This window comes from Mustela erminea, chromosome 15 (genome assembly GCF_009829155.1).
Source record: "Mustela erminea isolate mMusErm1 chromosome 15, mMusErm1.Pri, whole genome shotgun sequence".
NCBI classification, from domain to species: Eukaryota; Metazoa; Chordata; class Mammalia; order Carnivora; family Mustelidae; genus Mustela; species Mustela erminea.
In genome coordinates, this window is record NC_045628.1 from 68,724,128 (window position 1) to 68,796,216 (window position 72,089).

At 38.5% G+C, this 72,089-nt stretch overlaps 1 protein-coding gene across 9 annotated transcripts; it reads right to left on the reverse strand.

The window, feature by feature from the left end:
* Positions 1–21,520: 21,520 nt before the first annotated feature.
* On the reverse strand, positions 21,521–45,328 carry SERTM1 (serine rich and transmembrane domain containing 1). 9 transcript variants are annotated; one of them, XM_032314819.1, is made up of 5 exons: positions 44,869–45,236; positions 43,050–43,107; positions 42,822–42,847; positions 36,611–36,712; positions 21,521–24,089 (listed from the first exon to the last, which is right to left on the reverse strand). In XM_032314819.1, the coding sequence occupies exon 5, from the start codon at positions 23,895–23,897 to the stop codon at positions 23,574–23,576; it is 324 nt and encodes a 107-aa protein (XP_032170710.1). In that variant the 5' UTR covers positions 23,898–24,089; positions 36,611–36,712; positions 42,822–42,847; positions 43,050–43,107; positions 44,869–45,236; the 3' UTR covers positions 21,521–23,573. The 9 variants fall into 9 exon arrangements, 7 of the variants coding, with proteins under 7 accessions (XP_032170710.1, XP_032170705.1, XP_032170709.1 ...); XM_032314814.1 differs by having other exon boundaries at positions 43,050–43,111; XR_004279147.1 differs by lacking the exon at positions 42,822–42,847 and having other exon boundaries at positions 21,521–23,394; positions 43,050–43,111; positions 44,869–45,328.
* Between the last annotated feature and the right edge of the window lie 26,761 nt (positions 45,329–72,089).

The window sequence follows — 72,089 nt, forward strand, 5'->3', positions numbered from 1 at the left end:
AAAAGTTTCCACAGCCATAAGCTTCCACATCATTTTTTTCTCTTTAGCTTATCACACTTAAAATAGGGCATAAATTCCAAAACAACTGCACCTTTCTGAGAAAGTGGTGAAAACTAGCCAGAGGCAAACGTTTCATTTGGTTAACATTGAATGAAGTCCTAAAAGCTTCTCTGAAAGCAGAACCAGTTATAGATTTGCATTTGCTGAAGATGTAATGTCAGAACTGGGTTTGTAATAAGAATGTTAGTAACTAGTTCTCTAGCTGCTGACATTTAGGCAGAGATACACCATTGTGGCCTCAGAGCTAAATTAGGACAGGTACATACTCTACAGTCAAGGCCTCGGTAAGAATTTAGGTCTCCTACTTGCTTTGCCCTTTCCTAGATTATGTAGGGAATACAGAAAGAAATTTAAGATGTATTAATCTGAGGGGTTTGAACTGGCAGGGGGTGGGAGGTTGGGGGAACCAGGTGGTGGGTGTTATAGAGGGCACGGATTGCATGGAGCACTGGGTGTGGTGCAAAAACAAGGAATACTGTTATGCTGGAAAAAAAAAAAAGATGTATTTCCAAAGAAGTCCCAACAAAGAACAATTAAATATACCATCTCCTTCCCAAATACTACCTAGTTTTTACTTTGCCACTCACAGAAAGGGTACCCAACTGGGACTGAAAGAGTTGGAGAACTCTCTGGAAGGTGTGGAGCTTACCCTGGCCTTGGAGGGGTGGAGGAGGAGTTGGGAGCAGGTTGGAGGGGGAAGGAAGGCATTCTAACATGCAGAGAAATGGGGACAAAGATGAGAAAGGCCCTGAACAGAAAGAAAGGAGATAACGCTGTTCAAGAGGAGGGTGCCTTGGAGTGCAGGAGTATAAGTAGTGTTAATATAAGTAGGAATGGAGCCAAATTCTGAAGGTCTTAAAACCTGCACAAAGAAATTAAGACTTAATGTAGTAAGCAATGGGAGCCATTGTAGGTTCTTCAACAGGGCCTCAACATGGTAAATTATGCATGTGTTTGGAAGCTTGATCTGGCAGCATAGTAGAAAATAAGTGAGACTTAGAAGAAAGCAGTATGCAGATTGTAGCAGTTTTTGAAATTATTGCAGTTATTCAATTCTGGCTGACCATGTGGTAACAATAAGAATGAGGAGGAAAGGAAATTAGTTTATTACCTCTCAGAAAAGGAAATTAGTTTATTACTTCCCATATCCAAATATCACTCCTTGAAAACACTAGTGGTGATGGGGGGTACTGGAGAAAATTGGTGTTTCATTAGGAATCTCAGAGTAATTAAACAAGTTTATTCACTGAACAGTTGGGAAGATAACACAATTTTCAGTGTTCCATAACATGCATTTTTAAAAATGTCTGGCTTTGCATTCCTATCAGTGGAAGCTTAGACAGGGAGCATAGAAGCTCGTGCCTGTGGAATGCACACTTTCCAAATCAGAGAAGAAAACTCAAATCCAGAGAGAATGAGGTAGCTGGCATTTCTGTGACAGAGGGCTACGTTTTACAGAACCTGCTCTTACCTGGGGCCTGGGGTCCCAGTGCTGTCTCAGATGGCTTTTGAAGGACATGAATAGAACAGATGAACCCTGCTAAGTAATATCTAAATTCTCTACAGGTTTACATTTCTTTTGACATAGCCACAGGACTTTAAGCCCATTGTATGGTTATATTTTTTAAAGAGGTTCTTAACATCTTTTCTTCCTATGACCTCTGTCCTTACTTATTGGATAAACACCAAGTTAGAAGAGCAAATATCCACATTTCATTCCTATTTTTATGCACCACTTCTTTAAAATCCATGAACATATCCTATATTATAGCTGCATGAGAATCTTCATCATATTTAAAAATAACTTAATTTCTACAATGCTCAATAATCTATTTCTTTTTTTAAGCGTAGTATTAAACTATCAACAGTGAAAGGCTTGTGTCATTCATGGTGAAAAATCAAAAGAACACTATTTTAGCATGCCTACTACAAAATTGTCATTGATTAGCAAAATTCAATTTTGATTGTTAGTCTATTTATTTACCTATTTATCTATTTATTTATTTATGGGAGATAGAGAGAGCAAGAACAAGCCACCAGAGGCAGAGGGAGAAGCAGGCTCCCCACTAAGCAAGGAGCCTGATGTGGGACTTGATCCCAGGACTCTGGGATCATGACCTGAGCCAAAGGCAGACACTTAACTGACTGAGCCACCCAGTCATCCCTGATAGACTTTTTTAAAATAAAATTTTCTAACTGAAATTAAGGAACACTGATAACCTATATTTTGATAAACCCTTAATATAATTTCTTTTTTTTTCCACAAACATTTGAGTATCTCCTCTATTCAAGCAACATACTTATTGTTGGTGATGCCAGCTTTAGAGGAAGAGGTGACATCCCTCATGTATTGGGCTGACCTCAGTTATCTGCACTGGATCTTATTTCCTCCCATTTTTCTGGGGTCCTTCAAGGATTAATTAACTAAATCCTTCATTTGGTCATTAAAAAAACATTTCTGAGCCCTCTGCTAGGTCTGGAGTATGTTACTCAGTGGGAGAAAACTGTGGGGGAGGAAGTCATTGTGAGGAGGATGTGAACTTTGGTTGCCTGAGAGTTGGACCCAGGTAATCAGAGGACGGTAACCTCTTCACCTGTCCTTGGAATGTGCATTCCACCTCACTTCTTTGCACTAGATTCTGTTTTAGGAATATAGGCCTTAAGATAGTAAAGTGTTTCTGAGACCGTCGGGACGATATACACGACTGAATCCAGCTAAGGCCTCTGTATAAACTTCTGGCAGGCAGGTGTGGAGATCTACATAACTTGCAGCCTCCACAGCAAGAATCCTATGTTCCCCTACTAACTTTTTTCTGCTTATGAAAACTGCTACCTACCAGTCTGGAATGGTCTGCCCCTTTCTTTGGTCTTTCCTTGACCACCTTGTATGGGGGCCGGTTTGCAAACCAACAAATTACCTGCTTTCTAGTCTATCTTCTGCCCTTCCATCTCAGTAGACTCCTCCTCAGCCCATAGGTCAGTCGCCACCCCAGCCCCTGCCATGCACCCCATATGAGACATAAACATCTATGTAGCCATCCTTGGACATCCACTTCTCCTTTTCTGTTCTTATTCCATGACACTGTGATCTCCTGTTCCTGTTTTTTGCATTTCAGACAATTCCATCTTAGCCTTTTTGGTGAATTCTTCTTCTTTCTTAAGCAGTGTTTTTATTGTTCTTGTTTTGTTTTGTTTTTAAACCCAAACTTCAGTCCTCAGCCTTTTCTCTGCTGGATTAGTACCTAATCCCTAAGGATCTCATTCATGCTTTTGGCTCTGAATTTCCCTGAACTCCAGACCCATATTTCTAGCTGTGTTCTCAGAACAGAGACATAAAATGGGGATCTCCAAATTCTTAAGTGTCTAACCCTGCAAATCACCTTCCCCATGCTCTGATTTCTTATAATCCACTCAGTTCCATAGTTCTGCCTCTTCCTCTAGCTTGTACAGTTCTTATCACATTGCCCTGCAACAAGTTTCCATCAAGATAAACTTGGAAAGCAAATCTCACTGTCTTTCTGTGAAAGACAGAGCTAATAATCCCAACCACATGGAGTTATGATGAAGATTAAATGAAACTATATATAACATTTTATATAGTACCTGACTCATAGCAGACCTTCAGTGTATTTTTTTTTTCTTTTTCTCTCTTCCTCCTCTTCTCTTTTTTTTTCCATCAAACTGTGAGCAACCTGAGGATATGTTCTGCACCTGTGTAATTATTTAGTGAATCATAGAGCCTATAAACAAGAACCTAAAAAACAGACCCTATAAATCTGTGTTTAAAAAGCCTTGAGGCTGGGGCACCTCAGTGGTTGAGTTGGTTAAGCATCTGCCTTTAGCTCAGCTCATGATCCCAGGGTCCTGGGACCAAGTTCCACATCAGGCTCCCTGCTCAGTGGGGAATCTACTTCTCCTTCTGCCCTGCCCCCTGCCACTCATGCTTGTTTGTGCTCTCTCTCACACAAAACTAAATGAAATCTTTAAAAAAAAAAAAAAAAAACCCTTTCAGGCTGCCAATCTTTAAACCTTTTGTATTTCTACTGTCAGAAGTACAAAGAAGTACAAATTTAGGACAAATTCTGTACAGTCATTGCAGTAAATATTCATTAAGGGTTTTATGTAGCGTGTGTTTTCACATGTATTGGGAACAGGCCACCTGTATAGCCTCTATTAGTGCATTCAGAACACAATGCATAGCCCACATTTTTTACATTCACCAGAGTTCTCAATCTGCCTATTGTACGAGCCAAAGGATTTCTTATCCTTAATTTTAGTGGATTCTTATATTTTCATCAGTTTGCATTACTTTAAATGCCAAGGTATAAATTATTTTTAGTAAAATATCATTGTCCTGTTGGGGAAAAAATCAGAGCACTGAGCACTAAGAGCATACTTCCTTCATGAGCAATTATTTGTTGTATTTTAGCATTAACTATGACAGTGTGGACAAGTGTGGCTGAATTGTGACCTCATGCTGAGACAAAATAATGATTCTAAATCCCTGCAGCTTTTAAGCAGGTATTTTCTGTTTCTGTCGAGATCTGTCTATTCAGTGTTTTCCCAATTTAATTGTTGTGTGGTGTGTAGTGGTTAATTATGTTCATCTGCTTTGAGCAAATAAGTCTACTCGTTTAAGAAGGCAGGTTCTTAAGCTGGTGAATCATAGAGCTTCCTTTGACAAAGAGAAAGTACGTCCAAAAGAGAATTAGTGACAATTGGGGGCACACACAGTCAATAGCAAGGGCATGGAGTGAAGTGTATAATAGTTCTCTAGCCTCAAAAGAAGCTAAAAGGAATAGATCCAAAGCTTTGGGTAGCTTACAGGTCAGAAGTGTAAACACTGAAAAAGGCTACCCTGAGCTTTATTTAGTTAAATGATTTGGACAAGTCATTTAAACTAAGATTTTTTTTTTCTTGTTTTTACTTGTTTTGTGAGGATTGTGTAGCTTATAAAAAACATGTAAATGTAAATTGTATTTGATTTGTTACTCTAAATTCAGTATGGAAATATTAATGTGCATGAGGAAAATTTAATTCTGTTTTTCTTAGATTATCACTTGTTTATTTGTGGACCCTTGATTGAAGATATCTTATATACTGGGCCCAGCCAGGGCTGTGAAGATAACCTGCAGCTTTTCCTGCAAGGAGCACTGCGTATCATGTGTGAGGGGAGACACGTGGACCAACGCAATGATGAATGCTGTGTATTCCAACAAGGGGGCGAATATAAAACCTGGAAGACAAGCCTGACCCCTCCGGGAGGGTTACAGAAGACCCCTGGAGGAACTGACATCTAAGTGAAAAGGTAAAGGATAGATATATGGTCACACATCAGGGATAGGGAGAGGAATTGGTGTTTCCAGAGAAAAGGAGCAGCATCTGCAACAATCTGGGGAAGAGAGAGAAGAGAAAGACAGAGAGATTGATTGACTGAGATTGACTGAGTTGCAGGTCCTTCCTTCCTTCCATATTGAGGGCCCTGGAACATGTCGCCAAGACTGAGTGGGAGGACCCAGAGAGAAGGCCAGGATAGTAAGAGATAAGGAACAGAAGGGCCATGCTTGAAGGCCTTATAACCAGTAGAACAAATGTATCTTTATTCTGAGTTTAATGGAAAGTCACTTAAGAATGGTAAATGATGGAGGGAAGACAAGATGGCGGAGAACTAGGAGGAGGTGCTGTTTCAACCTGTACTCTAAAGCGAGCTGATTACCTATCAAGGAACTCTGATCACCCATGAAATCAGCCTGAGATTAGAATTATACATGTCTGGATCTCTATGGGGGCAGAAGACGGCAGTGGGCAAGTAAAGCAGAGTGGGAATGTCGGACTGATATCAGAAGATAAACAAAAGGGGGGAGGGAGCCACCAGAAGTGACCCATTGGAAAGTAATACCCCAATACCAGAGTGCCCTGCGACTGGGGACCAGCATTAACTTGGAGTCTGGTTGAAAGCACTCAAAAAGAGCAAAGGATCATGGGGGGAAATTGTGGGAATCGGGGCAGTTAGGGACAGGGACTTAAGTCCCCGGACCCAGGACAGCCACCCCTGGCACCGAGCCAGAGAGAGTGAGGCAAAGAAACCAGGTCTTGGTCCCTGAGCAGCCAGCATGCCTGAGAGTGCGCGGGGTCTGTCTCCCATGAGGGGCTGGGAGCGTTACCAGCCAGCAGAACCACAGCCTTTTTACAATCCCCACGTGCGTGGCACCGCGCTACCAGAGTCTGAATTGCGCCAGCACCCTCTCCTGAGAAAGGTGCCTGCAGGTGCCAGCCTGGCGCTCTGGGACCCGGAAAGTCTGAGCACTCCCAGCCCGGGCCACCGGGAAAATCTCAGTGTGCCATCGCTGCTTGGAACCTCTCTGGTGGTTTGGAGCTGCCCAGACAGCTGCCGCTGTCCTGGTTTTGGGTACAAGCAGGAGTTCCTGCATCCCCAGGGACTGCAACCGTGCTCTGCCAGCGGCCAAGGGGTAATTTATGTGCTCTGCAACACCCAGAGGGGAACAGACTGAGGCTTCTCTCTGAGAGGGAGGTCTGGGTGCAGTTTGCTTTCCTCTAAACCTCTAAAAACCTTCAAAAGCTGTCAAGGCAAGAGAAAACAAACAAACAAACAAACGAACAAACAAAAAACCTCCAGAGAACAAAAGCCTGAAAAACTGGTCTCCTCAGAGCCCACCCCCCTGAGGGGTGTGGGAGGACTTAACTCAGGAAACACTGCCTGAAAACCCATGCAGCAGGCTCCTCCCCCAGAAAGCCAAACGGAAGAAAAAAAAAAAAAAAAGACAAGAAAACCACCACCACTACTTCATAGATACAACTTTTATTTTTAATTCGTTCCCACTGTTCTGGTTCATTTTTTTTAATAGATAATTTTTTAACCTATTTACCATCACAGTGAGATGTCCAGTACATCAAATTCCATAATAACCTTTTAACCTGAACTTTTTGATACATATACCCATGTTTTTCTTTTGCTTTTCTATTTTTTAAATTTTATTTTAGTTTAGTTTTTTTATTTTTATTTTTTAATATTCATATAGAGTTAAACCTCAAGGTAGTCCTCTTTCCCCAATCAATGCTACCCCTATAGGTAAACCAATTTTTAATCCCCCTTTATCTTAGGAGAGTTGAGTCCCTTAACAAAGATATCAAGATACATCCAGGAAGAATCAAAATAACCTTCCTCCCCCACACTGGGAATTTATAACCACTCTCCCATCTTTTTCTTCTGCCAGTGTTTCTGTGTATTTGTCCTGGTAGTATATAAATCTTATACTTGGGGCTCTTTTTGATGAGGTTCTTTTCTTATTTTGCTTTTGTGTATATATATATATATATATATTTTTTTCTCTTGTCATCTAATTTTGTCAGTCTTTTTGTTTGTCTGTTATTGTTTGTATACCTCATAAATCTTACCTTGGGGCCCATTTGGCTGGGCCTTCTCTTTTATTTTATCTTTCTTTTTTTTCCTATCTCTCTCTCCCTCTCTCTTTTTTTTTTCTTTTTTCTTTCTTTTTTCTTTTGTTTGCGTGGGGACTCTCAATTGCTCAGAAGCGTTCCAGGGTGCACCTCAACTGCACCACGGTCAATACATCCAGCTACATTCATTCAGCCACCTCTCACCAAAATGACTAGGAGGAGGAATCCCCAACAGAAGAAAAATTCAGAGGCTGGGCCTTCTGCAACAGAGCTAATGCCTATCAACATAGACAATATGTCAGAAAGGGAATTCAGGCTAACAATTATCCAGGCAATAGCTAGGTTGGAGAAAGCCATGGATGATAAAATGGAATTGATTAGGACAGAACCGAAAGCCACCCGTGATGATGTTCACAATGTTCTTAATGAGTTCCAATCTAATCTAAATTCTCTAAAAGCTAGGGTAACTGAGACAGAAGATAGAATTAGTGATCTGGAGGACAAACAGATAGAGAGAAAGGATCAGGAGGAAACCTGGAACAAACAGCTTAGAAACCACGAAAACAAAATTAGGGAAATAAAGGACGCCATGAAACGTTCCAATGTCAGAATTATTGGAATCCTTGAAAGGGAGGAGAAAGAAAGAAGTCTAGAAGACATAGTGGAACAAATTCTCCATGAAAATTTTCCCAGTCTCGTGAATGGAACCAGTGTTCATGTACTAGAGGCAGAACAGTCTCCCCCCAAGATTATAGAATCTAAAAAAATATCAAGGCACCTGATAGTAAAATTGAGAAAGCATAATTGTAGACACAATCTCTTGAAAACAGCTAGGAAAAAGAGGCTCCTTATGTACAGAGGGAAGCCCATCAGAATAACGTCAGACCTGTTCACAGAAACCTGGCAAGCCAGAAAGGGCTGGCAAGATATATTCAGGGCACTAAATGAGAAGAACATGAAGCCAAGAATACTTTAACCAGCAAGACTGATATTCACAATGGATGGAGAGATAAAGAGTTTCCAAGACCGGCAAGGCTTAAAAGAGTATGTGACCACCAAGCCAACACTGCAGGAAATATTAAGGGGGATTCTATAAAAGAGGAAAAATCCTAAGAATATAATTGAACAGAAATATGGAGACAATCTACAGAAAGAAAGACTTCAAAGGTAACATGATGTCAATAAAAACTTATCTCTCCATAATCACTCTCAATGTGAATGGCCTAAATGTGCCCATAAAATGACACAGGGTTGTAGATTGGATAGAACGACGGGACCTGTCCATATGTTGTCTACAAGAGACCCATTTCGAACCTAAGGATACACCCAGACTGAAAGTGAAGGGATGGAGAAGCATCTTTCATGCCAATGGGCCTCAAAAGAAGGCCAGGGTAGCGATTCTCGTATCAGATAAATCAGATTTTAAACTAAAGACTGTAGTCAGAGATACAGAAGGACACTACATCATTCTTAAAGGGACTATCCACCAAGATGATCTAACAATTGTAAATATCTATGCCCCCAATATGGGAGCAGCCAATTACATAAGAAAACTGTTAATCAAGGTAAAGAGTCATATTGATATGAATACATTAATAGTAGGAGATCTTAACATGCCTCTCTCAGTAATAGATCATACAAGTAGAAAATAAATAAAGAAACAAGAGCATTGAATGACACATTGGACCAGATGGACCTCATAGATATATACAGAACATTCCACCCTAAAACAACAGAATACTCATTCTTCTCAAGTGCACATGGAACCTTCTCAAGAATAGATCACATACTGGGTCACAAATCAGGGCTCAACCGATACCAAAAGACTGAGATTATTCCTTGCATATTCTCAGATCACACTGCTTTGAAATTGGAGCTCAATCACAAGGAAAAGTTTGGAAGGAACTCAAACATCTGGAAGCTATAGACCACCTTGCTTAAGAATGCTTGGATCAACCAGGAGATCAAAGAAGAACTTAAACAATTCATGGAGACCAATGAGAATGAAGACACTTTGGTCCAAAATCTATGGGATACAGCAAAGGCAGTCCTAAGGGGGAAATACGTAGCCATCCAAGCCTCCCTCAAAAAAATTGAAAAATCCAGAATACACCAGCTGTCTCTGCACCTTAAAGAACTGGAGAATCAACAACAAATTAAAACAGCTCCACACACAAGAAGGGAAATAATCAAGATTAGAGCAGAGATCAATGAGATAGAAACTAGAGGTACAGTAGAACGTATCAATGAAACTGGAAGCTGGTTTTTTAAAAAACTCAATAAGATCAATAAACCATGGCCACACTAATCCAAAAAGAAAGAGAGAAAGCTCAAATTAATAAAATTATGGAAAAAAAGGGAGAGATCACAACTAACACCAAGGAAGTAGAAACAATCATCAGAAGTTACTATCAACAGTTATATGCCAATAAGTTAAGCAGCCTAGATGAAATGGATGCAGTCCTGGAAAACTATAAACTCCCAAAATTGAACCAGGAAGAAATTGACAACCTGAATAGACCTATATCTAGTAACGAGATTGAAGCAGCGATCAAAAACCTCCCAAAAAACAAGAGCCCAGGACCTGACAGATTCCCTGGGGAATTCTACCAGACTTTCAAAGAAGAAATAACACCTATTCTCCTGAAGCTGTTTCAAAAAATTGAAGCAGAAGGAAAACTTCCAGACTCTTTATGAAGCCAGCATTACTCTGATCCCCAGACCAGGCAAAGACCCTAACAAAAGAGAATTTCAGACCAATATCACTGATGAATATGGATGCTAAGATTCTCAACAAGATCCTAGCAAATAGGATCCAACATCACATTAAAAAGATTAGCCACCATGACCAGGTGGGATTCATCCCTGGGTTACAAGGATGGTTTAACATTCACAATCAATGTGATAGAACAAATCAATAAGAGAAGAGGGAAGAACCACATGTTCCTCTCAATTGATGCAGAAAAAGCTTTTGACAAAATCCAGCAACCGTTACTGATTAAAATGCTTTAAAGTATAGGGATAGAGGGAACATTTTTGAACTTCATAAAATCTATCTATGAAAAACACACAGCAAATATCATCCTTAATGGGAAAAAGCTCACAGCCTTCCCATTGAGATCAGGAACATGACAAGGATGCCCACTCTCACCACTCTTGTTCAATATAGTATTAGAAGTCCTAGCAACCAGCAATCAGACAACAAAGAGAAATAAAAGGTATCCAAATTGACAATGAAGAAGTCAAACTTTCTTTCTTCGCAGATGACATGATACTTTACATGGAAAGCCCAAAAGACTCCACCCCCAAACTACTAGAACTCATACAGCAATTCAGTAATGTGGCAGGATACAAAGTCAACGTACAGAAATCAGTTCCTTTTTTATACGCTAACAGTGAAAATACAGAAAGGGAAATTAGAGAATCGATTACATTTACTGTAGCACCAAGAACCTTAAGATACCTGGGAATAAACCTATCCAAAGAGGTAAAGGATCTGTACTCGAGGAACTACAGAACACTCATGAAAGAAATTGAAGAAGACACAAAAAGATAGAAGACCATTACATGCTCTTGGATCAGAAGAATAAACATTGTTAAAATGTCTATACTGCCTAGAGCAATCTATACTTTTAACGCCATTCCGATCAAAATTCCACCAGTATTTTTCAAAGAGCTGGAGCAAATAATCCTAAAATTTGTATGGAATCAGAAGAAACCCCGAGTCGCTAAGGAAATGTTGAAAAAGAAAAACAAAACTGGGGGCATCATTTTACCTGATTTCAAGCTTTAACTACAAAGCTGTGATCATCAAGAGCATGTTACTGCCATAAAAACAGACACATAGACCGGTGGAACAGAGTAGAGAGCCCAGATATGGACCCTCAACTCTATGGTCAAATAATCTTTGACAAAGCAGGAAAAAATATACAGTGGAAAAAAGACAGTCTCTTCAATAAATGGTGCTGGGAAAACGGACTGCTATATGTAGAAGAATGAAACTCGACCATTCTCTTACACCGTACATAAAGATAAACTCGAAATGGATAAAAGACCTCAACGTGAGACAGGAATCTATCAGAATCCTAGAGGAGAGCATAGGCGGTAACCTCTTCGATATCAACCACAGTAACTTCTTTCAAGATATGACTCCAAAGGCAAAGGAAACAAAAGCGAAAATGAACTTTTGGGACTTCATCAAAATCAAAAGCTTCTGCACAGCAAAGGAAACAGTCAAGAAAACAAAGAGGCAACCCACAGAATGGGAGAAGATATTCACAAATGACAGTACGACAAAAGGTTGATATCCAGGATCTATAAAGAACTTCTCAAACTCAACACACACAAAACAGATAATCATGTCAAAAAATGGGCAGAAGACATGAACAGACACTTCTCCAATGAAGACATACAAATGGCTATCAGACACATGAAAAAATGTTTATCATCACTAGCCATCAGGGAGATTCAAATTAAAACCACATTGAGATACCACCTTCCACCAGTTAGAATGGCCAAAATTAGCAAGATAGGAAACAACGTGTGCTAGAGAGGATGTGGAGAAAGGGGAACCCTCTTACACTGTTGGTGGGAATGCAAGTTGGTGCAGCCACTTTGGAGAACAGTGTGGAGATTCCTTAAGAAATTAAAAATAGAGCTTCCCTGTGACCCTGTAATTGCACTACTGGGTATTTACCCCAAAGATAGAGATGTAGTGAAAAGAAGGGCCATCTGTATCCCAGTGTTTATAGCAGCAATGGCCATGTTGCCAAACTGTGGAAAGAACCAAGATGCCCTTCAGTGGATGGATGGATAAGGAAGATATGGTCCATATACACTATGGGGTATTATGCCTCCATCAGAAAGGATGAATACCCAACTTTTGTATCAACATGGATGGGACTGGAAGAGATTATGCTGAATGAAATAAGTCAACAGAGAGAGTCAATTATCATATGGTTTCACTTATTTGTGGAGCATAACAAATCACATGGAGGACGTGGGGAGATGGAGAGAAGGGAGTTGAGGGAAATTGGAAGGGGAGATGAACCATGATAGACTATGGACTCTGAAAAACAATCTCAGGGTTTTGAAGGGGTTGGGGGAGCCAGGTGCTGGGTATTAAGGAGGGCACATATTGCATGGAGCATTGGGTGTGGTGCATAAACAATGAATTCTGTTACACTGAAATGAAATAAATTTAAAAAATGTATCTCAATGAAAAAAAAAAAGAAGGGTAAATGATGGATTAGATTTGCATTTTCTTAGGAATACTTGGCAGCAGATTGTAAAATGGATTGCAAAGGAATGAGAGTGGAAGTTGGAAGACCCAGTGGAGAAAAGCAGCCTGAAAGAAAGAGTGGGATTAAGGGAAAGTGGCTAAATTCTAGATCTTCTAGTTCTGATGGTCAGGATTTTGTGACTGAGTGACAGTGAGGCAGTAAGAAGAGTCACCATGGTAGAGACAAGAAATGGGACAGTTTGGGGGGGCATTGGCAGGAAGATGAGGAATTTAGTTTTAGATTGCTAGGTTCAGGTCAGAGGTAGTTGGATTATAGGTTGACTGAGAGTCATCAGCAAGAAAATGGAAACGAATTCCACGTGAGTGGTTATAATTATGTAACAAAAAGAAAAAAGACCAACAGCAAATATCTGGGGGACACTGATATTTAAAAGAAGAGTCAAGGAAAAAGATGCCTAGAAAGGTATTGGAAAATGGGGGTCAGAGGAATACCTGGGGAAAATGGGGTTATAAAGCAAGAGGAAGAGAGAGTGTTGAGGTGGGGATGTTTAACTGTGTCACATGCTGCAGGGAGTTCAGACAGTGGAGCAACTGAGACATGTTTGCTGGATTTAACAACAAAAATGTTGGTGACTGTCAAAGAGCACAGTTTCACTCAAAGGTGTATGTGTATGCAAAAGCCAGACTGTGGTAGATTGAAGAGTGAATGAAGCCAAGAAAGTGGAGGCAACTCTTTATCATAAAGGCTTGATGGCAAGAGGAAGAGAGAGCCTGAGAGCTGAGATCCCCACTGCTGCCTTGGACAATTTGCATTAACTCACTCAAGTGCCTTCCTAAGTACTAGCCTTTATGGACTGGATAATTTCCCCCCACAACTGCTCTGCCTGTTCATGGAAACTTTGGTCTCCCCCTACTGCCTGAATTATGCTTCCAAGGTCTTGTCATTTTTCCTAATTGCTCTCTCCCTCCCAAGTTAAATTAGGATGAGGGAGCCCCATCTAGAGAATAACAGTATCTTATAAGGAAACAAGCACTTTTGAAAATGCTACTCTTCATATATGATGACATTCTTTGGCTAAGCTATTGTGTCAAATCTGAGATCCTGAATGTGGCATTAATGTAAGAAGAAAGAGTGTTATTAAGATCATATTTTAGTTATATTTTAGAACAGAAGTAATACTAAGAGTAAGAAAAAGCCATTCCACCATCAAAGCAAATCTGATCATTCTAAATGTTGTTTTATCTTGAGATAGTGAGCTCTGTCACAAATGATTGGAACATGCATTTGACTTCATAAATCAGTTTCTTCCATCAGTGTTTTCTCATGTCAGTGTAATTGTAAGTCAGACCCTAGGGAGAAGGCTTTTGTAGATTGGGCATAAATGTCCCCTTGGACTTAGGTTCTGCTGGGATTATAAATCAGGACAGTTGTAAGTAGCCCAGGGACCAGGACAACAAGCTAGGAGATGTTGCTGATTCTGAGCACAAGGTAGACAAATCCCTAAGTGAGAGGGATATTTGTCCCTGGGAAAGGTTGAAGAAGCCTGTGGAATCTGTGGAGAAGAGGGAACTTTGCAGTTAATGAAAGATAGCATCAGAAGGAAGGAGGGGAGAGGATGTGGTGGAACACATTATTCTCACAAGTTGGAGGGAACCCAAACCAGGAGGCAGCAAAATCTCTAAAGGGGAAAAGGAATTCAGGCAGAACTGTGGATTTCACTCAGCCTTGTAAACAGTGTAGGATAAATTGCCTGCATGGTCCCTGAAGCAAAGAGTACAAATAAGCTTGAAATACTTTGATGCTTATATGGAACCACTGATTGAGACTCACAGTAATACAGACAGAAAGAAAAGTTTCAAGTCCCCCAAATGCCGGGTTTATCAAACCAGGTAGGATCTTTTTTCCTGTTCCACAATTTATTGGGTTCTCTGACTTATTCCTACGTTCCTCGTGTCCTCGTGAACATTTTCATGGCATATGGTATGCCTTGCTTTATCAAACTACTTCTCAATTCAAAAACTCAGTGATCCAAGCTGTGGTTACATATCTTTCAGTCTGACTTCTTTCTGCTTACTTTTCTAAGCAAGAGAATATTTGTTATATAGTTTCCATGATGAAACAGAACTTTGGAAAATCCTCAGAAGCCCTCCAATTCAGGTAGTTTCCATCTAGTTTTAGATGGTGCCTGTAAAATCACTGTGGATCAGTTTTCCTCACAGGTTTAAGGGCTCTAAAGCTGTTCTTCTTCTGGGAGTAGAGGGAATTTGTTTCTGCGTGGTTGGTCTGTCTTTCACTCCCTCATTCATTCTACAAATGTTACTAAACCATCCTATGTGCCAAGAACTGGGGGGAAAAAATAAAACTTTAAGGTTTGCAAAGCACTTTCAAATGTATTATTATTCCAACTTTAAAATAAATGTGTGAAGCATATGATCATGTCATTCCCCTGCTTATGAGCGCTCAGCAGCAATCCCGCTATACAATAACGCATGAACCTAATGTGGCATTAGGTTTAAGCCCTGGCTGTCTGGAACCATCTCCCACCAGTCCCTGGAAGAGCTATAACTAGTAATCTTGTTGTCTTAGGGTCATCAGCAGGAGGCTTATAGTCAGATCCTCAGAGATGGCGGTATATGGGGTAAGATGGAAAGGAGGAGAGGCCTCACACAAACTCTTTGTCCTCTCCACCCTGTAAAAGTGCTCCAGATGGTGTCTAGCTACAGGCTCTGATGTGCTGTTCAGATACCAGGTGTCACACCAGGAATGGAAGGCTGAGACATTGCAAAAGGTGGTCCTTTGGTCCTCTTCCTGCCTGTGTGTTATGTGCTAATGACATGGAACACTCTACAGTTTCCTCAAACTTGCTAAGCCCTCTCAGACCTCCATAATTTTGGACTTGGTGCTGCGGCTGGAATGATTTCTTCATCACCCATACCTATAGCAAACAGCCGGCTCAAGTATCTTCCACTTAGGAACAGACTTCCTTCTGACTTCCATTAGAGCTAGTTTTACAGCTAGTAAGTTCTAAGAGCAGTTTTTCCCCACTTCTAGCCATTCAGCTGAGGCTGGGCATGACAGCTGAGTCATGACACCAAAGTGTGCATATATTTCTATTAAGTGAAAATAATCACCAAAACATTTAGAATCAGATAGCAAAAGCAAATGGTTAATATTATTTTTAGCTTGCCTACCAGTTGTTTTCATACATATATCTTTTATGTGAGTAAGCAGAGTATGTAGACCACATCAGAAGATGGAAGACAGAGCAAGAATTCAATTCAGTGTGTAAGGAATCTTTTTTTTTTTTTTTTTCTGTTCTGCCCCCCACCCCCAAAAAAATCTGTGAAAACTTTTTTGGTTTATAGATTTATGCTGGCTGACTCTGAGTGATTGAGATAATAGAGGTTCAATAACCATTTTTACTCTGCAATCTTGAGATGATCATCCTTTGGGTTATAATTTAATTTGGGGAAAGAAGGGCACAAAAAAGATGTTCCTTGCAACTCAAATAGCATCTTCTTAGAACAAATCTCCCTTTCTACACCATCTAAATTTTCAGTCACATTTAATTCTTTCTATCCCCTTTTCCTACTTTATTTTTTCTCCTATTCACTTAAATTATCAAACCTACTATCAATTTTACTTATTTATTTGGTATTATCTGTCTTCCTCTAATATGTAAACTTCTTGAAAGATTTTTGTGCTTTGTTTACTCTTGGATCCCAAGAACAAAAAACAATACCTGGCATATATAATAGGTGCTCAATAAATACTTGCTTAATGAATGAACACCTTGTTTTTTCATCAGAAATGAATCTGCTGCAAGAAGGGGTTCCCTGTGAATCTTGCATATGTGTCCCTATGCTCCCAGGCTGTCCATGGGGCTAAAATATCTTTGTGTCCACACTCCAGAAGCAGACCCTTGCTCAGTATATACAGGTTCAGCCTCAGGCATGTCAGTGACAAAGGGGGCTCTGTAGAACCTGGGTCCATAGTTAGGTAAGAGAGCAATACCTTGTGCTCTTTTCTCCATTTTCAGTAAATACATGTTTATACTTGTCTGGGGTATACTATAAAGTTTAAACCCTTGGTTATTTATTTATTCCTCAACCTGCATTTTTGAGTAAACATTTTCCTAAATATTTCTATAAGAATGACTATTTTTGAATGAAAGGAAGAGAGGAGTAAAGCATAATAATGAGTTTGTAGAACTTAAAGCCTGATTTCTTTTTAGTTGAAGCCCTGATTCTGCCACTCATTAACTTTGTGACCTTTCTCAGTTTCTTTATCTGTAAAATGGGAATAATAATGTTACCTACCTCGTGGAGTGCTATGAGGGAATACAAAAAGCAATTAAAAGGTTGTCTTGCACACAGTGACTCTGTAAGTATTGGCATTTAATACTATTTATTATTATTCCTGCTTGAATAATGATCTTGAGCTAAACCAGTTTACTTTTATTACTAGTGGTAAACATGTAGATACACTCAATGTTATTGCAACTGATATTATCGTAAATGAATTTGGCATTTTATTAGCCAGTATTCCCTCTGGACTGGCATTTATGCATGTGGACCACAAAAATGATGTTTATAATGATATGTCTGGGTCACTGGGAGATCTTGAATTATCTTCTGAATTATCAGGGTTACTATAGCTCTGGGGTTGAGTAGATTTTATTATAAAAAGAAACTAGAAGCTACTTTTGTGAAATGTAGTAATCCAGAAGTAGTGGTGTACAAAAATGCTTCAATAAGTTTATATTATTGAATGCAAGGGATAAGTAGTACAAAGACTATTCCAAATATAAGGAAATGAAGACAGTTGGACAGGAAACCAACAATATGCTGTGCAGCTGAGCAGCTCATACTGGGAGTCTAGAGGTGCTGGCTAACTGGGCCAACACTGGATGATTTGAGCAAATATACAGAGGCCTCAGTGTTGCTTGACACGTCCCAGTCTGACTTTCCTAAATCATTCATTTGATTTGGAACTCCAAATCCCTCCAGCATATTCAGGTTGCTTTATAAATCAGATGGTGCTTACCAGCGGTCTTGGTTCTTGATCTTTATTTCCACCGTTATTGCTTTCGTTAAGACACATTACTGGGTCCCTAACATGCACAGTCTTTGCGAAGGGGATAGGCTGAGATAAGTAAATACTGCCTTTGAGGGAAACAGCTGTGTGAGTTCTTCCCTTCATGGGTCTTCACTGAGGTCATAGGGGAGACTTAGATAGGGGGTAGGTGAAAGCAGAATAGTAGAGGTTGAATAAAGAATGGAAAAGGGATTAAATTCACAAAGGCAAGGAGAGTAGATGGTAAGCAGGAAAAAAATGGGAAATTTTGAAACTTCAGGGGCCAAAAGTTGTAAATGATGTTTGCTTCATGTTTTCATATACAATATTAGTTACCACATAGTAAGCAATGTAGTGTTACTAAGATCTGGAGGCTTGGACAGGCTGTCTTTGGTCACAGAGGTAATATTTAGGGGGTAGGGATTTGAACAAAGCTCTGTCTGAATCCACACCCTGTGTTCTACGGCACATAGACTTAGTTAAATGGGGCAGGCAGATAACTGAGGAGAAAGTATTAAAAAATGTCAACCATTCACAAGAGTCTAGAATCATAAGGAATAAGCCATATAGTGCATAACGAATGATAGCTTTTTTTGGAATGGAATTTTTAAAGGAGCAAAATTTTAAATGCTTTAATGCTTTAACTTTACTCCAATATTAGAGTTGTATTGGAACATTAGTCAGACATCATGTTGAAAATACTGGAATAGAGTTGCCATGGACTGAAAATGATTGAAAGAGTATAGCAAGGGCCAAATGGGGACAAGTATGGAGAGGAGAGGAGGGGAATAGGAGGGGTGTGTGTGTGTGTGTGTGTGTGTGTGTGTGTGTGTGTGTAAAAGAGAGACGGAGGGAGGAGGGAGGAAGGGAAGTGAGTGTGTGGTGGAGGAGGAGAGGAAGAGAGTTGCATGCTAACACTAATTCTAAGCTAAGACCGTTTCCATGGCTAGAAGATGAACAGATATGATATTTGTAGCAGGGAGAACAACTCTCCACCCACTCCCATACCCCACCCAGGTTGGATCTGAATAGTGCTTTTTGTCCATCTCTAGCTTATTTTCCACAAAAGAGCTAGAGTAATATTTCTTAAACATAAATTCAATTATTTAATGGCTCTGCTTAAAGTCCTTCTGTGAATTCCCACTGCACTCAGAATAATACCCAAACTCCTACTAAAACCTGCCAAGCCCTGCATAATCTGTCCCTGCGCACCTCTAACTCCATTCTCTGCACCACAACACTCTGACTTCCCTACTCTTATAAGCTGAGACTTTTCCTGCTATAGGGCCATTGTACATGCTACTTCTTTTGAGAGAATATTCTTCCCAACACATTTCAATATTTAAATATGATCTCATCAAAAAGGCCTTCCCCAACCACCCTATCTTAAGTGACTTTCCCTTGTTGTCTATCATTTCACCATTTTATTCTCTTCTTAGTGCTAATTGTAATTGTAATTATGCATCTTGTTTGCTCATTTGTTTTGTGTCTTTTTCACTAGATTGTAAGCTTCAAGAGCATAGGAACCATATCTGCTTGCTATGTCTAGTGACAAGGGACTCAGGCCTCCTTACAGTGTTCCAGGTGACAAAGACACTACTTAAGAATGGATCTTATCTGAGATGAAGGAAAGCATTCAGTGCTTGCAATGCTTTGATGAGGTCTTCATATAGTCAGATGTGACTAGGGGGGTCAGTGAGCTCTGTTGCAATAAAAAGGAGTATTACTTGCAATTATCTCTTTAAAAAGGTGGATGTGTAGGCACAGTTTTGAAGTAGAAGGATGAGCATGCAGAAACTACTGTACTGTGCTTACCATTGAAGGCAGGGTTAAATTGAGGTAAATGGACTTTGAAAATTGAGGTATGGTCTCTAAACATTGAGCACTGTTGTTTATTCATGGGAGGGCTGTATGTTTGTGGAAGAAAGTGTATGTGTGTGTGTCTAAGTCTGTATATACGCACACAGACACATGTGGGATTTAAGAGCTGCCCACTGGATAACCAGAAGAGAGAGAAGCACAATTGTTCTCTCACAGATGGAGAGATTCTGAAGAGAACTGGTCCTAGGAGACGCTGAGCTTCCCCCACAGCCTTCCCTCCAATACACACCCACATTCACCCCCTCCACACACACGCTTTGAGCATTCTATCTTGAGTAACTCAGGTTCTGGGAAATGTGGTACTAAAGGCTTGAGTCTGTATGTTGTAGCAACTGGGATGGAACCTAGGGGACTTTCAAAAGCAGGGTGAGACCTGGCATTGACTTGAAATGGCAGCCTTTCCAACGGGAAAAGGCAGACTTCAAGCAGAGCCAATTCTAGAAACTGGCATTTCTCCCTGAAAATGTATGTTTCTTTCTTTCTTTCTTTCTTTCTTTCTTTCTTTCTTTCTTTCTTTCTTCCTTCCTTCCTTCCTTCCTTCCTTCCTTCCTTCCTTCCTTCCTTTCTTTCTTTCTTTCTTTCTTTCTTTCTTTTTAAAGATTTTATTTATTTATTTATCTGAGAGAGAGAGAGACAGAGTGTGTGTGTGTGTGTGTGAGCAGGGGGAGAGCAGAAGCGGGGGGAGAGGCAGGAGAGGAAAGAATCTCAAGCAGACTCAATGCTGAGCATGGAGCCCAACACTGAACTCAATCTCATGACCTGAGCTAAAGCCAAGCGTCTGAGGCTTAACCAACTGAGCCACCTAGGCACCTCAAGAGTGATCCATTTTTTTAGTCACGCTACTGTTTCCTTTGGATTGTGAAAATAGTCTGGTCTACTGACACAGTGTAAAATATTTTCTCTCATGTTATAAATCCCTCAGTTAACGCCCCAGTCCTCTACTAATGTCATCTGGTGTATGCACATGGTCTTATGAAAGTGGTGTTGTGAGGAAGAAAGGATGTGATCTTCCTCAATTCTCTATTATACCGAGCCCAGCATGATGGTAAGTTTTCCACTGAGGAGGGGGCCTGAACTTCAGATTCTTGCAGAAAAGTGAGTAGGTTTGTGGTGGGGGGGTTGCTGTGAGCTGCACATGGAAGGGGAACTTAGCTTGGAGAAACAGCATTTGCTTAGGCAGTGGACAAGAGATAAGACCTCATCTCCACAGATACACTTGAACAATATATGTGACCCTTCCTTTGCCACCCTGTGTCCCACTGATCATAAGCATCTCCCAGGGTTCTTGTTACAAATGCCAATTTTCTGGTTCCATTCCTGAGGTGTGGAATATTTTCCAAGCATCCAAGTGAATCTGATTAGGGAAGTGTGGAATTCATTGCCTCAAGGCTAGGGGACTTTTGTAGGGGTGGAGGAAGGCTGACATTGGGGACACTCATTATTGACCCTGCTTCAGAGAGGATGTGTAGAAAAAGTGATGAAAAATCCTCCCTAGGAAAGAATACTGTGTACCAACTTACTGAAGACAGTAAGAGAAGAACCAGGCTTTCAGTGGGCTCTACTTCTTTATTTATAAACCAGTCTTCTAACCTTTCTGAACTTCTTAGACAACACAAATTCATCTCAAATTGTGCAATCTGTTACCTTGGCAAAACTGACAAGTCCTCATTTTCATTTGTAAATGTTGCTTCTAATTATTTTACTTAACCTGGAGAGCAAGAACCATTGTGGCAGTGGGTGTGGGCAGGGATAGGCCTGCAGATTTTTTTTTAAAGCAGTTTTACTTTCAGAAGGAAAGAGTATGAAGTTACCCCTTAGAACAGATCATACTCAGATTGTTCTATTGTATGGCAAACTTGTTCCTTTATTATTATTTTTAAATCACTTTCTTCCTCAATAACCATAGTAGCACAAAATTAATAAAAAAGCAAAATTGATAATACTGATACCTCTACAATCCTGTAGCTTCCACACAACTTTTAATTAGGAGTATGTGAGAAAATATATATACATTAGTACACACACATACACACACATATTGAGAGACTGCTGATAATGATCTAAAATAGTGGAGTTCTTCTAGTCCAAAATTTACACTATGTAATAATACCGCAACACACTGCCATGCTTTAAATGGCAGCAGAGGCAAATTTTTCACTAATTGCTCATTTTAGGACAGCAACTCTGTGTAGGTCTTATAGTGTCTGGGGACGTTTTTGATATAAATAGGTCAATGTGGTCTGACTTAAGTGAAGCTTATGGATTAAAAAAGAAAAGAAAAGAAACCTTCAGATCCTCATTACCAGTCCTTATCTCTCTTAGAATTTTAGAATGACGAAGGTAGACCTTGTAAAAATGGTGGATCTTTATCCCAATCGGGTTACTAGAGTGTATCACCTGCGCAGTCAACCAAAGCGTCTATTGAAGCTCCACTATTTAAGATTAGAAAATATTTGAACAAGAAATGATCCATTTGCCATGGGAAGACAGGGCATGTTGATGCAGTGGGCTCTGTAGGCTGAAGAAGTTGTGTTTATGCTGTGGGCCATTTGTTTTTAAAATTAAAGGACAATTCTTACTCTGAAGAAGTTGTAGTTTGCTCTGTTTTGTTTTTAGGGGAAGCTTGATTTTTTCCATTTTCCAAGTCTATGCTCACATGTGTGCCTCATTTCATGGATAAAGACCCCAGGTTCAGTGCTTGGGTGACCACAGTATCATGACTCCCAGGACCACTAATCTCCCAGCAGTGACATAACTTGAAGGTCCACAGTTTTTAATAAAAACCCACATCCTGGAATTCTAATGCAAAGTATTATGTTAACATAGAACAACTAATTCTCAGAGAACTGTAACATTCATGGAGTCTATAATAACATGTATATTAGCAATTTAGTCTCTTTAAGTTTTGCAACCTAATGTGGGTGAGCAAACATCTGACATCTGGGAGACTTAACAAAATTCTGTGCTAAAATTATAAGACTATGAAACTGAATAAAGGAACATGCTTACATGACTGCTAGGAGTTATTACTGTTGAAAACAGAACTAAGTGAATATTTTCCATATGCTAATTTCCACTAACAGAAAGTATAGATATAAAATAAAAACCTCTTGCTGTCTCTTAGGATGTTTCTTAGTAGCAGCAATTATCACAAAGAATTCTACAACAGTAGGGGTATTATGACTATAACATAAATAGAAAAAAAAAATCCAAGAGGCAAAAATACATTACAGACTGCATCATAACACATATTTGTCTTGCTATTAAAAGTTAAATTCTTCCAGTACTTTTCCATGATGACTTAATTCATCAATAAATGTGATTCCCATTTGTTAAAGTGAAAACAAAACATTTAGCATATTTTGCCTCCGGTTTTAGGAATGTTCTACATTATATCTAAATTGACTTTTTTTTTTAATTTGGTGTTTCCACTTTATCTTTTAAATATGGAGAATATCTTCTAAATAGTTCAGACTTAATTTTGCCAGTTTCTTCTAGCTCAGTTGGTTTCACGGTTTTGTAAGAGAAATGAAGTGCAAGAGTCCATATCCAGCACCCACTGTGAGGCCACCTCAGATGAGTTCTGCCTCAGGTGTCCAGCAGAGTGAAATGAACTGATCCACCTTGAAGAAGTCTGCTCCGATTTGTCAGGTGGTTTGTGTGAAATTCTGCCCCTCAAGGTTTGCACACATATTCTCTGAGTCAGCGTCAACTCCTACATTCACAAATGAAAAGCATCATGAATGGAACAAGAAATGAGGGGTGAAGGAGGAGAAACAGGTCTAATTGGTTGGAAAAGAAAGGGGTTATTTCTTTCATGAAGCAACTCGTTCATGTGACACTTCCTGCAAGGGAAAACCTAGGCTGCTGTACCATTCAGGCATTCTTCCATCTTCATGAGGAAAGGTTTGAGAAAGTGGACCTTTGAGAGGAAATACTACAGACTTCCAAATTGGTGAAAGAACTTCCAGCATCGCTTGGATACTCTGGGTAGGAGGAGCTGGAGGAGATGATATTTTTGAGCCTCTGGAGGGCAATGATTAAAAGCAGAAGCAGAAATGCTAGAAGGCTGAGGAATATGGACACATAGATGTAGACATTTGAGAGGTGACCTGAGGAAGGGTCCACTGACGTGGACAGGGATGTGGGAAATAGCTCAAGGAAAGTTCCATTTTCCACGTTACCCGAAAATACAGATGAAGAGTCAGGTTCCGACATCTTTATGGAGGGTCAAAGAATGCACAAGTATGTTAAAAGTCTGTTACAAAGGGGTTAAAAAGGACAGAATCAGCATTTTTTTTTTTTTTTTTTTTTATGATAGCATCAGCAAAGATTGTAGGAAGTTAAATCAGCACAACAAACTTCTTGGTTTTCAGACAAAGGCAGCAGGGGATCAGGTGTCCTCTGGCACTGCAAAAACAAACAAACAAACAACAAAAAAAAACAGCTGAGTGCATTATTCACAAAATATCATATTTAAACCTGATTTCTAGTTTTCACTTGAAGAAGGGAAGGGACCAAACAAAATTACTTCTCCAGAAATAGATAATGTTTATGTCATTATATTACAAACGATGATATAAAAATGAACTTTTATTTTACCTCCACAGTACCTAAGATGCCAGGATTCTCCAAGGAACTAAAATAAATAAAAAGGAAAATACATTTCTGATGTGCTCCATCTGCTGTGATTTCAACAGATGCTCCAAGTGGATGCTCTGAGAATAGGACCCAAAAAGTCAGCACCAAACCTCCCTTCTCTAGAAATTTAACTCTGCGCACCTCCAGTCCACTAGCAGTGTTTATTTCTACCACTTTGAAGAATCACGCCACACATGTAAGTTTGCTTTTTCTTGAACCTTTATAATGTGATTTGTTTCTAAAAATTCATTTCCTTGAAATAAGGGGCCATTTCTTCATGTTTCTTCTTGATCTACCTGTGTACCTTGTTCTGTGTACTTCAGTGCTGAATAAAAAACTTCAGATTAATTTTGAAGAAAAAAAGTTGGATTCCCTTTAAAAGTACAAGGTTTGCTGTCAAGAGATGTAGGTTTGAGGGAGGCTTGAATTCCCCCTTTAGCTTTCAGGTGTTGGGCAAATGGCCTACATTATTCTGAGTTTCACTTTTCTCATCTATAAAATGTATAGCTTGCCCCATTCCCTCTCTATGTTATTCAGGGATCAAGAAAATAGACATGGAAGCACTTTGTGAAGTGTAAAGGTTTGGACCAAAATAAAGTTTATGGTGTATGTGTGTTAATGGGAGTGGAGAAGGAATAATTTTCTCTCAGCCTGGAGGCAAAGAATGATCTTTACCATATTCTCTTTCCTAATGTGGTCCCTTGAGAATCACTAGAAGCAAAGCAGACTGACAGGTAGGTAACAAGCGGGACACCACATGGCTCCCCAGGCTCCAAGTGTGGGTGCAGTGTGTCTCAGACACCCTCTCCTTCATCACTGGAAAAGTCACAGCCAGTTTCTGCCTGGCTTCCAGCCCACTAAGTCCACGTGGTGGTGAGGAATTCAGCCTGAGGGAGGAAGGTCCCTTGGGGCAGACTCTTCAGGTCCAGAAAAGATGCTCTTCCTAGCTCTTTATGGCATTCAATCCATTTGCTGTAAATTTTTAAATCTCCTTGTGTCAGCTGTAGTGAAATGCTAATGTGAAAAGATTCCCTCTGCCCCTGGCTCTCCCTTTTCCCAAACTCTGCCCTGCATTTTATCTTGAAAACTTGCCTTTCTCTTCTGTTCTCCAGATCTAATTAAGGGCTGACTCTTTGAGGGGCTGACATTGGTCACTGTGGTCAGAGCTAAGCAGCCTTAATGATCCCTGAGAAGGGGGGACACTTCTGCAATGGCTGTCCCTGCTGGGTGTCATGCAGGCTAATGATCCTAGTGAGTTCCTCTGAGTAGGCCACATACAGTGCCTTAGTAGTTCCTAAAATAATTTGACTCCTACTCCTCATTATGCTTTGCTTGGTGATTTTAATTCCATTAGGCTGCTATAGGCTCCTAACAAACCTTAAAAAAAGAGAGAGAGAATCACATTGGGACTCAAATGTGTCACACTGATTTGGCAATCCCTTGCCTTTTTATAGCATTTAAATGTCTTAGCCATTCATCTTTAGGGAAAATAGAGTTTCAGAGGCAGCATGATGTATAGGAAAGAAAACTAGGATAGAAACATTATGGGCTGAATAGAAAGAAAATATTCTTTGTTTTGGTAAGAACTCCTAAGTCTTGCTGAGGAAATGGAGAGACAAAAAATCTAATTGATTTGACAAAAGAAATATCTCATTAGAAGATAAGCCAGGATTTTGGGCTTCTGCTCATCTTAACTCCTTATACCATCTGGTCTCAATTTTCCCATTATTTGAGTAGTAAGAATTTTACATCCTCTTTTCCTAGCATGGGTAAAGAAGGGACAATGCATTTTGTGTGTTCCTTACAGCTCCTTGGTAGAGCAGGAATTATTATTCTCACTTGAGGAAACTAAGCCACAAAGACATGATTTGCTCAGGCTCACAGCTAGACAGTGACAGAGGATGGACTAGACTCCATGCCTCAACTGTGTTCTTAGTTTTCTCAACTGTGATGGGAAGAGGAAAATTATGAAGACTTGCATCATTAGTTCCTATCTGCTACCTACTATGGGCTAGCTCACAATTTAATCTTGATTTTTCAGTCTTCCTATTTGTGCAGTAACATTAACCTTCCCTACTTTGCTAAGAGGTCCTGAGCTAGTCTGTAAGAACATTTCCGTAAGCACTCTTAGAAAATTATAAAAGGCCAGCCCAAGTAAAGTACCAGTAGACGAGTTCCTTCTGAATGTCTAGAAAGGACAGAGGAACTTTCCAGGTCTCTGCTAGTCCTACAGTCTGACATGTACAGGTGACAGATTCAGCTGGAATTGGATTCATTACCCAAATCTGTCATTTTCTGGGGGTAGAGGTGGAGACACAGACAATGTTACTAGAGTATCAGCAATTTAGCACCTACCAGAAGACTTGTTAAAACAAAAGTATTTCTTTATATATAAATATTCCAAGAACACTTTTCACATTCTGAAGATCTCCTTCTTTCAGACCAAAAGCCCACTGCTGAGCCTCAATGGTCTACAGAAAAGTTTACAGGAAATGAGATTTAAGAAGATTTGGGGAAAAAGATCTGATCTTCTAAGTCATCTTGGAAGAATGGTGGAAATGAACAAATGAAAGCTCATGTCATTATTTGACATTTCTCAATTAAATAATATAAATATTCTCCCAATATTTCAGATTTAAAATCATTTCCAGAATATGTTGTAATTTTAAATGACAGATAGGCAAATCTAATTTCACTGTTCTACTTTGAAACAACAGAATATATGCACTGTTAGAAATCATTTTAATTTGATGGCATTAATTCTCACTTATTGTATTTTTAAAAATTGATAAATCCTCTTTCTCTCTGGTGAACATTTTGATAGTCTGTGTATAATGCTCAGGATGAGGCCAGTTGTATGTGTTCAGGACTTGTGACCATGTGAATGAGGCCAAAAATGGCGCTGTGAAAATGAAATCAAACGGCTATGTTTCAAGATGAGGCTTCTTGGGCCATTTCTCCAAACAGATTAGGTTTAAAGAAAAGAAGAGAGAGACTTCATCTTAAATGCATAGCCTTGACCTGTCTCAGGGCAGCATCAGTGTACTGTCATTTTGGTGGCACCTAAAGTCACATGGGCATGATGATTCTTTTTTCTGAACCATCCTCAGAAAGTGATTTTTGAGAAAGGAAAATGAGACAGCTGGATCACAACATTATAAATGAAGATCTGTATAAATGTTTTGGTTCAGGGTCAGCCACCTTCCCTTTGTGTCTCAGCATAAAAACCTGTGCTGAGAAGAAATCTACAAAAGACAGTCACCATTGAAGTGAGGAAGAGGGGACCTATAAGGTGTCCATGAGCCCAGTGAGGTGGGGAGATGAATAGACAGTATAGAGGCAAACCTGGGGGTCTCTGGTTCCATGGCACTCAGCAGCATGCCTCTATGACTCTTTTGGAAGAATGGAAGCTTTCATTCTCATGGGGTGATTATAAGAATTGTAAGTTTTAGAAGAATAAAAGCATACTCTCTGACGTGTACCTTCATGCCTGGTAAAAAGAAAAAGAGCTGATAGACCCCCATCTCTGAGTCTGCTCACACAAGCCTTACAAGACCTCTGGTGGCCAGTGTGTGGGCAGAGCCTTTGACTTCTATAAAATAATGGTGTATAAAACTCAGCCTAGAGTCAGCCTCAAATCTGGCACAGCAATTTCTGAGTTTCCGACCTTTATTCAAAAACGTGTCTATGTGAATAACAACTATTTGAAAGGTTTTTTGTTGTGGGAAACTGGGTAAGTTGCTTTGTTGCCTTATAGACATAAAGAGTGCCCTGGCTGTTAGGATGTTGTGTCAACATTTTATCATTATAAAGTCCTGCTATGTCATTCTCCAGAATGGCTGTTGTCCCAGACCAACAGTAATGATTTGAGAAAGATAAAGTATTAACACGACATGGTAAAATGTTTGTTTTTGTCTACAAATATAAAATTTGATATTAAAATGTAATGATATATTCTTTCTCTGTAGAACACATAGAAATTAACATTTCCAATCAAAATCTAGTAGGGACCTTATCACATTTAAAGCAAAGCTGTTTTTAGTTCTGCTTAGAAAATAGTATGCTTTGTATGAGATCTCGAGCCACTCCTTTACCATTTGCACAATTATCTTCGCTCTTAATGCTTTTTCTTTGGTTGATGAGAGAAGGTTGGTGCTGACATACATACTTCCCACAATTTCTAAATGTAGATTGTCACTTGGAGTAAATGGCAAATACTTGCCCATTGGGCTTACAATATTGAAAATAAAGTTTACTATCTTATGTGCTATCCTTATTCAAAGATGATTCAACCATCCATATATTTGAAAACTGCTCTTAATTAACGCATTAAGAGGGTAGAACTATATGTGAATTCTGTTTCTTAGTCCCTGTAAGAGTCCAGTAAAAAAAATCAAGTAAGGAAATAAATTGAGTCTATCCGTTATTAAATATTGAATAGAGTACCATCTGAGAGAAGAAATATAGAAGATGAAGAGTCTGAATAATACACTAGAATTCATGGATCTAAACTGGATAATGTAAGACAAAAAATTAAAATTAACAGTTCTCTTTACCCACTGTTCAAATGAATGATCAGAAAATATAGTCAGAGTTTTTTCATTATATTTTGGTGAAAATTTAAAAAATGACACAGTAATAGCTTAGTATCAGCTGAAATTTTATCTTAAAATATTTTATTTTATTTTTTAAAGATTTTATTTATTTATTTGTCAGAGAGAGAGGGAGAGCGAGCGAGCACAGGCAGACAGAATGGCAGGCAGAGGCAGAGGGAGAAGCAGGCTCCCTGCCGAGCAAGGAGCCCGATGTGGGACTCAATCCTAGGACGCTGGGATCATGACCTGAGCCGAAGGCAGCCGCTTAACCAACTGAGCCACCTAGGCGTCCCAATCTTAAAATATTTTAAAAATCAATTTCTAGTATAGGTCATTACGTTGCTTTGGATTCAGACTAGTCTCCTATATCTCTCTACCCTGGTGATGACCTTTGTCTATCTGGATTACCCTCAGGCCCAGTAAAATACTTCCTTAACAAAATAACTAAATTATACTCAGAATGCTTTTATGCTAGGTCAGTTATTTTGTCTTAATTCTTTAAAAATTAATTACACACATAAACTATAGTTCACAAAACATTCAGAATATACCTTTCTTAATATACAAAATGGTGTACTGAGTGAAGTTAAAAAAAAAGCCTCATACACAAGAAAGTATTTCAAAAGGGGATTTGAAAAGGACTGACCATCTTCTACAACCTCAAATGTCACAGTAGATATGACCTCCCTTGCATTTATATATCACTGTTTTTCTGGAAAAATCAAAGTATTCTTAATAAATTTGTGTTATATTTATATTCCATATGAAGATTTTATGTCCAAAACACTGCCTTAGGAAGAATAATTATTTAAGAATGATACTATTTTAGAATAAGTTAATTTAAATGGATAATTTTCTGGTTAAAAAACAGATCAAATACAAAGCCAGATATAGACAGCATTTTCATGACTCTTTTATGATGTTTAGAAAAGGCCAGGAAGGGCTCTGTCCTACCTTTTGGGGATATTGGATCCCTCTTGGCTAACACTATGAGTCTAAATCAAAATGAGAAAAGTATCAACTTGAAGGTTGAAGGAAGCAGGAGCTGTTTAAGCAGCAGCAGAACAATGAAAGTCTCTTTTAGGGAGCTGGAGAAAAGGTCACTGGCTTAAACATTTCATTTAAAGAAAAAGCAAAGAGCCAGAGAAATAATGACTTGAAGATCATAGGCAAGGTCGAAATGAATCAGTGGGAGGAAAGAAGGTAAGAAGCAAGAAGGGCCTTTCAGGATGTTACAGTATTTTTAGTAAGGGCTTTCAGGTCATTTCTCTCCCTCCACTCAGATCTAATCATTTCCAGTATTTTAGAAGTGTAATAGGAAAAAACATTTGTTATTCTTGGAGCAGCTAGAATTGGTTAAATCATAGCATTAGTATGTAAAAAAAAAAACCATGCTCTCGTAGAAGAATGAAATGGTGTTTTTTCCTTTTCCATTGTCTCTCATTCTCCCTCTGCAGTCAAAATAATTTATATCCAATATTTTTTTGGTTTAATCAAATTGCTCATAACAGTCCCCTTATAGAGTATGACACTGGGAAAGATTATGTTTTTATAAAATTAATTTTGTGATTAGCTACAATTTTCTTTAAACCTTTACATGTAGACCACTAGGTATCTCTAGTCTACTCTCTCAGGCTCCAGGGAGCTTTGGGTTCCTCTAAAACTGCTGTAAGAGAACAGGGTAGAGCCCAGAAATTTGGTTTCTCAACAGCCATTTGATGATGTCCACTGTAAATATGAGCAGATTCCTCAGAAGTGGGCAGCCATGGGCCATAATGCCATTCACTACAATCAGAGGAGAACATGGTATTGTATTACTCCCTAACAATACTTCTGTTTGTTTCTACTGCTACCTTCCCATACATATATTCCTTATTTCATAGCTTATTGTCATCATTGATTCCTTTTAATCTTAATTCCTTATTCCATTTTCTTCCCTCTTCTACAGGCATCCAAGCTAATGTGTTTAATGAGGAACTTTCTGTTTGTATGTTTCTATAAATGCTTGTTATTTTTCTGTATAAATTTTCTTGTAAATTTTCCTCATCTCATAAACTTTGAATTTATAAGAATGGATATATAGTAAATATTTCATTCACTCCATAAATTAAACTCTAAGCTTCATCTCTACTTAAAATATCTTACTAATTGAGAGGAGAGGAATATAATTATATAATGTATCTCATTCTCTATTTTTGCACACAGGAATATGTCAGAGACTATCCATAAAATCACATTTACAGGTACAAATTGAAAAAAAATAGTGATGAGACATAGGTTGTCTTTTTTTTTTTAATTTAATTAATTTATTTTGACAGAGAGAGATCACAAGTAGGCAGAGAGGCAGGCAGAGAAAGAAGGGGAAGTAGGCTCCCCCCTGAGCAGAGGGTCCAATGTGGGGCCCGATCCCAGGACCCTGAGACCATGACCCGAGTCAAAGGCAGAGACTTTAACCCACTGAGCTACCCAGGCGCCCCTGAGACATAGGTTGTTTTAAAAGAACTTCAGTATTAGCAAATTATTTAAGCAAGCCACCATCCAGATCTGTCTTTATTGGCAACTACAGTCATGTATTTGTTTCAACTAAGGTGTTTTATAGTCTGCTCCTCAAGAAGAGATGGGAATATCACAAATGTATATAAATGTTTTAGGTCTTGCATTTTAAGTCTTCAGTCTCCAGCTCACAAAGTCTTCTATGTGATGACATTTTTAATCAAGGCACAGCATTTACTTGAATTAATGAACCATTTTTCCTCATAATATAAGTACAAATAGAACCTTAGTTGATTACATAGTGTGTGAATTGCCAATCCCTTCTGGATATTAGCCCAGTGTTTAGCATAATATATACATATGAATTTTACTAAATAAGTTCTCTCATTTTCTAGTCCTCAATAGCTGACAGTCAAAGTATGTGATGCTTTCCACAGTAAAATGAATATTTAAAAAGAATGCTTAGTAATTGGCAGCTTACGCAGGCTGTTTTGGATACATTCAGTTTTGGCCATGTTACATGATTTAGGAGTCATATGAATACTAAGAAAAAGAAATAGAAGGCAGATTTCAAAATCTATCCCCTAATGCAATGCAATAACCTTGGGCCAATTAAAAGGAAAATCAGCTTTGTTATAAAGGACATTATTAAGACAACTGGAGAAATTTAATTATAGAGTACACATTAAATAACTATATTATGTAAATACTAAACTCCCTAAGTTTGATATAGGAGAATGTTATTTTTAGGAAATGCATGGTGAACTTTGTAGCCATAAAGTGTCATGTCAGCAACTAACACTCAAATGTTTCAGCCAAAAATAAATAAATAAGTAAAAATAGTACACACATTTACATACACATACAGAAAGATGATAAAGCAAATGTCAAAATGTTAACAATTGGTTACTCTAGTTAAAGAATATATAGGTGTCTGTTGTTGTTATTCTTGTAAATTTTCAGTAGATTTGGAATTTCTCAGCATGTAAGTTGGGGAAAAAAATGACTTGTCCCAAAGGATGTTAAGAAAATATGCTTGGGATGCCTGGGTGGTATAGTCAGTTAAACATCTGACTCTTGGTTTTAGCTCAGGTCATTTTCCCAGGGTCACGAGATTGATCTCTACATTGGGCTCTGCGCTCAGTGCAGAGTCTGCTTTAGACTCTCTCTTCTTCTCTCTCTCTGCCCCCCACCACACTCTCTCTCAAATACATAAATAAATCCAAAAGCAAAGAAAATATGCTTGGCATAATATGCAGTAAATCAGCTAAAATGTTGGAAGCTTCTAAAGAAACACAATGACAGAAGCCTGATTCCTTAAAGGAATCTATCCAACAACACTGAAAAAACTCAACTATTTGCTTCTGCCATCAGCTCATTATGCCCACTAAGCCATGGGTACTAGGGATGGAGCATGAGAGGGTAAGTTAGAGGAAGTTTAATATGACCAAGAAACTGGATCCATCGTGGTGGGAAATGCTACCTAAAGACCAAGAGTGGTGACTCACTAGCCAGCCTTAATCATGACTTCACTGTTTGCTATCACCCACTGGTCTGAATCTCAGTATGGACCTCCAGAATCATGGACTCCAATTATGCTCATCTTATATCATCAGTCATCTTCAGAAGTGGCCATGGGCATCTCACCTATGGTGTAAATATCCAAAGATAAGGAGGCATCTTAGGTCAAGAGAAAATAGATTTCTTTTCTTTTTAATTGAGATATAATTGACATATAACATTATTTTAGTTTTAGATTAAGTAGGTTCTGATACTAGTTCCAATTGTGAGGCAGAAATAGTAGCCATTCTCCACACCAACAAGCAATTCTAGGAACACTAGCTAAGTGTCCTGTAATTCAACTCAAATCTAACACTGTCTACTGGGAGATAGCCTCAGATGCCACAGGTTGAGGGTTCAATCCTGCAAGACCCTTCCCCTCAACATACACATTTCAGACACCAATCCTAAACCCCAGGATGTTACCTGTGTTTCTGACTGGCAATAAATCAAAGGTTCCCAAGCCCCTCTCCTCCAGTTCAATTAATTTGCTAGAGCAGCTCACAGAACTCAGAGAAACATCTTACTTATTAGGTTACCATTATGTTATAAAAAGATATCACTCAGGAATAACCAGACAGAGGAGATACAGAAGGCAAGCTATGAGGAAAGGGCACGGAACTTCCATGCTGAGTGTGCCGCTCTCCCAGCATGTCCGTGGGTTGGTCTACCCAGAAGCTCTCGGAACCCTGTCTTTTCGGGTTTTTATGAACACTTCATTACATAGACATAATTGATTAAATCATCCATCACTGGAGATTGATTCAACCTCCTGCCCTTTTCTTCTCTCTTCCCTGTTGAACTCAAACTTCCAACCTTCTAATCACAAGGTGGGTTCCTCTAGCAACCAGCCCTCTCCATTAGGTGTGGTTCAAAAGTCACCTCAATTAACATAACAAAAGACACATTTGTGCCATTCATCAGGTGGGATATTCCTAGCATGCCATAAACAGGGAGGAGATGGAATATATATTCATTATCAATATCACACAGGTGTACAACATAATGACCTGATATTTGTGTATATTGCAAAATGATCAAATAAGTCTAATTAATATCTATCACCTCACATAGTTAAAATTTTTTTCTTGTGATGAGAACTTTTAAGATCTACTCTCTTAGCAACTTTCAAATAATACACAATTATTGACTATAGTCACTATGCTGTACACTACATCCCCATGACTTATTTAATATCTAACTGGAAGTTTCTATCTTTCAATCACTTCACTGATTTCATGCAGCCCCCCACCACCCCCCTCCAGCAACCTCTAGTCTGTTCCCTATAGCTGACTTCAGGTTTGCTTTCTTTTGATTTTTAGATTCCACATATAAGTGAGATCCTACACTATATGAGTACTATATGAGTAACTACTATATGAGTAGTTACTATATGAGTTAACTATATGAGTAACTACTATGAGTAGTTCTCAGACTTATTTTATTTAGAATAATGCCCTCAGGCACAAGAGTGGTTTTCTAATAAGGACAAATGAGGTGGACTCCTGGTGAGAGCCCACAGCTGTCAGTGAGGCCCAGATTCTACACAGGGACCTCAGGAAACAAAAGCGCAAATAAATTAAGTACAAATTGGAGACTATTTAAGGCAGCAGGTGTCAGATAGGCTTCAAATAGTATGTTCTGCAGATCAAAATCCTTTAAAACTCTTAAACTAGCAGCCACCTCCCTAATCATCCTGGTTTGGGTGAGTCCTCTAGTGTGGCAAGATGCTAAGCCTGACCACAAAAACTCTCTTATAGTCCATGGTCCATATTTTATGAAACAGGGGCCAATGAACAATTTAGAAATTGAATCATCATGCAAAATGCAGCTACAAATGAAAAAATAGGGGACACTGATATTAATAGAGCTTTTGCTAGTCATCACCAATTATATGACTGCAAATATAGGTAGGTACCCTAAAATGATGAGTACCTGAGGAGTCAGATTTTAGGCAGGGATTACATTAAACACCAATCCCATAAGGAGACAATGTGCTCTCTTATGACTCTGAAATTACTCATCTACCAGGATTTCCAGGTACACCAGGGAGGGCAGGGGACAGAACAGGACATTATGTCCTTCATCAGGAAAGCATGTTCCCATGTTGGATTTCCCGTGGTCCTGCTAATTCTTGCTTTGAATCAAATAGCAGAGATTGCCTTAATGCTCGCTCTCTCTCTTTTTCTGTTTGTTTGTCTCTCTCTCAGGCGGTACAGTAAACTCAAAAGTCTGGCTAACAAAGAGAATGTCTGCATGTTCCTTGTAACATGGAACAAAATGATATGGCAGGCTATCAAGTGTGGGAGGAAATCAAGTCCTCAGCAGCTTGTTGTCATTTTAGATAACAACTCAAGATGAGAATCTGTCAAAGACAATAGGGAAGCAATAAACAAGTGTGGGCTCAAATTCTCCCAGAATGTGTTAAACTTAAAAATGTAAGGAGGTGGGGGCACCTGGGTGGCTCAGTCAGTTAAGCATCTGACTCTTGGTTTCAGCACAGGTCATGATCTCACCCCATGTCTGTCTCTCTGGTTCTGTGCTCAGCAGCGAGTCTGCTTGAGATTCTTGCTTTCCCTCTTCCTCTGCCCCTGTCCCCCACCACACACACCCACCCTCTCTCTCTCTCAAATAAAATAGTCTTTTAAAAAATATAAGGAGATGTAATTGAGAAATAATTAAGAATTATAAAAAACAGATCACTGAAATAGTTATATGGTCTTCTAAAAATATAAATAAATACGGTTTTTTCAAGGAAACAATGTGTGTCTCTTATATGAGATTTTTATTTTTATTTATTTATTTATTTATTTATTTATTTATTTATTTAAAAGATTTTATTTATTTACTTGAGAGAGAGACAGTGAGAGAGAGCATGAACGAGGAGAAGGTCAGAGAGAGAAGCAGACTCCCCGTGGAGCTGGGAGCCCGATGCGGGACTCCATCCCGGGACTCCAGGATCATGACCTGAGCCGAAGGCAGTTGTCCAACCAACTGAGCCACCCAGGCGTCCCTTATATGAGATTTAAAAAATATATATATATTTTTATTTCTTTTCAGTGTAACAGTATTCATTGTTTTTGCACCACACCCAGTTTGTCCATTATCAGAGTAGAGCTCTCTACCTTACCCTTAAGGTTGTAGGTTCTGTGGTTTTTATTCACTTGTCGGAATAGCTTTGGTCGGAAACATATGTTCACACAGCGCCCACTACTCTTATATCTAGTCTTTAGTTCTCTTTTATTTTAATGGTATGGGCTGGGATGTAGGGGGCATATCATGCCAGAAAATTTGTGGGAAGCAGAGGGGAAAAAAAGAAGGTGACAGGAGCATTCCCACACCATTGTGGAATGGGAATGTCTTCAGAACATGATAGGCAGAGAGGTATACCCAGGATGTTACGTAGGAGAAAGAATGTCTAGCACAACAGTTTGGGGAAACAGTAGTAACAACATGAACAACAGTAGCCAGTATTTATTAAATTAAATAAAAGCATGTACTAGTTGTGTATGTGTGTTCATGTGTACATATGGTGCATGTATATTTTCTCTAATCTTCACCGCTCTTTAAAGTAGTTATTATTATCCCTCATCTTTCTTTAACAGATGAGGAAATTAAGGATCAGAGAATTTAAAAGCTTACCCCAAGATCATCCAGCCACTTAGAGGCTGGACTGGAATTCAGATCTATATCCCTATGTCTCCAAATGCTCTGTGTTCATTTCGTTCCTTCTCTCCAGGGATCCTGAGAGTAAAAGAGGGATAATTTTAAGACTTGTGGTCATTCATGCTGTTCATATGTCTCTGCTGTTCCTTCCTCTTTCCAGACGTGTTACAGGCTTACATGTTCCCATCACCTTTGAATTTAAGGTAGCCAGATGACTTGTTTTGGCCAGTGAAATTTGTGAAAAGTGACACATCCCTTCTGGGTAGAAAATGTAAGACCCTGTGTGATATTTGCCATGTCCCTTCCCTCTGCTGCAGTAATTGGGTAAATATGGGAAAGCTTCCGTCCCAGGTGAACTGAGTGAACACCTTCACCCCTTGCTGGCTTTATTAATACTTAGTGGAAACAATTAATGCACTTGTTGTTTTAATCCTAATCTACCTTCTCCTGACTAATACAAAATCTTACTATATTATAACAGTAAAGGTTATGCTGGATATTCGAGAAATTGACTATAAAGGATTCAAATTCTGAATATAACTGAGAGTTGCAAGAATTGTCTATGTAATATATTGAAACCCCCTTATGGCACTGTTGAGAAAGAAGGTTGTAGAGGATGGGCTAGCTTTAATTTCATGCAAGAGTAAGGTTTATAAGGATGAGAATTAGCTCCTGGGACAGCCAAACATATATTCCCTCGCAAGCTGGGGAGTGTTGAGGTACTACTTGTGAGGACAGTCCTGACCAGCTGTCACTTAAACATACACAAATGGCTTCACATGAGAATAGGTGAGAGATAGTGAAGATATATTAAGAATAACTTATTACTCCTAATGGAAAAAAACAAGTAGTACTGTCAAATTACACAGGTAATGAGACAGTGGTGTTGCCTTTGGTTTTGAAAAACTGTATCTTTTTGTGCATTCATTTATTCATTCAACAAATACTTGTTTGTTAACTATGTATAAGAAAGTTATAAAATATCACCATTACACACAAGAGTCTATTGCACATAAAATTTTTACAGTGACCATCTTGAGTAATAAATCTAAAAGATCTTTCCTTATATTATCTGTGCTATGTTAGTATGTTTCTTTTAATCTGGCACATGTTACTTTTCCAGTCTCATTTTTTTTCCATTGTTCCTAAGATTGATTGTCCAATTGTAGCAACTATTCTTGATTTCCCAGTTTTTTTAAAAAAAATTTCTGTATGCTTAGTCCTTGTATTTGTACGTGTCTTCTCCCTAATTCCACCCAAAGCCCAATTTGTCCACTCTTCAAGACTCTACTCAAACTTTCCCCTGCTCTGTCTCATCTGGTTATTCACTCATAATACAAATCCCCACCGACTTTCTCTATACAAATTCCTGGCTCCTACTGCATTCTCATGACAATTTCTGGACCTTATTACACTAATATTTCTCACATTTGATTATACTTACTCTATTTGTTTACCTGTTGGTCTAAAGCTTTGATGGACTATGAACTCCTAAAACCGAGGACTACCATTTCACTTATCTTTATAACCATGAAGCAGCACGATGTCTTATATAAAGACATCCAGTAAGCATTTGTTGGATGTTTGCATGAATAAAATAGTAAAGGAATGAAGAAATCTGAAGCTTCTTGGAGAGGTATTCCGTATTTGTTCTATTTGGGGATACAGTAATATTTATTACTTTGTATTAATACTTTGTAATCAATACAAAGTAATATACTGTATTACTTTGTATGATTTTGTATTAGTCAGGAGAAGGTAGATTAGGCTTAAAGCAACAAGTGCATTAATTGTTTCCACTAAATATTAATAAAGCCAACAAGGGGTGAAGATGCTCACTCAGTTCACTTGGGACAGAAGCTTTCCCATATTTAAACAATTACTGCAGTAGAGGGAAGGGACATGGCAAATCTCACATGGGGTCTTACATTTTCTACCCAGAAGTGATGTGTCACTTTTCCCAAATTTCCAAAAATTCAAAGAAAAGAGAATTTATTATATTAATAAATATAGTAATAATTATTGAATGAATGAATAAATGATTTCATATAAAATCATATCAATTACTCAAAGCATAAGTACTCAATATTAAAGAATAATGATATAATGATGAACACACCCTTAATCTTATAAGTTATGGCAATAAAATTTATAAATTTAAATAAAATTCAACATACATTTAAATATAAATTTAAATTTATAGTTTCAGGTTCCAGAGCAAACTCTGAGCATACTTTTTATCAAACAGCCGTGTCTTTCAACAAAAGTTTTATTTAGTCAAGTATTCACTGAGATAACCAAAAAAAGGATGGAGGAATCCACTATAAATATTGAATCTCATCACTGTGAACATAGCTGAGGAGTTATAGTAAATGTATTTTGAAGCAGTATTGGGCTAGGAAAATAATCCAGACCTTAGCTTCTTAGAAAAATAATAAAAGGAATGAAAACACATGAGCACAAATATTTGGTTTTCCTTTTCATTCATTCTGGAATGGACTTAAAACATTTATCATGTATCTAAGTTATTTCTTCTTTCCCTATGGTCTCTCTGAACATTACCTTTCCTCTATTAAAAAAAAATCAAATAATACCAAAACAAAGATTAAATAAGCAACCACCAAAGGAAAGCATTTTTCATAGAATTGGGTAGCTAGAAGTCCTTATAAACCAGGAAACTGAAGTCTTTAAAAGTTAAGTAAATTAATTTTGAAGGTTATTGTTCATACACCTTTTGGAAAGGATGGCAGAAAGAGATAGCTGGTGACTGAAACCACAAATTAGGAGCCCAGGATCCTTTTCTGGTTCCAAATCCAGTCTATACTCATAGCTGAGCTGGGTAGCCAGCAAGAAGTAATTAGATGAAAAACGCGTTATTCAGTATCTTTTGTTATCCAGAGGTTAATTCATCATATGAATCAAAATATGTGCCAAACCGGGTCCAAAACTGATAGGGATAATAAAGAAAAACAGGACAGAAGGAAAGAGCTGGTCTAGTGCCAGACCAACTTTGTTGGCAAGTAGTCCTTTTGAAGGTCTGAGATCCCATCAATAGTCCTCTGTCACTTTAAAAGTCACAGTGCCCTTAATCATGTACTTGAGTGATGGAAATTGAGGTCAACAAGCTCACCAAGGACTTTCTCATGAGGAATAGTTAGAATGCCAGGTTGCCAAGGTATATGAAAGCCATCAAGGAGAGTATTAGTAAAAACATGTTTTTTGACCTGGGTTCCATTTACAAGGGTGTTTTCAAATTGAACACATGAATCATAAATTATATACTTATGACTTTGTGCACCTCTCTATATGACTGTTAAACATATAACAAATGGGTTTTTTTTTAAAGGGCAGAAAATATCATGTGCCAGGCATATAAAAGATATTCTGGGCCATAGCAAAGAATATCTCCTACTTGTTGGATGAATTATTTGAGTGCTTCCCTTTTCAGACAAAAATATATGGTATTATAGGCTAACAATATTACTTATATTCTGATAATTTACCCCATGGGAAAAATCAGACAAGTGTAAAGATACATGCACAAAGACGAATTATTCTGTAGCTAAACATTGGAGCTACCAAGCGGTCCATGAGTCAAGAATTGGTTAAATAAATGGTAGAAGAGTCATGCAATGGAGGATTGTGATATAATGAAAAAGACTACATTTGCTAGTACGGAAAGATGCCAGACATGTATGGGCTAAGTCAAAAACTAAGCTTCAGAATAATGCATAGTATGATTCCATTTATATAAAACAACAACTACTAGCACTACTACTACTAGGTGCACATACACAGTTTTAGAGGCATGCAAAAGAAAACTAAACTGAACAAGGTTGTGCACGAAGTTGTTAACAGTTTTTGTTAGCAGGTGATCTGGGTATGTTTGTTTACATCCTAATTTTGTGCATGTCTCTGAATTTTGATACAAAGAAAATATTTGTTTTATAATCAGAGAAAAAAGCAATAAAAATATTTTCATGAGAAAAAATAGAAATAAAATTTAATGAGAGCTTATGCAGTGAAAATGCAACTGGTCTTTAAGCCTGGAACTCTTTCTCCTCCCTTTCTTCTTTCCCTCCCTCCCATCACCACTCTTCCTCCTCCTCCTTTTTTTTGTACTGCATATATACTTAACAAAACCTTTGAAATGGTTCATATGTACCTTTTCTTTCAAAGTTTAAGACTCTCTGGCTGAAACAAGAAAGTCAATCTGTCCAATAGGGCTTAATTGCTTTTTGTATTATATTTGCATTTTATGGGATATGTGAATGTTCTCTTTAAGAAAAGAGAAGAGTAAATCCAGCTGCTATAATCCCAGTCACAGGGAAATTGAAAGTGAGCAAGAACCAAACCAGTTTAATTGGCAATAGTTAATAGATCACCAGGCAGTTCTAATCAGTACCAGACTAATGGCAAATTAATCAGGAGAGCTGCCATTCTGGCTTTCCCTGAAGAGTGAATCTATGTGTTGAATTAATTGTTTATTGCTTTAACTGTGGTGTAAGTCATCTTCCTTTCATTCTGAATTTGAAACAGGCTCTTACAGCCACCTTAATCTTTTGTTTCTCATCAAAAATTGTATTCAGGTCTGTTACCATAAGATACCTTGTTTAACAAGTATCAGAGGCTACAACTTCCATATCCTCTCACTATTATCTATAACAATATCAAAAAATCAACAATATCAACAACATCAATGGCATCAACAATCAAGCCCATAATGCAAATTATAAATCTGGACTGACTGATTTCCCATGTATCTTAATAGATGAGAATTTAAAACCTAGGAACTTAGGAAATATTGATGATAGTCTATCCTATTCCTGATATAAATTCAGAGCTTTGAAATACTGACACTGTTTTAGCTGGGTTGTGCCATTTCATGCTTAGAGATTCTGTAATTTATATAGGACTACTTGACTATTCAGAATCACCATTTTTTGTCATTATTGTTGCCAAAAAAACTTAGACTAAACAGTGATTATTTCCTGCCTCCAAATGTGTGCAGGAGCATGGATCCTATACATAAGGAACTCCTTTTTTTTTTTTTTTTTAAGAATTTATTTATTTATTTGACAGAGAGAGATCACAAGTAGGCAGAGAGGCAGGCAGAGAGAGAGAGGAGGAAGTAGGCTCCCCGCCGAGCAGAGAGCCCGATGCGGGACTCGATCCCAGGACTCTGGGATCATGACCCGAGCCGAAGGTAGTGGCTCAACCCAATGAGCCACCCAGGTGCCCCCATAAGGAACTCCTGAAGGAGGCATTCTGTATCTCAAGACTGAGCAACTCAAAACACTATATCCCATGGACACATCTGCCACAAATCAGAATCAGAACAAAAGGGATTCCAGCACTTGGCTTACTTGTCTGCTACCATGTATCTGAAGTGATCAGTGAATGCACAGATAGACTTCCTGAGTTTTAAGTCAAAGGCTGATCCACATGTGCATGTATCATGGACTTCTGCACCTAAGCCTGTGGCTTGATTTCTCTATTTAGATCTGTAAGCTAAAAGGAATCCTGCCAATTCATGCACTTGGTTTGAGCTTTTTCTTTATTAGGTTCCCTATTCCTTTAACTAACTTAAAGGCTTTTTATTTTTTAGCTGTCATTAAGAATCATAACATATAATAATAAAAGTTAAGCCTGGGATGCTTTATATTAACATAGTAATACATAGTAATATAATAATGCAATATGCTCCACACATGTCTATTTGAAGAAAATGGCATTCTTCTACAATACTACTTTTGGCTTCTAGTTTCACTTAACAGATGTTTACTGAATGGCTCATGGGTGCCAAGAGCCAGGCAAGTGGGACCTACACAGTGCCTGACGTCAGGACCTTTTAGAAATGTATTTTTCCAGGTTCTTAAATTACTATTTAAAAAACCCAAATGAACAAAACACAAAAATTCAGTCATAATTTTACATTTTGCTTCTCTCTAATAACAAATTAAATATAAAATTATTTAAATAAAGTCTACAACTTTTTTTAAAAAAGCATATTAAAATACAGAGATGAAATAATACAAAAGGGAGAACAGCAAGCTTCAAGAATAGAAACTAGATCTGAATAGAGGTCAAATCAGAGAGTTTTGCTTCTGATGGGTTAATCTTTCATTCTCACAATAAATGAATGACTCCACATTACTTAATGATCAGTGTGATTAATCATTCTTACCAATCAGCTGTCATCCTTCATTTGCCCTGATTTTTTTTTAAAAAAAAAAAAAGGAAAGAAAAAAAAAACTCTTAAGAAACCTGCATATAAATTCTCTAATGGGTTTGATGCTACATGTCATCACACCATTATTTATCTCTTAATTCCTGACAGGCTTGTACACAACATAGACATCCAATAAAATCTGTTGAATTGAAATTACAGCAAGGAAAATGGAATGGATCTTACCTTACATGAAGCTTCTTTAATGAGAACCATGAGCCTGTGTCAAGCTCTTCAGAACACTCTGCCTTATGTAAAGAAATCAAAAATAATAAATACATAAGCCAAATAAATAATAAGCCTTAAAATAAAAATACATAAATGTAATACCCCACCCATTTTCTGGAACTCAGTATTCCCAGAATATTTCAGAGGTTGGCAGATGGTTCTCCATCCCCACAATGCCCAGCATTTGAAGGACATGTCCTGTGGGAGTCGTGTCAGTGCAACTTGGCTACAAGGCAGACTTACTAATATACACTTCAAAAAGCAATTGCATTAAGGGATCAACTAGGTGCTGATTATAAAGTGTGTACAAGTGAGACGGTGTGGGTAGGAGCAAGATGCCTCTATACTTAGTGAAATGAAGCATTTTAGTCACAAAATAGATTTAAGAATCTGTAGGAGCTAGATTACAAATAAGTTAAAACACTCAGATTAGTTACATACCATAAGCTGATTAAATATGCCCTCCTTTCTAAAGGAGGGTGCATTGGGCAGCTAGACTGCATTGAGACAAATCTTTTAAGAGAAAAGTATCACTTATCTTGCCTTTTTTCCTGTTGATCAGTTGCTGTGTGACAATGAGTCTAGAAAAATCTAAAGCAAAAAGCTCCCGAGGAGAAAGATCTTGAGCAGTGGTCTCTCGGGTTGGCCCTGGGACATAATCACTGCCCATTTCGTGCCCTTTGCACCTGTAGTGTGGACCCGACCAAATGCAATGGCTTTGAGAATGTCCAGAGCCATCCAATCCAACTATCAACCACAAAGAACCACTTAAGTACTTCAACACTTTAGAAAAAAAAAAAAATTTTTTTTCCAAAGGAAATTTAACAGGCAGAGGAAACGAAGGTTAAGAAACAGACCCTGCCTCTAGAGTCTGACACCAAACCGAGCCTGGTCGGCCCCAGACATCCAACGGCAGAAAGCGCGCAGATCCCGCCAACCTGGCCCCAAGCTGTTTCTGTGAATGAAGGGATCCTTCTGCTACCCGGAGCGGGCCACATCACACACCTCTTTCCTAAACACGAACTCAGTTTGCCCATAATCCACGCATCTCGACAGGGAAACACGGGATTCCAGTAGCTGGTGCAGTTTCTTCTAGGTTTTTCGGGAACTCGGAAACTGACGCTGGGGAACGCAAGTGTTCAGCGCCAGGTAAAACTTCCCTGGATCTGAAGCCACTAAAATGGGTGGAGAGACTCGGGTGAGCCACCGTTAAGGTGGAAAGCATGCAGTGTGCGCGTGGCGAGTGCCCAGATAGGCGCAAAACAAACAAATGACCGCGCATACCACAAAGGCAAAAGCAAACAGAATGCACCTAGAAGCACGTTCTGCAAAGTGTAGAACTGTCTACGCTTGCACCCAGGAATCAATCTCTGCAACAGCGGACGCGAGGGCTGATCCTCCGGGCTCTGTGTCGGGGACTGAAGCGGGTCATCTTGGGGCTACGGGCACTGCGTAGCCCAGGGAAGTCATCTCGAGAATCGGGAAAGCCGACCTGCGGAGGTTGCTGGGGGCCATAAAGGACACGGCCGGCCACAAAGGAGATAGATTCAGGGGAGTCCAGAGAAGGAGCCTCCCTTTGGGAGCCAGGGAGAGTCGGGGGCTGGGGGGGCGGCTCCGGAGGGAGTGGAAGCTCCGGAACTCGAGGCCGCCCCAGGAGAGGAGTCGGGACGCTCCTTACAAAGGGCGAGCCCTCCTTCAGCGCTCGGCACCTCGGGCGTCTCCGAATCCCCACTCTAGTGCCTCCGCTCGAGGGAGGCTTCGGGAGCCTCTCACTGACCTGCGGATCCGGACGTGCCGACCTCCCCGGCCGCACTTCAGCACCCCGAGTGAGGTTGGGGCCGCGCTGAATTCCTCGTAGGCGCCCCTGTCTCAGCTATCCGCGCCCGCGAAGCCGTCCGCGGGAATGTCGGCTCAGCAGGCGGCGCAGGACCAAAGCGCCCTGGCGGGCAGTGGGCGCAGCTGGAGTGAGCCCCGGGGCCGCGGAGTCCGCGGGACCGCGGGTCTTTCCCCCGCCCCTCTGGTCCGCACAACCAATGGCGGCGAGCCGGCCCCCTCCTCGCCGCCCCCCAGCCGCTGCTCTGGCTGGCGCTTGGCTCTAGGACCGCAGCCCTGCTCGGGCGAGGGAGGAGCTTGCGCCGGTGTTGGAAAATCCTGGAGGACGAAGAGGCGTTCGCACAGGGAGCCCCATCTGGGGAAGGCAGGTGTGGTGCCGTTAACTTTTGTGTGTGTGGGGGTACGGGGGTGCAGTTTCTCTGGAGACTCAGAGACCTCTCAGCAGGCGAAAGCATGTACTTTATGCCAAGTTTCTACCCCCTCTTAAACGTCTATTATGAGTTCCAAGCAACCTCCACTACAGACGAGTCCATGACATCAAGTTCAGCTCTGAGCTGCATGAGGGCATCGCCTCATCCCGTGGTGATGCTTCCTTACACGCTTTTCTCTTCTTTCCCCTCTGAGTCCTCTGCCAAATCATCAGATGAAATGAATAGGATTGGAGTTCCATCACTGCCAGGGCAACCGACAACCCTAAAAGTCCTTATTGGGTAACTGGCTTAGAGAGAGTCATAGACCTTAAAAGAGCTCTGGGAAATGAGCCTTTAACTGACAAGACTAACCGGTTACCAAGTTACCAGACCCACGATCTTCACTTAAAGACTCTGGATTCGTGTTTTTCAACTGAAAAACTTATTCCAACAGATCATTTGATGTCTGTGGTCTCTTCTACTCAGACATTCAACAATCCAATTGTCTCTCTTGCCTATTTGCCCGGTGAAGGGCGGAGCACTTGTGAAATATTGGTATGGCTCCTTTTCCTCTACCTCCAGGTACCCCCTCCTGCCCTGCCGCATTCACCCTGAGCTCCATCCATCTGTGGCTAGGACAATGAGTCATGCAAATCAATATAGAAGGATGATGTCCAAGTCTTAGTGACCATTTAAACTTGTACAAATTCTCCTACTTACCAGTGCCCATCTCCTGGGATTATGTTAGTTGTGCTTATGTTCAGCAACTCTGAGGCCCCCTTGGTAAGCCAGCAAAGGCTCCCTCTCTCTCTCTTCCTCTGCCTCCTCCAGAGGAATTGTAGGGTTGTGTTCATCTTTTCTATGTGAATCTCCCTATCATCTAAAACTCAGGGCAGTGGAGTGGTGCCTGGGTGGCTCAGTGGGTTAAAGCCTCTGCCTTTGGCTCAGGTCATGATCCCAAGATCCTGGGATTGAGCCCCCATCGTGAGCTCTCTGCTCTGCAGGGAGCCTGCTTCCCCCTCTCTCCCTGCTTGCCTCTCTGCCTACTTGTGATCTCTATCTATCAAACAAATAAATAAAATCTTTAAAAAAAAAAAAGGCAAGTACAACATTAAAAAAAAATGCAGTGTGGTGGAATGAGCTGCATAGAAAAGAGGGCAGATTTAGAGACCTGCTTCTGTCCCAACGCATTTCCATTTGTATTCTAAATTTGATTCATTCACATGTTACTTTCATGAGTTTTGTTATATCTATCTATCCCTCTACTCAATGTCTTAACTTAGATTTTTACTTGCCTCATTGTAAGTAGTAATATCCATGAAATCATTGGTTATATACCAATTGTACTTCAATACAAAATAAAATAGTAATAAATAAGTAATCTGTAGGTCTTTTCTTGACATTTCCTGAGCTTAATTGCCTAGTACTGGTATAACAACTGACCACAAACTGTTAAAAAAAAACTAACAGGAGAGGTAAAGCTTCTCTTGTCTTTATTTTTTAAATTTCATGTATAAGTGATCTAGAAAGTTAATTGTCAAATTTGTCAAATTTGCCTACTCTATGTAAGACTTCAGAAGTAGTCAGGCACCACTCAAGTTCCTGGAAGTTTACAGGCAGTTTGGAGACATAGTCCTAGCTTCTAGTGAGCAAGATCATCCCCTTAACCTCCAGTCCTTTTCTGTCTTACTCAGAGATGGATGAATTGTTTTTTCCTGTTGTTATTTTTTTAAGTGTGGAATTTGGAGTCAGGTGGAGGATCATTAAATTCTGATGTCACTTTTCATCTGTGTGCTTAAGCTAATCACTCAATCTCTCTGAGTCTCATTTTCCTTATCTTATAAAATGGCAATAATAATTTATAAAATGGCAATAATAGTACCAACCTTAATAGGTTGATGTGAAGTCTAAATACACACATACACACACACACACACACACACACACACACACACACACAGTTCCTAGCTACTATCTTGCATGTAGTAAGTGTATAAAAATATTAGCTCTGTCTTTCCTCCTTTGCTGTCATCAAAGCAACATTCAGAATTACTTTGTCCATTCTCTAATTCCCTTCTAGGTTATCAGGAAGCTTGTTCTGTTTCTAATGCTCCCTAGACTAATTCTCTGCTCCCTTTCCTTGATTCCTTCATCTCTGCCCCCCTTTTGATGTTCTCTCCCCAAATTCTATCTTCTCTCTCATGCCTTAATCTCTCTTCTTTCAAGCAGTGCTCACATTCCATCTGCCACAATCTCAGAGCTCTGTACCCTCTAGAGGAACTCAGATAACTAGGAGAAGAGGGTAGGTCATAAAAATTCTTACTTCTTTTGCATTTACATGATGTGTCAGTAAGTCCTTTTTGTTTGTTTACTTAAGTCACAGTCTTCCCAAAAACATGGAGAAATTTAGATTTTCTAATGCTATGGAAAAATTCCTGGACCACAAGTACTATTAAATTCAACAGACATTTTTGGAGCATCTGCTATATGCCAAGCAGTGCCCAAGGCACTAGGGAGATAAAAATAAAGACAAAGTCTCTACCCTAAAATGCTTACGCTCCATTAGGCAGACATATAAATACCTAAGTTGAATATAAGTGTGCCTTGTGGGTCTTCAAGCCAATAGTGCACATGATATAATTTTCTTTATTTTTTCAGTTATTATGAGGTTGTATTGTACTAGCCAATCAAAATGCTCATCCTGACCACAGTCCCCTGCTGACTGAGGAACAATGTTCTGTCTCCTAAACAGAGTTCACCAACTCAGGATGGGCTTAAATTGATGAATCCAAAAAGGCTATATACACATGCTAATTTCTCCCATGTCCACCCCAAACCCCATTGCCGCTGTGGCGAGAGCATGATCATGTGACTACAAGTTGGCCGGTCAAATGTACTTTTCTTGGACGTAGAACTGTGGATCATTCAAGGGTGCTGAGATGAGAAGCCCTTTCTGTGGCAGTGATTGCCGCAGTTTCTAGGCCCACCAGAAGGACAAGCAGTGAAATTGGGTTTCCAGTGCCCAGGTATCCGTTGCAGGTTATGGCTCCTACTGCTCACTGATGGCAATAGTGTTCTCAATTGTCTAATTTGGAGGTGTGATTGGCTGTGATTCTGCATGCTCCCTGTTTCTGTACCTTCTCTGAGCGTGTCTCTGATCCAGTATCTTTTTTTTTTTTTTTAAAGATTTTATTTATTCATCAGAGAGGGAGAGAGAGTGAGCACAGGCAGACAGAATGGCAGGCAGAGGCAGAGGGAGAAGCAGGCTCCCTGCCGAGCAAGGAGCCCAATGTGGGACTCGATCCCAGGACGCTGGGATCATGACCCGAGCCGAAGGCAGCTGCTTAACCAACTGAGCCACCCAGGCGTCCCAGATCCAGTATCTTTTCATTAAATTTGTTTTTTGCCAAATTGATTCTTAGCTACTCAAATACTCAAAGTATTCTTAGAATACTTTGGCTGAGGCTTGGTATAAAGGCTCTTCGTCGACAAGAAGAATGCTAATTAACTAATGCTCTGCTAGGACACTCAACTGGAAATATTAGAGTTGGTCAATTGGAATCCAGATCAGAAGTTAAAAACACAACCCATGGACTATGAGACAGCAAGGACTTTGTGTGGGCTGAAATTATGAGTAAGCAGAAGTTATGAATAAACAAAAGTTATGAGTTAGCAGGAATCTACATACATGCAGAGGAGAGGAAGAGGTGGTTAGCTAAGAGCAGCATGGAAACAGAGCAAGAGGAACTGACACCCCATGATGGTGAGGGAACAGGTGAACTCCTGCTCTCACAGGGACTCCAAGGTTAATGGGTTAGCCCTGGATTTGCCTTGAATCCTGAACTGTTTTCCAATTTTCAAACTACATTTCCCTTTCTGTGAACCTGATTAACCCTGGCTATTTCTGGGTTCCTGTGAAACTCCAGTTGCTCTTATTGTGTTGTATATCCTTATTCCTTGCAGTAATTCCTTTATTTTTTGAGGTAACCAGGATAACAGTGTATTTTATATGACCAGAGGGTTCCAAAGATTACAGGGATGATATGGCTAGAACCCAGGAAACAACAGTCAAATAGTGTCTCTCCGAAGTCACTGATCTTCCTCTCCAAAATACTTTCTTTTTTTCCTATTTTACTTGAAATCTCCAGCAGAAGAACCTTCCTCTGGGCTGAAAAATTAATGGTGTATCAGAAGCCCCTGTTAAAATGTACTCTAGTTTCTTGTGGGAGTGAAAAGCTGGAGGTATTTCTACATTAGCATCTAAGCAGATCATATGAGTTCGTTCTTAAATTTGAACTCTTAGGGGTTCAGGTAGGTATAGAGCAGAAACATTGGGCACCGGGAGGGAAGAATGGAGCGTAGACAATAGAAAATGGTAGTGAGAGCCCCTGCAACATTCTAAAGGACTGACCTATGGAATATTCCCATAAGGAAAGGTCCTGGTGGCACTCAGTGTAAAGAGTGCCAGGGGACAGTAGGGCCAAAAGGGCAGCCTTGCAACAAGATGGACACTAACACCAAACATTCTCAGTTCACAGTCTTCCTTCTGCCAGTTCTGGAGTGTGACCATGAATAATTTATGGTATCCTTCAGCTTCTATGGGAGATGGGGCTCGGCTGAAGTGGCAGAGGATGATGGCTACTGTATATGCCCACCTTGAGATAATACTCAGAAATTACACCAACATTGATTATGCTTTGGTGTTACTTGCCTGGGTCCGTGGCCTTTGTTTTATCTTTCATAACACAGTGCCCTCTCATGGCTTGTGAAAAGGAAATATCTTAATGTCACACCTAATCAGTGAATGGCACAGTCTGGAAAGCAAAAAAGTGATTCTGTTAATAGGACATAACACAGGTAGGAAGGAATTTACACATGCTGCTGTATTTGAAAAGAGAGAAAATGCATCGAAGCTGCTTTAATCAAAGCAACAGTCTGAAGTTACTCCTAAAGAGCTTTATTTTCTCGAAGTCTAAAATGTACCTCAGAGTTTGTTTATGTGTTTTCCTGAGAATAGTGGGTAGAACTGTACTTGGAATGGCAGTGAGTCACATCAGGGTGCAGGGAGGAGATAAATAGTAGTGCCACGGACACATTGCTTCATGGGGTATGCGCCCCAGCTGCTGGGTGCTGCCCTTGCCCGTCAGCTCTGCTGGTGTGGCCACATGACTTACTGCGGGTTAGAAATCAATGATGAGCAATGTGAGGAGCAGATGGGGAGTTTAATGCATCCTCCACATCTCTGTCTTGTGACTGGCTGAAGTCCATGTGCAATTTTGAAAAGGATGTTTGAAAAGGATATTCATCATTTTAAATTGCTCTGTGGGAGCTTTGCAGTTCATAATGTGCCACTTAGGTACTTCTCAAAGACAGGTTTTCCTTGACACGGATTAGAATTTCATAATAGCAAAATGGCACCTGGAGGTATTAGGATAGAAAAGCTAACTTGGAAGGAATTAACAAACTGGGCGGGGGGTGGTGGTGGTTGAGCTGGGGAGGAGTTAAAGAGGTGTGAAATATTTAGGCTGAATTCTACCCCATAATATCAGGTACTAGGAATTTCCAGTACCTGGCACTATTGTTTTTCTATCCATTCCTCAAGGTAGCCCTCATATACTATGAGAGAAAATCTACTTAGGCAGGAACCTTCAGCATGACTAAGAAATATTCGCACTTCTATGTCCTTTGCCTTATTTTGTGGCTTTACTCAAAGGGATTCTTATTAGGAGTGTTGGGTGTGAATGGCACTGACCATCAGGTGGAGAGCTGGTGTGCAGGCACCTCCTCCGCAGATATCCAGGTGAAAATGAATCAACAATCAGTAGCCTGGGACAATATGCATCATGAACAAATGTGCTCTTAAGTCAAGAAAAGAAAACAATTTGACCTTGATTCTTTCAGTACCATAAGTATGAGCAGAATATTATGTGTGCATAATTAGAAAGTATGAGACTTCCTCAAGCCCCTGAGGAGAAAGGGAAGGAAGAGCAGCAGACCCAATAGGGTAACTACTGCAGAGTGAATTATTTTTCTCACATGTTAAAGATGCCTTTTAGAGAAGCTCAAGGAGGGGTACCTGGGTAGTTCAGTCAGTTGAGCAGCTGACTCTTGGTTTTGGCTCCAGTTGTGATCTCAGGGTCATGAGATCAAGTCTAGCCAGACTCCCCACTCAGCGAGGAGTCTGCTTAAGATTCCCTCTCCTCTTTCTCCCTTTGCCCCCTCCTCTCCTTCCTCCACACATGCACACTCCTGCTGTCTCTCTCTCTCTCTCTCTCTCTGTCTCAAACAAATAAATCTTAAAAAAAAAAGGAAAAAGAAAAGCTCAAGCAAGTACTTCTATACAAAGTACATGTAATCAAAATGTTTTGGGAAATGGTACTATAAAACTATAAATACAGTAATCTTATTTTCACTTCTAGTATTGATATACAAGGCAGATAGGTAAAGAACATTTTCCCTGAATAGTGTTTTGCAGTCTAAACTTCCTAAATACATTCAATTAATTATCAAATAATTATTGAGCATTTCCCATGTGCCAGGAACTTGTACACAGTCATGAACAAGAGAGACTTGAGCAGGAGTGGATTTGGTCCTCATGGGCATATCTGAGAAAACAGACCTTCCAGAACATGCTGTTAGTCCTGGTACTTCCCCCACCTGAATAACAGGCAAACACTCCTGGCTTGACTTTTCTTGTATTCTCTGTCTCTTTTTAAAAAACAAATTTGGTTTCCCATCATCTTGCTCTTGTTTTATTCGTTTTTCTTTTTCTACTCTTATAGGAATTCCACATGGATTCCATCAAAACTTCTAAATCAGTGACCCTACTGGTTTTCACAATTGAACATCCCCCTCTCGTCCTCAATTCCCCCATTACCCCTCTGACATTCTTCAGTTCATCATTTAAGTGGTCTTCAAACTAGGTGGCCATAAGGTACAGGAAGTCTTTCCAAGGGAGGACTTGTACAGAGATAGTTTTAAGGAAACACTCAACTGTCATGTCAATTCTTTTTCTTAAATTGATCTACCTGAGAACTCACAGCATTTATAAACTACTTCTCCTGCTACGCATGAGAAAAACATATACCTCACTAATCCCAAATCCTTCTGGGGTATGTTCAACTGGACTGTAAAACCTCAGGGTGCCAAATAAAATAATAAATCAAAACATTAATTTTGAGAAAGCTAAAAAAATTAATTAAAGCACTTAAGATTTTCCTGTCTTCTTTGTATTTTGGTTAAGGGGAAACATGATCTTATAAACAGTATAAGTGTAAACAATATGCCATGTTAGGATGTTCTGAATTCAGATATTGGATAGAAATGGATTGGTGGCATTAACAATTTTTGTTTAATGATTCTTCCTCATTTACCTCAGGTCTGTTATCAGTCTGGAAGAAGAACTGTATGAGAGCAAAGCAAGGGGAAAAAATGTTTAAAATTAAAAACACTTTTTATATACTTAAATTTTTTTGTCTTAGGTATTCATGAACCAAGTTTTTTTAATTTTAGAACAATTTTAGATTTACAGAAAAATTGCAAAGACAGTGTAGAATTCTCATATACCCCATACCCAGTTATCCCTGTTATTAACATCTTACATTATTATAGTACATTTTTATAATTATTGAACCAATTCACATTTTCTTAGTTTTACCTAATAATCTTTTTCTGTTCCTGGATCCCATATTACATTTAATTGTCATGCCTTCTTACTCTTCTCTTGGCTATTACAGCTTCTCCAACCTTCTTGGTTTTGATGTCTTGAGAGTTTTGAGAAGACTGGTCAGCTGTTTTGTAGAATGTGCCTTAGTTGGGATTTGTCTGGTGTTTTTCTCATAATTAGGCTGAAATTATGGGGTTTGGGAGGAAGGCTGTAGGCGCGAAGTGTCATTTTCAACACATCATGTCCAGAGTACAAACAATGAACATGATTTACCACTGTTGATGTCAGTCTGATCACCTGGCTCAGGTAGCATTTGTCAGGTCTCTCCCATGTAAAGCTACTCTTTTCTGCCTTTTCTGACACTTTTTATTAGCTGATACAAAAAAAAAACCTTTGAACTGCCCAAGGAGAATAGGTTCATGATGTTGATTCTTATAAATATCAGTGGAACACTTTTCAAGTCTACTGATTTTTTTTTTAAGATTTTGTTTATTTATTTGACAGAGAGATTACAAGTAGGCAGAGAGGCAGGCAGAGAGAGAGAGAGGGGGAAGCAGACTCCCTGCTGAGCAGAGACCCCCCCCCCCAAAGCGGGGCTCAATCCCAGGACCCTGAGATCATGACCTGAGCCAAAGACAGAGGCTTAACCCACTGAGCCACCAGGTGCCTCAAGACTACTGATTCCTCAAGAAATTTACAGTAAAAAAATTGTGATGTAAGTGTATATGCACTTTTCAATAAGGTAGTTAAAAATAATTTTTTTACTAAATCATGAAATATGTGTTCCAATTACTGTTAATATTAATCTAATTTAATCTTATAAAATGTTCAATAATTTCTACCTCCTATTAACAAAAAATAATACTATATGTTGACTGCTGGACTGATGAAGTTTTAGTAATATGTATCTTTTTTCCTTTAATAAGTTCAGAAGAAAGTTCTGAATTTATATTTAAGATCACTTTGTCTAATGAAATTAATAGTTATTTCTGATTTTATATTAATTTTCCTATAAATACTCCAAAAGGATAAAAAACAAAGCTTGACACACATACAATTTACTTACCAATTATAGCAAGGCTATGTGGTTTTTTGTTTGTTTGTTTGTTTAAAGATTTTATTTATTGGGGTGCCTGGGTGGCTCAGTGGGTTAAAACCTCTGCCTTCGGCTCAGGTCCTGATCCCTGGGTCCTGGGATGGAGCCCCGCATCAGGCTCTCTGCTCAACGGGGAGCCTGCTTCCCCCTTTCTCTCTGCCTGCCTCTCTGCCTACTTGTGATCTCTGTCCGTCAAATAAATCAATAAAATCTTTAAAAAACTTTTATTGATTTGACAGACAGAGATCACAAGTAGGGAGAGAGTCACATGGGGTGGGGGTGGGGGGGAAGCAGGCTCCCTGCTGAGCAGGGAGTCCAAACCGGGGCTTGATTCCAGGACCCTGAGGCAGATTCGAAGGCAGAGGCTTAACCCACTGAGCCACACAGGCACCCCCCAGGGCTATGTGTTTTTATCACATTCCCCATGTCATAAAAAACTTACCATTTCAGCTAAGCCTTACACTGCATTATTACAAAATGAGTATCAAGAAACAATATTATGGTCTTGTTTTAATTATAGCTGATTAGAAAATGATTATGAAATAATTATATTAATTCTACATCATTTAAACCTTATCTGTAGAAGCAAGTAATCTAGTTGGCAAAGCGTATTCTACAATTTTTTCTCAATATTTTAATATCCTAAAAATATGTATATGGCATGATTTTAAAGTGAAGTCAACCTCTTTCTGAAAGCAACTAATTCTGATATTGCTGCTTCATTTGACATTGAGTACTGGCTTTGTTGATTGGATTGCATGAAAGACTTTGTCCATATACTGAATAAGCTGTATCAGCAGCTTGGATGTATCAATGAAAATATATTAAAAACATGTGATTACAGGAGGAAACCAAATAAAGAAAATAGGGGAATGCCTTGTATTATTTTTTTTACAACTACATGTGAAACTACAGTTACTTCAAAATAAAAAGTTTAGTGAGAAAAGATAATTAAATAGCATTTCATCTGGGTGCCTGGGTGGCTCAGAGGGTTAAGCCTCTGCCTTCATCTCAGGTCATGATCTAAGGGTCCTGGAATTGAGCCCCGCCTCTGGGCTCTCTCTCTGCCTGTCTCTCTGCCTACTTGTGATCTCTCTGTCTGTGTCAAACAAATAAATAAAATCTTTAAAACAAAACAAAACAAATAACATTTCATCAAACTTACTGCATTGATAAAGGTACAATGAAATTAATAATACTCACTTTTCTAAAATTTCTTTCTGAGTATTTTGAATTAAACAAAGTGCCTCTAAGTGAAAGATTAGCAAGTATAATTTAAAATCAGATAAACCTTGGTAAAGCTTTTTTGGTATACTTCCAAAAATTGAAGGGGAAAAAAAATGTTTCTAATTACCAGATAACAAACCACTTTGCAAGTTTGGGGATTTCTAATTCTTTGCTTTCAATAAATTGAGTTGTCAGATGATATATTATTATGTTTCTTATGATAGACCTTTGTATGACTTTTTCTTTTGCTTTTCCAGAACTCCCAGAAGGAGTTCAAAGAGATGAGTGGCATTGCTATAAACTCTTCCCTTTCTAGTTACTTAGTTATGAGAAAAAAGTTTCTCAGTGCATATGTGTAATAATGATAAATAAAAATAAAACAAGTGGCCTATATTTTCTATAATTTAATCTAAAAATAAGCAACATTTACCTATAGGTGAAATAATTAATTGGAAAAAAGTGTCCTCATTTACCTTAAGAGAAGAACTTTCAATAAAATGTCAGCTTTTATGTTTAATAGTTATTTATCAAATTTTAAAATATATTTATGTTTGGTAAAAAGTTTTAATATATGAAAATTAGTTCATTGTATATTAGAAGTAGTTATAATAATTAATCTAGAAGAAAAACTTCAACACTTAGATCCTTATGTTCAAAGAAGAATAAAAAATTACATTAAGCTTCAGTTTATATACATGTTCATTGCAAAGAAATGTGTGAAGGTGATAAATAAAAAACTTGTGAGTACAAAAATATGGCATAAAATTCAGTTGTCAGGGAGAGTAAGTATACTGGAAGTATACGTTCAAGTACAAGGAAAATGATGTGAAATTTCAATTTAGGAAGCACTTTTAAATGTATTTTTAATGATGGTGAGCACCAGATTTATATGGTATTAAAATTCATTGGTCGCTGCTATAAACTCAATGTTTTCATCCTCTTAAAATTCATAAGCTGAAACCTAGTTCTCAGAGTAATGACATTAGAAGGTGGGGCCTTTGAGGTGATTAGGTCATAAGGGTAATAATGAGTGGGATAGGTGCTCTTATAAAAGAGACCCAGAGATATTATGCTTAGCGAAATAAGTCAATCGGAGAAAGACAACTATCATATAATCTCCCTGATATGAGGAAGTAGAGATGCAACATGGGGGGTTTGAGGGGTAGGAAAAGAATAAATGAAACAAGATGGGATCGGGAGGGAGACAAACCATAAGAGAATCTTAATCTCACAAAACAAACTGAGGGTTGCCGGGGGTGGGGGGGTAGGGAGAGGATGGTGGGTTTATGGACATTGGGGAGGGTATGTGCTATGATGAGTGCTGTGAAGTGTGTAAACTTGGTGATTCACAGACCTGTACCCCTCAGGCTAATAAAAAAGAGACCCGGAGAGTGTTCCCAAAACCTTCCTCTGTCTTCCTCACATCCTTGATGTGAGGATACATCAAGTAGATGGCCATCACTGAACCAGGAAGGGGGCGTTCACCAAACACTGACTCTACCAATGACTGGATCTACCAATGCCTTGATTTGGACTACCTAGCTTCCTCCATAACTCTGAGAAATAAATGCCATTGGTTATAAGCCAGTCTGTAGTATTCTGTTACAGCATTACCAAGGGCCTCTGACAGTTACATTTTCTAAAAGTGATATGTCGAAATGCATTATATGTCAAAAAGTATGTCATATTTCAACTTAGAATGTAAAATTTAGATGTTACCTTAAAAAATGCACGGAGGATACCTAGTTTTTCAAAGTTCTTCTTTGGAAATATGCAACCAAAAGAGTTTGAAGGCCATGCAATGCTGTAGTCATTCCCTTCCAAACACTTAAAGTCCTTTGTCCCTCCTGTCATTGTACTCATCAGGCATAAGTCTAACCCTGGTTCAACCCAACTATTTACCAATTCCATACCTGTACCCAAGCAGCTCTCTGTTACTGAAGAAAAGCATGAGACCATGCTGACTGGTTTCACATTCAATATGTGATTACAACATTCTAGAGGATGCACCACACTGCCTAGCAGTCCTACTAGTCTGGCGTATTCAAATGACTATTCCCACTTTCAAATGACTATTTCACACCTTCTTTTCTTGCCTCAGAATTCCTAGATCAGTGCCTCCATATCTCAACTAGCAACTTATAGCTTTATCTTATAGCTCCTTGAGAAAATGGTTGAAATAAAAAAAGAACTTCCTCATCTTCTTTCCATCAGCCTACATTGGCACCCATGCTTTGCCTCTCCACTTGCTCCCATGGAAGTGGTACTATGATAACATTGCTCCCATGGAAGTCTGCATTCCTCTTAAGCTCTGAGCCCCCATCTTCTTTCAGCTCCTTGAGGACATTGCCCCTGCAATGACCTCCTGTTACCTATATCATCACCAATACCTCTATGTATCACATCACTCCCAGCAACTTAAGAGTATGCTTTCATATATCCTGTCTTAAAAAAAAAAACCCTCCTTTGGGGCACCTAGGTGGCTCGGTTGGTTAAGCATCTGACATCTGCTCAGATCATGATCCCAGGGATTTAGCCCTGCATTGGGCTCCCTGCTCAGAGGAGAGCCTGCTTCTCCCTTACCCACTCCTGCTGCTTGTGCCCTCTCTCTGTCAAATAAATATATAACATCTTAAAAAAAAAAAAAAAAAAAAAAAAAAACCTGTCTTACTCTCCCCATCTTTCTACTTTCCTTCATAGATAAACTTCTGAAAAGAGTTTCCTATGTTGCCATTTTACTTCCTTACCTTACATTCTCCACCCAGTCCATTCCAAAAACTTCCTTCATATCACTCCGTGGAGTTATTCATTAATGACAATGAGGTACTGCCAAATCTAATTGACCCATTTATCACTTCTTCCTTCTGGAGAGCTTATCTTGGTGTTTTTGACACTACACTCTCCTGATTTTCCTTGCATTTCACTGGCCACTGCCTCTCAATCACTTTTGCCTTTCTTCTGCTCATCTTAACCTCTAAGTGTGGGGTTTTCCCTGGTTTAGTCTTAGTCCTATCAACAGACACCTAATTTAGGTACTTGATCTGGTCATTAAAATACCATTTTGTACTAATTTTTTTTTCTAATCTACATATCAAATTTGATTTCTTTCCAGAACTGCCTACTTGGTATCTTCATTTTTATATCCAAAAGGTAAATTCAGTCGAACTTGGTCAACATAGAAATCTGGATTTCTAATATCCCTACTCCAGCTCCCAAGCCCATGCCTGTATTCTGTCCCACATTCACAGTCTCAGTTAATGGCATAATCATTTGCTCAGTACTTAAACCAAAATTGAATAGTTACCCTTGGTACCTCTGTTTTTCTTTCTTTCTTTCTTTCTTTCTTTCTTTCTTTCTTTCTTTCTTTCTTTCTTTCTTTCTTTTTTTTTAAGATTTTATTTATTTATTTATATGACAGATCATAAGTAGGCAGAGAGACAGGCAGAGAGAGAGAGGAGGAAGCAGGCTCCCCACTGAGCAGAGAGCCCGATGCGGGGCTCAATCCCAGGTCCCTGGGATCATGACCTGAGCCGAAGGCAGAGGCTTTAACCCACTGAGCCACCCAGGTGCCCCACCTCTGTTTTTCTTATTACTTATATCTAATCCATCCAGAAGAAAAATCTTTATTTCCACATCTTCAAAATACATCCATACTGATTGGTTAAATGTGTTGAGAGTTGCTCTGTGGCCTATTAACTGGCTAGTGTTTGAAAATGTTTCATAGATAGTTATGAACATATGTGTTCTCATTGGTAGGATGTTCATAAAATAAAGCTTATTAATTGTATTTTCAAGTAAAATCTTCTATATTCTTACTATTTTTTTGTCTTGATCAGCTTTCAAAATGAGTTTTAAAATGCTCTAATGGTGGATTATCTTAAGACAAGTCCAGTAGTTTTATATTTGAGACCACATTGTTAGGTATATATAATTTAGAATTAGCTATCACTTGGTGAATTTTAACTGTTTATCATTATATAATATCTCTTTTTATCTCTAAGTAATGATTTTGCCTTAAAGTATTTTCTCCACTAATACATCTGCATCAAGACTGGCTTAATGAAATTTCTTCTATCCTTTTACTTTGGATGTTTCTATCTCCTTATATTTTAGGTATTTCTCTTGTAACACCTCTTGCCTATTTTACAGTCTTTGCCTTTCAACTGGAGAGTTTAGTGCACTTAATACTTAACATGATTATGGTATATTTGGGATTATTACTATCCTTTAATCATTTGTGTGTATGTGTGTATGTATTTAATGTTACTTGTTTTTTCTCTTTTCTTGACTTCCTTTGGAATGATTTTTATAAAAAGATTTTATTTATTTATTTATTTATTTATTTGAGAGAGAGAGGGAGCAAGAGCACAAGCAGGGGGAGAGGAGAGAGAGGGGAAGTGAGGTGAGGAGAGGAGAGGGGGTGACAGAGGGAGAAGCAGACTCCTTACTGAGCAAAAAGCCTAATGTGGAGCATGATCCCAGGCCCCCCGGGATTAAGACCTGAGCCAAAGGCAGGCACTTAACTGACTGAGCCATCTAGGTGCCTCTGGAATGATTTTTTTTTTTTTTTTAATGACACTTTTTCTCAATCACTGGGCAGTATACTCTCAATTTCTATTCTCTCAGAGGTTATTCTTAAAATCTTAAACTAGATATTTGACTGAAATTCTAAAACTATTTGATACCCTATTCTTCTCCTAAATAAATACTTCTCCTAATTACTGATAGCTACCCTATCTTATATTTAATTTTTTCCTATTTTGGTTTTATCTTTAACACTCAATTTATAAAGAAATATAAAATATTTAAAAAAATGTTCAATTTAGGTATTTCTTCATGGTCCTATGTAGTCTGTTTTTTTCTTTTTTCTTTTTAGTTTTACTCACATGTTCACAAACCTCTCTGTTCATACTTCTTTCTCCTATTTCACTTTTTCTTTTAGAGCTAATTTTTTTAAATCTTCAAACCCAGTGTTTATTTATTATTATTTTTTAATTTTTTAATTTTTTATAAACATATATTTTTATCCCCAGGGGTACAGGTCTGTGAATCGCCAGGTTTACACACTTCACAGCACTCACCAAAGCACATACCCTCCCCAATGTCCATAACCCCACCCCCCTTCTCTCAACCCCCCTCCCCCCAGCAACCCTCAGTTTGTTTTGTGAGATTAAGAGTCACTTATGGTTTGTCTCCCTCCCAATCCCATCTTGTTTCATTGATTCTTCTCCTACTCACTTAAGCCCCCATGTTGCATCACCACTTCCTCATATCAGGGAGATCATATGATAGTTGTCTTTCTCCGCTTGACTTATTTCGCTAAGCATGATACGCTCTAGTTCCATCCATGTTGTCGCAAATGGCAAGATTTCATTTCTTTTGATGGCTGCATAGATTCCATTGTGTGTATATACACCACATCTTCTTGATCCATTCATCTGTTGATGGACATCTAGGTTCTTTCCATAGTTTGGCTATTGTGGACATTGCTGCTATAAACATTCGGGTGCACATGCCCCTTTGGATCACTACGTTTGTATCTTTAGGGTAAATACCCAGTAGTGCAATTGCTGGGTCATAGGACAGTTCTATTTTCAACATTTTGAGGAACCTCCATGCTGTTTTCCAGAGTGGTTGCACAAGCTTGCATTCCCACCAACAGTGTAGGAGGGTTCCCCTTTCTCCACATCCTCGCCAGCATCTGTCATTTCCTGACTTGTTGATTTTAGCATGTTCCATGCTCCTGGATTGGAAGAATAAATATTGTGAAAATGTCTATGCTACCTAAAGCAATCTGCACATTTAATGCAATTCCTATCAAAGTACCATCCATCTTTTTCAAAGAAATGGAACAAATAATTCTAAAATTTATATGGAACCAGAAAAGACCTGGAATAGCCAAAGGGATATTGAAAAAGAAAGCCAAAGTTGGTGGCATCACAATTCCGGACTTCAAGCTCTATTACAAAGCTGTCATCATCAAGACAGCATGGTACTGGCACAAAAACAGACACATAGATCAATGGAACAGAATAGAGAGCCCAGAAATAGGCCCTCAACTCTATGGTCAACTAATCTTCGACAAAGCAGGAAAGAATGTCAAATGGAAAAAAGACAGCCTCTTCAATAAATGGTGTTGGGAAAATTGGACAGCCACATGCAGAAAAATGAAATTGGACCATTTCCTTACACCACACACAAAAATAGAGCTAATTTTTAAATTTATGAATGTTTGGGTTCAGTTACATCTTTCTAAGAGATATGTTGCAGCCCTATCCCCTATTACCTAAGAATGTGACCTTATTTGGAAATAGGTTTGTTGCAGATGTAATCAATATTTAAGATGAGGTCATGCTACAATAGGGTAGGCCCTTAATCCATACATCTGGTGTCCTTTTTCTTTTTAGATTTTATATATTTTTTTGACAGAGAGAGACACAGTGAGAGAGGGAACACAAGCAGGGGGAGTGGGAGAGGAGAAACAGGCTTCCAGCAGCAGGGATCCAGATGTAGGATTGATTCCAGGACCCTGGGATCATGACCTGAGCCTAAGGCAGATGCTTAATGACTGAGACACCCAGGCACTACTGTCTGGTATCCTTATAAGAAGGGTAGAATGCTGGGGCACCTGGGTGGCTCAGTGGGTTAAGCCTTTGCCTTCAGCTCAGGTCATGATCTCAGGGTCCTGGGATCAAGCCCCGCATCTGGCTCTCTGCCTACTTGTGATCTCTGTCTGTCAAATAAATAAATAAAATCTTAAAAAAAAAAAAGGATAGAATGTTAATTTAATATGGGATTAATCAAACATACTGTGTAAATAGGTAAATAGTACATATTTTAAATTTTGGGAGTTATATACCATTACAGTTTCACACACCATTATAGTGACAAATTTAGCTGGTGCTATTGTAGCCTAAAGCAGCCAAAGCCGGTGTATAAAAGATAGGCCTGGCTGTGTTCCAATAAATGTTTATAAAAGTAGGCAGTGGGGCAGATTTAACCAAATTCTTTCTGATGCTTTATTGGGAAGTAGTTGAACCTTGAAGGTATGTTAAAGTTTATTGGTTTATCTTATACTTTGAATGGTTGTTTTACCCATATATGATTTTGTAACATAATACATTGGTCATTTCTAATATGGATTCACTGAGTTGTATAGATCTTTCAAATGCTGACCTATTTCACCATGTAATATAAAATATATTTGTTAATATCACTACTGTATCTTCAGTAAAGCCTTTGAGCATTGGAAAGCTGTCAAGCTTATACTGGCAGAGAAAATTGATCTAAAATTCTAATTTTTACTTTGAAGCTTGAATTTTATCATTGACAACAAAACTGTCAGTTGTTTTCCTTGAAGTGATAGTCTTACTTGGCTCATTGTTAAGAAAATGTCTACCAAATACCCAAGTCTAAATAAACATGTTCTTCAAGTTAAGTGACACTCTCTCAAAAAAATGGCTAGTTCAGCATGCAACTCAATCTTACAAGTGCTTTTCCTTGAGAGAGTTATCAAAGTTCAGTATGCAGTAAGTGTTTTTTGCATACTTCCCATTTCATTCAAATAGAATATTAAAAAGATATATATTAAAGGGCTAATATTTATACAAATTTATAATTTGTATTGCTTATTGCTTTATAACAGACATTTAAAATGAAACTTTTTTTGTTTGTTTGTTTTTTGTTTTTTTCCTGCCAGTGAGTGGCAGTGAAGTACAATGTATATTATACTAGTAAAATGACTTAACATTTAACTGGTACATTTTACTGGTTACAGTTTGGGGCCACTGCTGTGCTTTCTGCTAAGCCACCAAGAGTTCTACCTGCTACTGCTTTTGCACCACTGGTAAAAAACAACACAATGAAAAAGGCAAGTAATGTCTTAGTATTATTATAAAAATAGTTCTGAGTTTTTACATATTCTGAAAGTGCCTCTGAGACCCTCAGAGTTCCATGGTGGAGTACTGTTGCCCTAAGACATTGACTAGAAGGCAATTTCTTCTGAAAAAGTCTTCTCACAAGATTTAACATCGATCTTTATCTCCCATCTCCATACTCTCCCCTCCCCTTCCTATGTTTGCTCTCCAATTCCCACCCTCAACATCTCCTACCACCAATGCCTTTTAAGGATTAGACAGAGCGATTGTAATTTTTTTCCTTTGGAGATATTATCTTCTGACTTTAGTGGAAAATTTTAGAAAACTTATTTTAAATATTGGAAGTTTATTTCATGCACATGATAGAAATGATTTTAAAATAATCTTTTTTAAAAAGTAACATACTCCATCTTGACTGCAGTGCAAGATATGTTAGTAAGTCATGAAATTAAAAGTAAGAGAAATTTTTTTCCTTATTGGGTGCTGTTTATGTGTTCTTACTCTTACCCCACCTCTTACAGGATAATTGACAAGTATCATTACATCAAAAATGGATCCATGCTCAAGTTGTGATGCTTTAGCTCAGCAGAATAGAGTCAGTAGGATGGATGGTGTTCAGATCTTTGACACCATTTTCCTCAGACTGGTTTGAATCTCTGTGTCACATTATTTGTTAGGGTGTGTGCACTGTGCTAAATTTTCTATATCACTGAATTCAGTTTCTGCTGACAGATTTCAGGGTAGATTATGCTTTTTACCCTGACTTCTATTTACATATTTACATATTTATTTTTTTAAATTCAGTTAACTAACATACAGTACATCATTAGTTTTAGATGTAGAGTTCATTAATTCATCAGTTGTGATGTAACAACCAGTGCTCATCACATCACACACCCTCCTAAATGTCCATTACCTAATTACCCCATCCCTCACCACCCCCCCTCCAGCAACCCTGTTTGTTTCCTATAGTTAAAAGTCTCTTATGGTTGTCTTCCTCTCTGATTTCTTTCCCATTTCGTTTTCCCTCCCTCCTTCCCTTATGATCCTCTGGGCTGTTTCTTATATTCCACATATGAATAAAACCTTATGATGATTGTCTTTCTCTGATTGACTTATTTTGCTCAGCAGAATACCCTCCAGTTCCATCTGTGTCGATGTAAATGGTAAGTATTCATCCTTTCTGATGGCTGAGTAGTAGTCCAGTGTGTGTGTGTGTGTGTGTGTGTGTGTGTGTGTATCAAATCTTCTTTATCCATTCATCTATCAATGGACATCTTTGTTCTTACTATAGTTTAGCCCTACTGGGCATTGCTGTTATAAACATTAGGGTGCCCCCTGACTTTTATTTGATGCTTCAGAACTTCATGCAGACCCTGTGAGAATACCCTACCTAGCAGTGAGGTTGGAATTAGCATCCTTCTGGGTCACATTGGTTACACTGGTCAACCAGTCCATTTCATTTGGCTCTGCAACTTAGTTGCCTTTGGCAGTTGGTTTTTTTTTTTTTTTAAGGTTTTATTTATTTATCTGGGAGAGAAAGAGAGTATGGGCATGGGGGGTGGGGGCAGAGGGAAAAGCAGACTTCCTGCTGAGTAGGTAGCCTGATGCAGAACTTGATCCCAGGAACCTGGGATCATGACCTGAGCAGAAGGCAGAAGCTTAAGGACTAAGCCACCCAGGCACCCTGGCAATTGGGGTTTAACTGGCAATATCCCGCTGATGATTTATGCAGACTACTTATCTACCTACATTCACAGAAATTATAGTGGGGCTTTGGTGAACCTAATGAAACTCAGAAAATGTCGACTGAAAAGATTCGTTAAAATAAATTTTCTTTGCAAAGAAATCCTGCTTGCTATTTTATAGGGCCTGAAATTGACATGATTTGAGGATCCCTCTCTGAAAAAGTAGATGAAGTTACAAAACTGATCACCTGGGTGACTCAGTGGGTTAAGCTTCTGCTTAAGGCTCAGGTCATGATCTCAGGGTCCTGGGATTAATCCCCACAGTGGGCTCTTGGCTCAGCAGGGAGCCTGTTTCCCCTCTGTCTCTGCCTGCATCTCTGCCTACTTGTGATCTCTCTCTTTGTCAAGTAAATAAATAAATAAATAAATAAAATCTTTTTTTTTTTTTTTTTTTAAGTGATCTTAGTTAAAATGAAGAAATAAATCACAACAAATTGTGGAAGGCTTGAAGATTCAGAAATCTCTTTAGGCAACTTACCAGAAATGAGCATATAGGAATGTTTCTTGATTAGAGGCTGGCTTGCACTCCCTTCTAGGGCACTTTAACCCAGCAGCTGTGGCATTCAGATCACTGTGCAAAGGAGGTCCCTGAAGGGTCAGCTTCATTAGCTTCACTGTAGATACATCTCTGTGTTAGGAGAACTTTCTGTTCCAAACAATGCCACCTCTCAAATCCTGCTGGGGAGCGTAGCTATTTTTCAAGTGACCTTAAGTTTGCAAAGTAGAAGCCTGAAATATGTTGAAGTGACAAAGACAATTTGGTTGTTTTCTTTCATTAAGCTGTGTCATACTTCAAATGACATTTGAAAGCTCTACTTATTCCAAAATTATATTATGTTTAATATTATTAGACATGGAAACATCCCAGAGGGCAGAAAATGCCAACTCTGTCTATAGAAAAGTCGTAGCTATTACTAAAAGGAAATGCTACAGATTTCACAAACTCAATTCATGACTCCCATTAATTTTTTAAAGAGGTCTGCCTCTCAGGAAGGCAATTTTACCGGCAACATTTTAGTGAGCTCTACTGGAGAGCAGGTAATTCATTATCTCAAATATTGTGTTTATTATATTAATAGATATATATCCTAATAAAAGGGAAAGTCCAGGCATATGTTTTATAGTCAAAGTAAAACCTTGGAAGCATGAAATTAGAGTGGTTTTAGTTAAAACAATAGTAAAGATCCTTAAGAATCATCATTTAAAATGGGCAGCAATGCAATATAAGTGATTTTTTTTTCCATCTGCCAAGGTTGTTTAGTGATAATCCGTCTTCTCTAGTGTATAACTGAATTCAGTAAATGCATTTGTAGAAATAAGAAAATATAGAAAAATAGCCTACAAAAATTGTGAAAATATTACATTTTATAAATATTAATGGTAATAAATAGCCATTCATGAACAGTGAACACATCTATAGTTCATCATCTTTTGTAACATTAGGGCAGTACAGGTGGCTTTCACATGTGTTTCTCATTACTGGGATAGAACTAGAACATTCTGATCATATGATCATTGAATCAACCATTCAGATGATTTATTTGTTTTATTTATGTTACGGAAAGTCATTACAAATATCTCATCAATTGAGTCATTCACCAGTTTGATTTTGAAATGGTTTGAATCAACCTTACAGAGAGCTGAAACCTCAGCATTCATCTCTTGACGAAGTATATTTGAGATAAAGTACTTTGTAATTCAGTGTAGACAATGACAGAATCATAAAGTTCAAACTTGAAAAAGGATTGCTCTTTGTCTGTGTAATCTTGTGCTTCTGGTCCTTGAATTTCCTAGATAGTAATCTTTTTTTAAATTTTTTAAGTAGTGGGCAGAGTGTTTGTATCCTACTTAATGATAATATTTGCCATTAGAAGACTTTATTTTATTCTTAATATAAATTACACCACCATTATCTAATTAAATTCTACAAATATTGATTATCTACCATAAGTTCAGTGTTCTGTTGGCCATAACAGAAGTCAGGAGGATTACAGATTAAGGATTGGGATAGAGCTTTCAGAAGGAGAAAGACACATTCTAGTGAAACGGGCATTATATCAATGCATTTGTCAGTCTTTGTGGTCCCATCCCAAACATCAGTACTAAAGAAGGATACCTGGCAAGATAAAACTCATCTGGGGAAGGCTTAGAAAGAGTGGGACACATCTAATGACATTGGGCAGCATGGAGCAGGGGGTTGGGGGGATGCGGGCATTGGGGCGGAATGGTTATATTTGGGTAGGTGGGGAGTAAAGAAATGCTATATATTTATATATTTAAGGAAAGCATTGTTTCATTTTATTTTTTAAAGATTTTATTTATTTATTTGACAGAGAGACCACAAGTAGGCAGAGAGGCAGGCAGAGAGAGGGGGAAGCAGGCCCCCCGCTGAGCAGAGAGCCCATGTGGGGCTCAATCCCAGGACCCTGAGATCATGACCTGAGCCAAAGGCAGAGGCTCAACCCACTAAGCCACCCAGGCACCCTGAGAAAGCATTATCTTAAATGGAAAGAAAAGCATGGGCAAAGTGTGGAAAAAAACTTTATTATCTATTTCACTAGGAGAGATAAAAAAAAATTATTTCTTTTGTACTGGGAAATTATTAAGCATTTCTTCAGTCTTTTCTTTTCCAATATAAATAATCCCCAATTCTGCAGCCTTTCATTCTATACCTGTTTTCTAGTCTTTGGCCCTTTCTGAGGCTCTTTAAATTCTCTGCATCACTCAAGAGTCTTTTGGCCTAATATGTGAAGTCTGTCAGAAGCTCAATGGTCTGACTTCTCATTCTTTTTTTTTGACTTCTCATTCTTGCAACTGTGTGGTCTTGGCCAGGTCCTTCCTTCCTGGGCTTAGTTTTCATTTGTAATTTAAGGCACTAAATTATGGTCTCTTTATTTCCTTCCATCTCAAAATTTTAAATCTTAGATTTTGAAGCTAGAATTCAGTGCAAGGTTCTAGCCATGTGGAAGAAGTTGTAGGGTTAATTTCCAATCTTCTTCATGTTGTATTTCTTTTTAGATATTCCACTAGCCATAATTACCTTTAAAAATCCTGAGTCCAGGAAAAAGTTTGATAACTACATAGAAACTGGCTTTCTTTATCCTAGACTTTATCAACAAAAATACCATTTGTATAAAATGACCTTAAGTACCAACTCGCCCTTGATATGGAGAAAATTTATTTTTCTTTAGGTAATAAAGACACTTGATTTTGTTTAAATTTTATGCTCATTATAAAAAATTCAAACTAAGAAAAAAAAAAGTGTAAGAAATTGATACCACCCAGAGTAACCATGATAATGTTGGGTGATCATCACCCAGACTTAAAAGGAGGTATTTTTAGAATACATAACACAGAAACATAGCTACCAAAGATAGTTGGAAGACAAAAGAACCTTATTAACATCTTAGTAGTTCATTTTATGATGTAGAGCTATTTTTTAAAAAGATACTTCTCCCTGTCCCATCTCTTTCCTCCATGGCTATGCTTCTTGAAGGAGTCCATATCAAAGACCCCCAGTCCTCACAGCATGGAAACCTAACTTTGCTTCTGTCATTGACACTTAACCTGCCAAGGTAAACAATGACATCATGTGTAAAGCTAATGAAAATTTTTTAGTTCTTTTCTTTGACTGTTGGTTATCACTTTTTTTCCAGTTTTACTGAGATAAAATTGACATAACATTGTGTAAGTTTAAGGTGTACAGCATGCGAATTTGATATGTATATATATTGCAAAATTATTTGCATAATAGTCAGCCCATTTTCACCTCACATAATTACCATCTTTTTGTTATTGCTGTTGTTATGGTGAGAAGATTTAATATCCACTCAGCAAATTTCAAGTATGCAATATAGTGTTATCAGCTGTAGTCACGTGCTGTGCGTTACTTCCCCAGAATTTATTCATCATATAACAGAAAGTTTGCACCCTTTGATGAACATCTCCTCGTTCCCCCACCCTATAGCCCCTGGCAATCAGCAGTCCCTTGTTCTCCTCACCAGCATTTGTTATCTCCTGTTTTTGTGATACTAGCCATTCTAACAGGTGTAAGGTGATATGTCCTTGTGGTTTTGATTTGCATTTCCCTAATGGTTATTGATGTTGAGCACCTTTTCCTGTATCCATTGGCCATTTGTATGTCTTCTTTGGTGAAATGTCTATTTAGATCCTTCACCCATTTTTAAACTGGATTATTTATTTGTTTGCTGTTCATTTGTAGGAGTTCTTATATATTTTGGATATAGGCCATTGTCAGATAAAGGATTTGTCAATGTTTTCTTCCCATTCCATACATAGCTTTTTCATTTTGTGGTTTCTTTTGCTGTAGAAGCTTTTTAGTTTGATGTAGTTCACTTGCCTATCTTTGGTTTTGTTGCTTGTGCTTTTGGTGTCATATCCAAAAAATCATTGTCAAGACCAATGTCAAAGATTTGTCCCTGTATTTTCTTCTGGGAGTTTTAGAGTTTCGAGTCTTATCTTTAAATTCTTAATACGTTTTGAGTTAATTTTTGTGAGTGGTATAAGAGAGGGGTCCAGTTTATGTTCTTGTGTATGTGTGTGTGTGTGTGTGTGTGTATAATGTGCATATGTTTGTTAATTGATGTGCTTACCCACTCCTCACCCCGAGTTCTATTAACATGTAACTGATATCATATTAGTTTAAGGTGTACAACATAATGATTTTATATGTCTATGCCACAATACAGTACTGTTATCTATAGTCACATTGCTGAACACTACATCTCCAGAATTTATTTATCTTATAACTGGAAGTTTGTAACCTTTGAGCACTTTCACCTGTTTCTTCCACCCAGTTTTATTCTTTTGAATTGGATATCCTGTTTTCCCAATTCCATTTATATAAGAAACTACCTATTCCCCATTGAGTATTCTTGTCTTCCTCATTGAAGACTATTTGACTGTATGTGCTTAGACTTATTTCTAGACTCTTGCTCTATTCCATTGGTCCTTGTATCTGTTTTTATGTCAATACCAGATATATACATATGTATATATAGAATATATATGTATATTTTATATTTTTCCATTTATTTGTGTCTTCTTCTGTTTCTTTAATGTCTTACAGTTTTCTGTGTGCAAATCTACTGCCTCAGTTAAATTTACTTCTTAGTATTTTATTGTTTTTTCTAATATTGTAAATGCTATTGTTTTCTTTATTTCTTTTTCAGATAGTCCATTGTTAGAGTATAGAAATGCAACTGATTTCTATATGTTGATTTTATGTCCTACAATTTTACTGAAATTGTTTCTTAATTCTCATGACTTTTTGGTGGAGTTGTTAGGATTTTCTGTATATAATATCATAATATCTATAATCAGGGATAATTTTACTTTTTATTACAATTTGGATACCTTTTTTTTTTTTCCTTGCCTAATTGCTCTGGCAATCAAAAAGCACAGAGTGGCTAAATGAATTAAAAAACAAGACCCAACTACATTCTTCTTACAAGAAATCCAATTCAGCTTTAATGACACACATAGGCTCAAAGTGAAGGGATGGAAAAAGATATTCTATGCAAATGGAAACCAAAAGAAAGTGGGAGTAGCTATACTTATATACTTAAACTCATATACTTTGTCTTTATATAGTTATATAAAGGCAGTAGAGACTTTTAGTCAAAGCAACAGGGGACAAAGTTCATCACATGATGATAAAGAGTTCAACTCACGAAGAAGATATAACAATTGTAAATGTATATGTACTCAGCAGTGGGCTCCTAGATATATTAAGCAAATATTAACAGATCTAAGGGGAAGAGTAGACAACAATAAAATAGTAGGACTTCAGTACCCTAGTTTCAACAATGGACAGGTCATCCACACAGAAAACCAATAAAGAAACATTGGATTTGAACTACATGTTAGAACAAATAGACCTAGTAGATGTATACAGAGCATTCCATCTATGTCAGCATTGGATACACTGTCATCTCAAGTGCATATGGAACATTCTCTAGGATATCACATATCAGGTCACAAAACCAATCTTATCAAATTTAGAAAGATTGAAGTGATACCATGTACCTTTTCTGACCATAATGATATGAAATTAGAAATCAATAACAGGAGAAAAACTGTAAGACTCACCAATGTGTCTAGATTAAACCACACACTCCTGAACAACCATTTGGTCAAAGGAGAAATGAAGAATGAAATTTTTAAAAATTATAAACAAATGAAAATAAAAGCACAGAATACCAAAACTAAGAAGATGCTACCACAGCAGTTCTAACAGGGAAGTTTATAATGATAATTGCCTATATAAACAAAAAATAAGGATCTCAAATAAATATACCTCAAGGAACTAGAAAAAGAACAAACTAAGCCCAAAGCAAAGGGAAGGAAGGAGATAATACAGATCAGAGAAGTAAATAAAATAATCAAGAAACAATAAAAAAGATTAACAAAACAGTTGGTATTTTGAAAAGATAAACAAAATTGGCAAAACTCTGCTAGATTTACCAAGAAGAAAAAAGGGAGGACTCAAATAAATAAAATTATAAATGGAAGAGGAGACAACTACAGAAATACAAATGCATCATGAGAGACCACTAGGAATAATTATATGCCAACAAACTGGACAACCTAGAAGAATCGGTAAATTCCTAGATATGTACAACCTATCATGGCTGAATCATGGAGAAATAGAAAATCTGAGTAGAGCATAATAATGAGTAAAGTGGTTAAATCAGTAATCAAAAACCTCCCAACAAAGAAAATCCCAGGACCAGATGGCTTCCACAGTAAATTTTACCAAACCTTTAAAGAAGAACTAATGCCAATCATCCTCAAACTGAGGCAGGTGTTATTTGTTGGTAATTCTTCAGTTCCACTGTCCTCTATACTTTGCCTTGTATTTGAAGAGCCAGAAACCCTGGAATTGCATGTAGCATTCTAGATGCAGTTGATCTTCTGACAAACAAATGTACCTGCACGTGTTTGGGAGGTGAAGGCGGGGGAGAGCCATTCTCCTTCCAGATGAAGTGGTGGTTGACACATGACCTTTGGCAGATGTACGCAGTGACTGAGCTTTACATTTCATTGCCGATTTTTAGTTTGGTGGTGATACAGCACCTGTGATGTTGACAGCTGTTCAAATCTCCTGACTTCTGGGTGG

What these genes read in the sequence shown, in the direction of transcription:
- SERTM1 (XM_032314820.1), bottom strand. Translation starts at nt 23,897, where the DNA reads ATGTCGGAACCTGACTCTTCATCTGTATTTTCGGGTAACGTGGAAAAT.